Source organism: Manihot esculenta, chromosome 16 (assembly GCF_001659605.2).
Source record: "Manihot esculenta cultivar AM560-2 chromosome 16, M.esculenta_v8, whole genome shotgun sequence".
In the NCBI taxonomy this organism is placed as follows: Eukaryota; Viridiplantae; Streptophyta; class Magnoliopsida; order Malpighiales; family Euphorbiaceae; genus Manihot; species Manihot esculenta.
In genome coordinates, this window is record NC_035176.2 from 5,192,847 (window position 1) to 5,264,935 (window position 72,089).

At 36.8% G+C, this 72,089-nt stretch overlaps 4 protein-coding genes across 4 annotated transcripts; 2 read left to right on the forward strand and 2 right to left on the reverse strand.

The window, feature by feature from the left end:
- The first annotated feature begins 17,781 nt into the window (after nucleotides 1–17,781).
- Nucleotides 17,782–18,906, forward strand: LOC110602928 (ferredoxin-thioredoxin reductase, variable chain, chloroplastic). The gene has a single exon (XM_021740529.2). It carries the CDS (start codon nucleotides 17,900–17,902, stop codon nucleotides 18,575–18,577), a length of 678 nt encoding a protein of 225 aa, XP_021596221.1. The 5' UTR covers nucleotides 17,782–17,899; the 3' UTR covers nucleotides 18,578–18,906.
- A 6,419-nt stretch (nucleotides 18,907–25,325) lies between these two features.
- LOC110604095 lies at nucleotides 25,326–31,454 on the reverse strand. Its single transcript, XM_021742187.2, has 5 exons — nucleotides 31,172–31,454; nucleotides 29,713–31,062; nucleotides 29,016–29,087; nucleotides 27,853–27,954; nucleotides 25,326–27,770 (listed from the first exon to the last, which is right to left on the reverse strand). The coding sequence occupies exons 2-5, from the start codon at nucleotides 29,896–29,898 to the stop codon at nucleotides 27,633–27,635; spliced, it is 498 nt and encodes a 165-aa protein (XP_021597879.1). The 5' UTR covers nucleotides 29,899–31,062; nucleotides 31,172–31,454; the 3' UTR covers nucleotides 25,326–27,632.
- A 1,199-nt stretch (nucleotides 31,455–32,653) lies between these two features.
- Nucleotides 32,654–33,711, reverse strand: LOC110604094 (ferredoxin-thioredoxin reductase, variable chain, chloroplastic). Its single transcript, XM_021742186.2, has one exon. It carries the CDS (start codon nucleotides 33,656–33,658, stop codon nucleotides 32,990–32,992), a length of 669 nt encoding a protein of 222 aa, XP_021597878.1. The 5' UTR covers nucleotides 33,659–33,711; the 3' UTR covers nucleotides 32,654–32,989.
- Nucleotides 33,712–59,679: 25,968 nt separating this feature from the next.
- Nucleotides 59,680–62,804, forward strand: LOC110604282 (trihelix transcription factor ASIL1). The gene is made up of 2 exons (XM_021742449.2): nucleotides 59,680–60,936; nucleotides 62,389–62,804. The coding sequence occupies exons 1-2, from the start codon at nucleotides 60,078–60,080 to the stop codon at nucleotides 62,481–62,483; spliced, it is 954 nt and encodes a 317-aa protein (XP_021598141.1). The 5' UTR covers nucleotides 59,680–60,077; the 3' UTR covers nucleotides 62,484–62,804.
- The last annotated feature ends 9,285 nt before the right edge of the window (nucleotides 62,805–72,089 follow it).

The following is a 72,089-nucleotide window of genomic DNA, read 5'->3' on the forward strand; positions in this document are numbered from 1 at the left end:
ATCGGATTACTCCAGCTTTAACCCCTACCCTACCTACATGCCTTATCCACCTTTCTATCCACCTCACCCCCAGTACCCAGCTTATCCACCCTCACCCTTTTATCCTCACCCTGCAAACCCCACCTCGGGGAATGTTGCACCCCCACCTCCACCACCTACAGAACCAGCAGCCCCAGTTACTCGACCTTCTAGACCTAGCTCAGCCAGTGGAAGCAAGGTCAAGATGACCGACTACATGAAATTGGGTGCTCCTCAGTATGAAAAAGGGGATGACCCATTTGTGTATCTTGAAAGGGTTAAGGTGATCACAGATGAGATTGGGGCTGATGACAGTAGAGCCATTCAGATGGCTGGGTTCACGCTTAAGTGCAAAAAGGCACGAGAGTGGTTTAAGAATTATGTGAACCCGAGAGTGGACAGCATGTCTTGGGAGGAGTTTGTAAACGAGTTTGCAGAATGGGCTTTTCCTGATAGTTCAAGGGAGCTGAAGATGATAGAGTTTGAGCAGTTGAGGCAGACTGATGAGATGGGTGTAGAGGAGTTCACAGACAGATTCTTGGAGCTGTTGCCATTTGCAGGGCAAAATCTTGACTCGGACCAGAAAAGGTCAAGGAAGTATATCATGAAACTCCACTCCAGATATTCCTCCTTGATCCAGTCAGCAGATAGGGAGAGCTTCCATGCCATAGTGGATATGGCCCGGAAAATGGAGGCCAGTGCCATCGTTCAGGGGACAGTTAAGCAGTCAGTGGCACAACCTTCTGGTTCTAAGACCCCAGGCTCTTCTTCTCTGAGTGCAGCAGCTTTAGGTAGCAAAAAGTGGAGTAACACCACTAGGAAGCCGAAGAAGAACAAGTTCTGGAATAAAGTCAAGTCCAGTCTGGGACTAGGGAGTGGCTCGAGCTCTGGTGCAGATAATGCAGTTTGTGCAAAGTGTAGTAGGCCACACAGGGGAGTTTGCCGGGCTGGGACAGCAGCCTGCTTCAGATGCGGGCAAGAGGGACACATGGCTCGGGAGTGTCCTAGGGCAGCTTTTGGAGCACAGTCTCAGCAGACAGCTTCTGGCAGTGTGGCTCAGGGAGCAGCTCCAGCCGTGACCCAGGCCAGTGGCAGAGGTAGAGGGAGAGGAGCAACCTCTTCTTCAGCGGGTTTCAGAGGTGAAGGTCCATCAGCTCCAGCACGGATCTTCACCATGACTCAACAGGAGGCAGATGCATCTAACACCGTGGTGGCAGGTAACTTAGTCATTGGTTGTTCAGATGTGTATGCCTTGATGGACCCTAGTGCATCTCATTCTTTTATTGCTCCGAGAGCCGTTGAGAGGTTGGGTCTGATGATCTCTGGATTAAAGTGTCCTCTCTGGGTCAGTAGACCCAAGTGTGATCCATCAGTGGCATAGTCAGTCTGCCAGTGCAATCCAGTCTTTATTGAGGGAAGATGCCTTTCCGCCGACCTTGTGGTTCTAGACTTGACAGATTTTGACGTCATTCTAGGGATGGACTGGCTATCTACCCATGGTGCTACCTTGGACTGCAGGGACAAGGTAGTCAGGTTCAAAGGTCAGGATGGGTCAGAGGTTGTCTTCAGGGGAGACAGGAGGGGTACACCTAGAGCTCTAATATCAGCTCTTCAGGCTCGTAGGTTGCTTAGGAAGGGATGTCAGGAGTATTTGGCTCATGTGAGAGAGCTTAGCAGTCAGATTAGAGAGCCCGCCTCGGTGCCAGTGGTTAGAGAGTTTCTAGACGTCTTCCCAGACGAGCTGCCAGGTTTACCACCTGCTAGGGAGATAGAGTTCGAGATAGAACTGATGCCTGAAACCCGACCGATCTTTATTCCTCCCTACAGGATGGCTCCAGCCGAGTTGAAAGAATTGAAAGAACAGTTGCAAGAGCTGGTAGAAAAGGGCTTCATCCGACCGAGCACCTCACCTTGGGGTGCACCAGTCTTGTTTGTGAGAAAGAAGGATGGATCCCTTAGACTTTGTATTGACTACAGGTAGTTGAACAAAGTCACTACCAAGAATAAGTACACGTTGCCTAGGATCGACGATCTATTTGACCAGCTAGCCGGAGCAGGTTGTTTCTCCAAAATAGATCTGAGATCGGGGTACCATCAGCTAAGGATAAGGGAAGAGGATGTGCCGAAGACAGCTTTCAGGACCAGATATGGGCATTTTGAGTTCCTTGTAATGCCGTTCGGATTAACCAATGCCCCTGCAGCATTCATGGATCTCATGAACAGAGTATTTAGTCAATACCTGGATCACTTTGTTATTTTCTTCATAGATGATATCTTAGTGTATTCCAGGAATGCAGAGGAGCATGCCCATCATCTGAGGTTGGTTCTGCAGACCTTGAGGGAACATGGCTTGTATGCCAAGTTCTCTATGTGTGAGTTCTGGCTGAGGAGCATTTCATTCTTGGGGCATGTGGTGTCAGAAAATGGGATAGAAGTGGACCCCAAGAAGACAGAAACTGTGGCTAACTGGCCTAGACCCACTTCAGTGATAGAAATCAGGAGTTTTTTGGGTTTGGCAGGTTACTACAGGAGGTTCGTTCAGGACTTCTCGAAAATAGCAGCTCCTCTGACCAGACTAACTAGGAAGAATCAGAAGTTTGTGTGGACCGACCAGTGCGAAGAGAGTTTTGAAGAGCTTAAGAAGAGGTTGACTTCAACACCAGTGTTAGCTCTGCCATCTAGTGATGAGGACTTTACAGTCTTCTGTGATGCGTCCCGTGTGGGACTGGGTTGTGTACTAATGCAGAATGAGAGGGTGATTGCTTATGCTTCTAGGCAGCTGAAGAAGCATGAGTTGAATTACCCCACACATGACCTTGAGATGGCAGCAGTAATCTTTGCACTCAAGATGTGGAGGCACTACCTCTATGGGGTAAAATGTGAGATCTTTACAGATCATAAGAGCCTGCAGTACATCCTGAGTCAAAGAGATTTGAACTTGAGGCAGAGAAGGTGGGTAGAGCTGCTGAGTGATTATGATTGCAAGATTCAGTATCATCCGGGTAAGGCGAACGTCGTGGCAGACGCCCTAAGCCGGAAGTCACTAGGCAGTCTATCCCACATCACGGATGAGAGGAGACCAGTGGTGAAGGAGTTTTACAAGCTTATTGATGAAGGTCTACAGTTGGAGTTGTCTGGTACCGGTGCTTTAGTGGCCCAGATGAGAGTGACACCTGTGTTTTTGGAGCAGGTGGCTCAGAAACAGCATGAGGAGGAAGTTGGAGAGGAAGTTGGAGAGAAGGCCTTGGCAGAGAAGGAAGTGCAGGTCACCTGTTTGCTGGGAGGAAGTTGGAGAGAAGGCCTTGGCAGGGCCTGAGCTAGTAGAGATTACCAGCAGGGTGGTACCCATAATCAGAGAAAGGATCAAGACTACTGTAAGCAGACAGAAGAGTTATGCAGACATCCGTAGACGGCAAGTAGAGTTTCAGGAGGGGGATCTGGTATTGCTCAAGGTGTCCCCTATGAAAGGAGTGGTTCGGTTCAGAAAGAAAGGTAAACTGGCTCCACGGTACATCGGACCCTTTGAAGTCTTGCAAAAGATTGGGAATGTGTCGTACAAGCTAGATTTACCTGCTTCAATGGAAAGAATCCATCCGGTTTTCCATGTTTCCATGTTGAGAAAGTTCGTGTCAGATCCGGGCAAGGTTCTTCGTGAGCCTGATGTGGAGATCCAAGAAGATCTCACCTATGTTGAGCAGCCAGTACGGATCCTAGACACCCAGATCAGGAAGCTGAGAAACAAGGAAATCCCGATGGTGAAAGTCCTGTGGAACCACCACAATATAGAAGAATGCACCTGGGAGACACGGGAGTCCATGCTCCAGCAATACCCTTATCTTTTCTAAGGTTAGTCTCTTATGTGTATGTTATGTTGTATGCTTTGCTTATGCTAATTGAGGAACATTCGGGGACGAATGTTCTTAAGGGGGGAGAATGTAACACCCGACTAGACTCCGATACCGAAATTCCTACCGTCCGGCGAAATCTCGGATGTCGGAGACCTCTAGAAGGGTAAAACCATGTTTTCATAAAATGTTTTGATGTATTTTATGGTTTTTAATGAAAATAAATTCAAGTTTTGAGTGGAGAGGGCTTTGGAGACTTTCCCAGGTTCGGCCGCCGAAAGTCATGTTCGGCCGCCGAACGTAAGGAGGTTTTGGGAGTGCTTTAGGCCTCCGAAAGCCTTGTTTGAATCAGCCAAGGTTCGGCCGCCGAACCTCATGTTCGGCCACCGAACTTGCATGCGCTGTGGGGGCACGTTAGGCCGCCGAAAGGTGGTAAGGACAGCCCTATAAAAGGACCCCATGGCCGAAACGGGCAAGCTTTTCTTCCCGTTTTCAGCCAAGGTGAGTTCTCCACCGCCCCTCCTCTGTTTTGAGCTTCTCTCTTCGAGATTTCATGTTTTTCTTATGAGTTTTCATCTTGTTTTGAAGATTTTCGAGTTTAAAGCAAGTTTTGGAGCTTTGAGGTTCAAGGACTCAAATCTCTCCCATCTTCGAGCTAGGGTTGTTTTCCTCTCGATCTTCAAGAGGTAAGGGCTGATCTTGAGCTCACTATATGTTTTTAACAAGTTTTAAGTTGATTCTTGAAGTAGAAATGCATGTGTAGGGTTTTATGAGTTTTTGGGTTTTTGTTGGTTTATGGGCAATGTATGTTGGATTTGTGTTGTTTGATGTGTTGTAGATGGGGTTTTAGATGGTTTGAAGCCCCTAGGAGCTTGTATGCTTGAGTATGTGTGTTGTAGAATAGGTTTATGCATGATTGGAAGTTTTGGAGGCAAATGTGCATAGAGGAGCCAAGTTTCTGCCCTTTGGCAGAAACCAGGTTCGGCAGCCGAAGGACTTTCGGCCGCCGAACATGGCTGGGGAGGCAAGCCTTTCGGCTGCCGAAGCCTGCCCCCAAAAAGAGACTTTCGTCTCTGTCTGGGACTTTCGGCCGCCGAAGGTGCCGCCGAACCTGCCTGGGTTTCGGCTCTGGAGGGACTTTCGGCCGCCGAAGGTGCCGCCGAACCTGCCCTGTTCAGCCTTCCTTTGCATGTTTTTGCATAATTGTTTTGAGGTGTTTTAGGGGGTTTTTGGGGGATGTTTTTAGAGTTATGTTCTAGTTGTTTGGTCCCTCATTTGAGTCCACCTGTGTAGGTTCGGACCCGAGGAACCGAGGACCCCAGCAGTGAGTTCAGCTGCTTCTGAGTCAGTAGAGCTTCAGCCAGAGGTGAGTAGAATAAACCTTTACGATTTAAAGCAAATAAATTATAAAGTTTTTAGCATGTTCATGCATCATGAATGCCATGTAATGAATTAGGTTATTTGCATTAGAATTCACGAATATGTTGCATTGCATTTATGATGTTGATGTGGATTGGTTATTGGATTATCCTTTAGTCCTCATATGGTATGATGATGTTACGGCATGATATGGTATGGAAGTCCAGATTGTACCCATTCTACGTCCCTGGCACATTGGAATGTTATGATATGTTATGTTAAGAGAAAGACCGGTTGTACCCATTCTACGTCCCGGCACTTTGGAATGTAGAGGACTATTGGTGACAATACCATCTGAGATGTGATTTATTGTGATGTGTTGCATTACATGATGGCATGAGAATTTAAATGTTGTTTTTCATTATTCTGCTCACTGGGCTCTAGTAGCTCACCCCTTTTCCCTAATCCCCCAGGATTGCAGGTACGGGCTAGACAGAGAAGTCAAGAAGAGTAAAGTCATATGTTTGTAATAGATAGAAAGTGAACATGATAAATTGTAAGATGATGTAAAGTTGAATAGTCATGTTATGTATAATGATATTGAGGATTAGAAATTGTGCTCGACCCTATGGGTATTGTTATCCCCTTTATTACATGATCTCAGATGTTTTATGATGTAGATGTTAGCCAACTCAACACATGTATATCACCCATTGGGGCATTGATGAGATTCCAAAGAGGGGTCAATGTTTACAGTATGTTTATGTTCAGTGCATGCAGGTTGAGTTTGGTGTATGAGAGAATGTATGAAGGAAAAGTTTTAATTTTTATGTATGATTGTTGATCATGTATGGGATTAAACAGGTTTACAGGTTATATGTCAGGCTTGCTACGGGTCCCGGCGACCTTAAGCCGATCTGGATCCTAGCGCCGGTAGCGGTCCGATTTTCGGGTCGTTACAATAAATACAATGAGTTTTTGATATGAAGAGTTTACAACAACCATCTAAGCAAATATTTATTGAGATTATAACATTTTTCATTCTCTCTCTCTCAAAACCTTGAGCCAAAGCATTGATTTCTTGAAAGTTTGTTTTGAGTTGTAATTGGTTGGCTTTTCAGAGTGAGTAAAGGTTGTTGAGAGATTCTGTTGTTGTGAGTGTGACATTAAGAAAAGAATTGCTCTTGAGTGAAAAAGAGATTTGTAAAGAGCAAAGGCTTGCTCTAAGATTGTAAGGGTTTTAATCTTCACCCAAAGAAGATTTGATAGTGGAGTTGAACTCTCAAGGTGGACCTTGAGGAGAGGACGTAGGCTTGAGATAGCTGAACCTCTATAAATTCTTGTGTTGATTATCTTCTTCCTTATTGCCTTCTAATTTGTTCTTTTGCCTTAAATTTTTTATAAACCCAATTCACCCCCCCTCTTGGGTTGCTTCAAGGGACAACAGAATGTAATGTAAGAGAAAGACCAGTGAGGCCCAGTCTACGCCCCTGGCACTATTGGAATGAGTAGTGGGCTATTGGTGACAAGTTCATCCTTGATGTGAATTGTTTGTGATATGTTGTATTTCATGAAAGCATGAAATTTAAATTGAATGTTTAATTATTCTGCTCATTGGGCTTTATAGCTCACCCCTCTCCCTTAACCCCCAGGTTTGCAGGTACAGGGTAGACCAGGAGGTCAGCAGGAGTAGAGTCATGTATTATGTAATAGCTAGATGTGGATATGGATATGATGTAATGTAAAAGTATGATATAGAAATGTTATGTAATAATGTTTATGGAAGTTTAGAGTCGTACTTGACCATAGTGTTATGTTAATCCCTTTCTAGTGCATGATCTTAATGTCTAATGATAATTATTGTAAACCAAACTTAATTTATGTTATGTCACCCCATTGGAGCATTGATGAGGACTCCAAGGTGGGGTTAATGTTTATGTTTATGAATAGTGCATGCACAAGTTGAGTTTGGTGAATGAATAAAAGAAAAGTTTAAAATTTTTATGTATGTTGTTGATCATGTATGGGATTAAATAGGTTCACAGGATGAATGTTTGGCTTGCTACGGGTCCCGGCGGCCTTAAGCCGATCTGGATTCTAGCGCCGGTAGCGGTCCGATTTTCGGATCGTTACATACATACACACTTCCTCATGCATATAGGGCATAAACTAGCTTAAACTACCCAACAAAACATCATATAACCACACATTGAGCATAAAACCCACATAAACCTAAACATGCACATCTACCCTCACACAAGCATCAAAACTTCTTAAAACTTGCTTAAAAAAAAGAAAAGGGTGTGGATCTACACTTACCTCTTGAAGATCGAGGGTTGGTGCGATCCCTAACTTGGAGATGGGAGGAAACAACTCCTTGGGTCTCCAAGCTCCCAAAACTTGATCTTAAGCTCACAACTTCAAAACCCAAGCTAAAACTTGTTAAAACTTGAAAGATTTGAAGAAAGAACATGAAATTGACCAAAGGAGGACATGAACTCACCTTAGCTCGAGAATGGGGAGAAAACTCGCCCATTTTCGGTCTGAGGGGCCTTTTATAGGTGGCCGGTCAACCACCTTCGGCGGCCTAAGCTGCTTCCACAACTTCACCACCTTCGGCAGCCTAACATGCCCCCTAAACTATCCCATGTTTGGCGGCCGAACTTGAGGTTCGGCGGCCAAACCTGGTTTCTTCCCTCAAAGCCTTCGAAGGCCTAAAGCACTCTCGAAACAGCCTCATGTTCGGCGGCCGAACTTGAGGTTCGGCGGCCGAACCTGGGTCCTTCCTCCTTGGCCTATTCTTTTCAAAACTCATTTCTTTTTCATTTAAAACCATAAAATCATGTGAAAACATTTTAGAAACACATTTTACCCCTCTAGAAAACTCTGGCATCGTGAGAATTCCAGATTCCAACGGAGATTCCGCCGGAAGGTAGGGATTCCGATGCCGGGATCTAGCCAGGTATTACACGCAGGTATGTCACAAAGTTCGATATAGAAATCCATTGTTTAAGGGGGTTAATTTTGCATTTTAATTATTTTTTTAGATATTTTGGATATTTTTATAATTTTGCATATTAGGATTTTATTTTCTATTATAAATAGCCTCCATTGCCTATTAGAAACTCACTTTTCAATCTTTGAGGAATTTCAATAAGACTTTTAGTCTTTTAGTCTATTTTTTCTCTTATTTTGTTTTAGCCAAACAATATTGATTAAAACTCCTGATGGAATCTAAATAGTCTTTTATTAATGTCCCAACAATTCATTGTTCAAGGAAAATAATTTTCAAAATGGGAGAAGAAAAACAAGTTTTGTAGTCATTGTCGTAGCACTGGACACACAAGAGATATATGTTTTAAGCTTCATTGTTATCTTGATTGGTTTCATGATTACAAGAAAGGGAAGGAAAAGACAAACATTAAAGTGGATGAAACTCCACTAGAGCTTAACACAGAATCACAAATACCAACTACATGGAACATGGGAATTTCAAATATGATCTAACAAGTAATAAAGTTCATGAAGAATGAGAATCATAGCACAAATGAAGTAGCAAGATGTGTGGGTTTCTCTGTTTTTGAAAGTACAAACTCTAATTACTACTCTCTTAATTTAAAAAATAATCTAAGCATATGGATAGTAGATACTAGAGCCATATCTCATATATGCCATTATTTAAACTTATTTTCATAATTTACCGAGCCTAAACAAAACCTCTCAACAAGTTTACCAGATGGCAGTACACATCTGATAATATTCCCTAGTTTCAAGAGATCTTAGAATTATTAATTGGAGTAGGAATTAGCCATAATCTCCTCTAAATTGAACAAAAACTTGACTAAAATTGAAATAAAATCACACCATTATGATATGATCATAGCTTAGCTTGAAGGACAAATTGGAATTGTCTCATGCCCATGCTCAGGTTTACCTATGTTTTTTTTTTTGTTAATATTCCCTCCATTCTATACTCTTTGTCCATCTTTTTTTTTGTTGTTCTAAAACTATTTTCCGTTTTTTTTTTTTACATTATAGTAATATATAAATTAATCATTATAACTTTATCTAATTTTATCTTATTTTTAAATTAATTTTTTATTAATTATTATTTTTCTAAATGAATATTCAAAATATTTATTAATATTTAATAAAATTTAATGTCTTTAAAATGGTATAATTAGAAAGTTAATAAAAAAAAATTATCTTTCACAATATGTGTAAAAAAATAAAGTGTACAAAAATTATAAAATGAAAAAATAATAAAAAAAATACACGTGACTAATAAAGTTATGATAGAAGAGATAATAATAATAATAATAAGTAGCTAGGTCAACCAACTTGCGACTAAGATGGCTAGATCATTTAGAGATCAAATTGAGACGACACAAATGGGTGGAGTCCATCAACGTAGCTAGATTTATCTAATACCACAAGATTTAAAAGAGTGAAAAATTAATTTTTGACAAGAAGAAGTCTTTCATAAACCATCATTCTTTTTTATTCATTCATTGAAGGAGATTAAGCCAAATTGCAACTATCTTAATTATAGCAAAAAACTTTTATATGTGGGGGCTTACACCTAGCCGTTATATAAAAAATTAATCGTAGTAGACAAAAATCTTCTTCTTCCTTAGATTATTTAATCCTTTTACTAATTATTCTCAATTTGTCTCCTTTCTATTTGTTTATCTTTAAAAAATCTCTAGTTTAGACATGGACTCTATTCGGAAGTTATTTTTTTAAATTAGTATTCAGTGTTTTGAATCGGTCAAAACACTATTATTTAGTGGTAAATAGAGTGGTTTATGAAAAGTTACTATTTGTAACGTTTTATTAAACACTACTTGAATCGTTGTGCACTACTATAACAGCTACAGCTACTACAGCCGCTAAATTGGCCAAATAGTGAAGTGTTCTATCTAGATCACTCTTGAGATTTTTTTTTTTCTTCTTCTTATGGTTGGCCACATCTAACAAAATAGCTCAATACTATCAATTAGCATCGTTTAAGGGAACAATTAATGAATGTGTATTTAATTAAGGTTGGCCACATCTCTTAATGCTCATCCTTTGAATGACAAAAAAGACAACTTTCATAATAGAAGTACAAAGTAGAATCCATTTTAATCGTATTGGCTCCATAAGCTCCAATGAATTTGATTTCGATGATAATAAAATTTAATGAAATGAATAGAAATATTTGTAAAACTATCCTTGTAATTGTTCTTGGAAGGACTTTTGAAGAAATATACAAAAGTAGCAACAATTATGAAGATTATCATCTCAATGACCACAATTTGAATAAAAATGAAGGAAAAAATAGAATAGGATGTATCTCTATTAGCTTAATTTAAGAGATAGAGAGGATTTTTACCAAAATATGAAATATAAAAGCTTGCCTTCAAAATAAAATGTTTGAAAAATGCTTTTAACTCATTCCTAAGGTTTTGACCGCTTAAAACATGAGACTATTGAATATATTCTTTACTATTAAAATTTTATTTTTTTTCTAAATTTAAATATTCAAACCCATTACCCATAAAAACAACATTTCAATTTGAAATAGCATAATAATTTAAAATTTATTTTATCTAAATTTAGATAGTTTAATACATAATTTCAGCCATATAAAATGATTAGTAACTAAGTGAGATAACAGAAAAATATTTAAATTAAATAATAAGTAAATAATTAAAGAAAAATTTCACAATTAAAGTTAAAATCTTAAAGATGAGAAATAATATTTTTGGATTGAAAAAGAATAAAGAATAGTAGAACTAAATAGTCTAATATGTATAACTAAAATTATATAAACTAAATAGTATAAATATTAAAGACCATTAAGGATTTATTTGATATAAAAGAATAAAAAGTTTGATTTCATAGAATACAAAATACTTTAATTGAATGATTTTTAAATAAGAACTGATTTATAAATTTTCTAAACATACAAGAACTTAATGATAGATTTTCCCATTTTATGTAAAACTATCTAAATGTCCTATTTAATTTGAAAATTTTCAGGAGGCCAGCCTCTTTGACCAACCTCTGGCTCAGCCCCTTGACTAGGAGCTTTTATGGATGTGGGTTAGTGCTATTATGTAGGTGTAGCTTTCTGCATGTGGACATTGAACATCAATTTAAGAAAGTTTCATCTCTTTTGCAATTAATTTTCTATTTAATGTTGTAAACTTGTACATATTGCTAGTTCTTTCTTTTAATTATTGCTAGGGCCATGCAGAATTCTGTTCAAATTAAAAAATTGATTGAACTGAATTAATTTAAAATTTTAGTTCAATTTTTTACTCTTTTCGATTCGGTTCAGTTTTTAATTTCAAAAATTTCGATTATTTTGGTTCGATTCAGTTTTGATCAGAAAAATCGAAAAAAATCGAACCGAACCGATTAGTGATAATAGTATATTATTTTCAATAATATGAAAAAAATAGATCATATTAAAATTAAAATATTCTAATTAAATTTTAAAATATTAAAAATAAAGTGTAAAAAATAAAAATTTATTAAAAAATTAAACCGATCAAATCGAACTGAATCGAATCGAATCAGACCAATTTAATTCGATTTCTAATCAAAATCGGTGCAGTTCAGTTTTCATAAATATCAAAATTTCAATTTTTGATTTATTCAATTCGATTTAATTTTGAACCGAATTGACTGAATGCTCACCCTAATTAATTATTGCTACTTGAACATATAATTAGCTAAAGGAGTTTACTTCTGTTGAAAAGAAAATTGTTTGACTACATTTGTGCAAGAAGAATGCTAGAAGGAAGTGTTTTTTGTTTAACTATGCTACGTTTTTTGTTATGGAGATTTGCAAGTTTATTGTGATTCTCGAAGCATTAAACCCATTGTAATACCCGGCTAGATTCCGGCATCGGAATCCCTACCTTCCGGCGGAATCTCCGTTGGAATCTGAAATTTTGAAGATGACAGAGTCTTCTAGAGGGGTAAAATGTGTTTCTAAAATGTTTTCACATGATTTTATGATTTTAAATGGAAAAGAAATGAGTTTTGAAAAGAATAGGCCAAGGAGGAAGGACCCAGGTTCGGCCGCCGAACATGGGGCTGTTTCGGGGGTGCTTTAGGCCTCCGAAGGCTTTGAGGGAAGAAACCAGGTTCGGCCGCCGAACCTCAAGTTCGGCCGCCGAACATGGAGTTCGACCGCCGAACCTCAAGTTCGGCCGCCGAACCTCAAGTTCGGCCGCCGAACATGGGATAGTTTAAGAGGCACGTTAGGCTGCCGAAGGTGGTGGAGCTGTGGAGACAGCTTAGGCCGCCGAAGGTGGTTGACCGGCCACCTATAAAAAGGCCCTCAGATCGAAAGTGGGCGAGTTTTCTCCCCATTCTCGAGCTCAGGTGTGTTCATGTCCTCCTTTGGTTGATTTCATGTTCTTTCTTCAAATCCTTCAAGTTTTCATGAGTTTCCTTTTGGGTTTTGAAGTTTTAAAGCTTAAATCAGGTTTTGGGAGCTTGGAGACCCAAGGAGTCTGTTTCCTCCATCTCCAAGTTAAGGATCACACTAACCCTCAATCTTCAAGAGGTAAGTGTAGATCTTTGCTTTCCTTTATGTTTAATAAAGTTTTAAGTAAGTTTAAGGAAGTTTTAATGCTTGAGTATGGGTAGATATGCATGTTAGGGTTTATGTGGGTTTATGCCCAATGTATGTTTATGTGATGTTTGTGTTGGGGGTTTAAGTTAGTTTATGCCCCTATATGCATGTGGGAGTGTGTTTGCATGATTGGGAGAGAGCATGTGAGGTTTTGGGTGGTTTGGAGGTTGGTTTTGCTTGTGACGGATTCGGACCTGCTGTTCGGAGGGAACCAGGTTCGGCCGCCGAAGGTATGTTCGACCGCCGAACCTGCATGGAAGGCAGCTTTGGCCGCCTAAAATGCCCCCGAAGGCCAGGACTTTCGGATCTGTGAGAAGCTTCGGCAGCCGAACCTGCCGCCGAAAGTGCCAGACTTTCGGCTCTGGAAGGACTTTCTGCCGCCGAAAGTGCCCCCGAACCTGCATGGCTTTCGGCTCTGGAAGGGACATTCGGCCGCCGAAAGTGCCGCCGAAAGTGCCCTGTCCAGTCCTTTCTTGGTTGTTTCTTATGCATGTTTTGAGGATGTTTTAGGGGGTTTTTGGGGAGTTGTTTATGAGTTATTTAGAGTGTGTTTGGCACCTCATTCGAGTCCACCTGTGTAGGATCAGACCCGAGGAACCAAGGAGGCCAGCAGTGTTAACTGTTGCAGAGTTAGTCCAGCATCTGCCAGAGGTGAGTAGAACTAACTCAAATGTTTTTAGCATGTTTCACGCATCATGAATACCATGTATATGTATTAGGCTGTTGCATTAGATTTCACGAAGATGCTGCATTGCATAATTTGTTGTTGATGTGGATGGACCAAGGCGACCCCAATAGCCCTAATTATGTTATGTTAATGAAGTCCTGAGGAGCCCCACTGAGGGCCGGGCATAATGAAGTCCTGAGGAGCTCCTTTGAGGGCCGGGCACAGACAGAGGGAGTTTTGGTGGTCATGTCCATCCGTGATGTGAATTGTTTGTGCTGTGACGCATTCCATGACAGTATGATTTATTATTGTTTTTCTGTTCTGCTCACTGGGCTTTTTAGCTCACCCCTTTCCCCTAACCCCTAGGTTTGCAGGTCAGAGGTAGTCCAGGAAGACGTCAAGGGTAATGTTATGTTTATATAATAGATTAGTGTTAGCGTGGACATGTAATGTAAATTGATATAATGTATTATAAGAGAATGGAATGTAATGTTATGAAATGTAAAGTAGAGTAATGGTTTAGTATTTTGTTTGGCCCTAAGGCTTGGTTAGTCCCTTTTTAGTACATGATGTATGTTATCTTTTAGTGTTGAGTTGTGTGTGAACCAAACTTGTGGCATGTGATGTTTACCACGCTAGAGTATTTGATGAGGACTCTAGTGGAGGTCTTATGCTTATGGTTTTGATGCATGCACATGTTAGGTTTTGGTTCATCGGATGTGATCCTAGCTTGATATATGTTATGTTGACCCAGCTAGAGCTTTTATTGAGGGCTCTAGTAGGGGGTTCTTTATGTTTCCAGTTATGTAGCATACAGGTCAAGGCCGGTATATACATAAGATGTTTAAGTTTTTATGTTAATGTTTTGATCATGTATGGGATTTGACCAGGTGATAGAAGGTATGTTACGCTTGCTACGGGTCCCGGTGGCCTTAAGCCGATCTGGATCCTAGCGCCGGTAGCGGTCCGGTTTCCGGGTCGTTACACCCATAAAGAAAATAAATAAATACTCTCTTGCTCCTATAATTGTTTTCACTTTTTTTATTTAATTATTCTAAAATTATTATTCATTTTTTCTTTTTACACTATAATATATAACATATGAATTGACTACTGTAACTCTATTTAATTTTAGGGTAAACTATAATTTAATCCCTCTAGTTTAGTGAAATGCAACATTTTGTCCCTCTGTTTTAAAAAATCTTTAATTTAGTCACTGTAATTTTTAAAAACTATGACATTAGTCCCTCCCGTTAGATTTTCAGTTAAATCACCGTTAATTTTAGTTAAAAAGACTAAAATACCCATTCTCTCTCCTTCCTCTTCCTCTTCCTCTTCTTCTTCTTCTTCTTCTTCTTCTCTTTTCCGATCTCCTTCTTCTTCCTCTTCTTCTTCTTCTCCTTCCCGATCTCCTTCTTCTTCTTCTTCTTCTTTTTCTTCTTCTTCTTCTTCTTCTTCTTCTTCTTCTTCTTCTTCTTCTTCTTCTTCTTCTTCTTTTTTCCAATCTCCTTTCTTCTTAAGTTCATAGTAAAGCTCACCAAGTGTCGCACCAGACTGAACCCATGCTGATTCATCTGCAATATCAACCTCTACAGCTCGGAAATTCCTGAGATTAATGATAATGAACGGGGAAGTCTGACATAGATAAGCTAAGCATTCATAGTTATGGCCACCGCTTCTGACTCGAACTTGTAAACCCTTCTTTTTGCTGCAAAGAACAGCTGCTTGGATTTCTGACTCATGGAATGGTGTGAGAACGAGATCTGCTTATTTGAAGAAATGCGTCATGTATAAAGATACCAAAACACAAGAACGCCTATGATAAACATTTTCAACATACCAGTTTTGCCTGCTACTAATGCCAGAAGGGATCAAATTTTCCTAAGACAGACTTCCATTTTTGTAGCAAATGTTACTAGAATTCTATAACACCAGTTCATTTGATGCCTTCAAGCTAGTATATGGAATTCCAAGTCTATGAAAGAGAGGGGAAAAAACTAAGAATCCTCTGAGTTAAAAGCCCTATCTATACTTGGTAGAACATACAATTAGTTACAAATTTCAACTCTTTAAAAGAATTTGACATTAAGTTTCCAAATGTTCAATTAACCAAAATCTCTTAATAATGCTAGAGATGAAAAAATGAAAAAAAGAAAGGAAAATAAGGAGAGTACCTTGGATAGTAATCAGCTGCTAACTTTTCCAATTTCGGTTTCAAATATATACATTTTCTGCACCAACTTGCCATCCTACAATTACAAATTACTTTGCTAAGCTGAGAAAGAGATAGAAAGTTTTGAGGTGGTGGTGGTGGTGGTGGTGGTGGTGGATCTTATTATTAGCAGCGTTTGCCAAAATCATACAAAATCCACCAAGGATTAGAGACTGCAGTTTGGCAAATAGCCCATTGACACCAAAAAGGAATCAGAAAACATCCTATCAAGACTATAGGACTAAAATCTAATGACTGCATTCCATTTCCCACAAATTTTCATCAAACAGAGGAAAACACAGATGCAGAAGAAGGAGATCGGAAAAGAGAAGAAGAAGGAGAAGAATAAGAAGGAGAAGAAGCAAAAGAAGGAGAAGAAGAAGAAGGAGAAGAAGCAAAAGAAGGAGATCGGAAAGGAGGAGAAGAAGAAGAAGAAAAGGAAGAAGAAGGAGATCGGAAAAGAGAAGAAGAAGAAAAAGAAGAAGAGGAAGAGGAAGGAGAGAGAATGGGTATTTTAGTCTTTTTAACTAAAATTAACGGTGATTTAACTGAAAATCTAACGGGAGGGACTAATGTCATAGTTTTTAAAAATCACAGTGACTAAATTAAAGATTTTTTAAAACAGAGGGATAAAATGTTGCATTTCACTAAATCAGAGGGACTAAATTACAATTTACCCTTAATTTAATTTTATTTTTAAAAAATATTTCAAAATATCTTTTATTATTTAATAAAATATAATTTTAAAATAGGTATAATTTGAAAAATTAAAAACAAATTATTTTTCTTAATATATATGAAAAATAAGATGAACAAAATTTATAAGAAAAGAGTAATATATTAATTTGGTTTATTTTCTTAACATCCATAAATGCCATCTTCTACCGTTATCAAATAATATTTTACATCAACACAATTACATTTAAGTCTTGTTTAGTTGGAGATAATTTAATTAGAAAACTTAAAATTTTAAAAACCGTGTGAAAATTGTTTCTGTTTGATTAATATTTTTTCTTGACTTTTTGGGAAATCCAGAGTTTTTCTTTCTTTAGTGAAAAGAAAATAACATATTTATCCCAATCTAATTAAATTACTTTTAAAAAAATGACTTCTCAAGAAGCAACACATTTAAACCAAATAAAATCTAAAAAATATTACTAATAACTCTATCCACCTTCTATCTTTACTAAAGTAATTATAACCTTCCTCTCTCCTACTCCTGCCGTAGTCCATCCATCAAATTGTTGTAAAAGCTGCCATCTCCTCCTTTATTAATCTCAGGAAGCACTCTATCCCTCTTTAGAATAAAGTCAACAACATGTGTAATTGGTTTTTTTAATAAATTATTAATAATATAATTAATTTGTATTTGGTTGTTATGCCTTTTTATAAGTTTAAATGTTAAATAAATTATAATTTTAATTCAAATATATAATATGTTAATTTTAATTAGTATAGGAGTGTTGATAAGTTCACCATAGCAGTCTTTCTCTTATTGTCTTTATCAATTCAATACCTTTACTCTTTATTTAGATTAAGAGAAATGAGATAAAAGAAAATAAAAGAAAAGAGAATAAAGAAAACAAAACTAATTTTCCTAATTTCTATTGTTTGGACACCAAATAGAGGGAAAAAAAAGGAGAAATTATATTTAACTTTTGCATTTAATCCAAAATATTTCTCTGATTAAAAATAGAGAGAAATAAGTATTTATGTATATTAACAATACTTAAATATAATTAAAAGGGGAGGAAAGGAAAATTAATAGTATAAAATAAGAAGAGAAAAATAATAAAATAAGAAAATTCATTTTTATTTTTTTCCACTTATTTTCTCTTTAATTAAAAAAATAAAAAATAGAAATTTACATTGGAAATTGTGAAATTATTTTTTTATCAAAAAAATATTATTTTTTTTTAATTTTTTTCTTATTTAAATAAAAATAAAAAGAAAAAAAATAAAAATAAAAATATTTTCCTTGCTTATTTTCCTATCCTCCTCCAAAGTTATCCAAACAGAGGATTAGGATATTTGGGCTGATAAAGATCCCTGTGGATTTGCACCGAGTAATTATCTCTCATTTTTGGGTGGCCAAAAATTAAACTGATTAAAGTCGCTGCTAAATTTTTTTGGCAGGAGCTGTTCGGGAAACTTAAGACAGAATGAGCCCGACGACTCTGGCTTTACCGTCGGTGGGGGGAGCTGCTTCAGGTTGTTCTTCCCTCAATCGCCCCATTGCCTTTATATCTTCGGCGTTCCGTTCTGTAGATATGAGCGTCTCTACGGTGACGTTGTCGAAGAAATCTCTTGTATGCCTTTCATCGTCGTCTTCATCATCTTCTTCTTCCTCTTCTTCTTCTTCTTCTTCAGCAATAATGCCTACTCGTACCGACATTAATAATGGTTCGATGATGATAATTTGCTCCGTCAAAGGACGCTACTGCTACTCAACTATCCCCGCTGGTATAATGATAATAGGGAGAAGGAAGAAGAGGTTCATTCCGTGTGATGTCGCATTGAGATCCAACATTTCAGCTTCATTATCCTCATCGTCAACAACTGTCACCCAAGGAGAAGAGGAGGGGGAAGAAGCTGCTAAGAAGATTGGGGCGAGGGTTCGAGTGAAGGTTCCCTTGAAGGTTTACCACGTGCCTCGGGTGCCTGAAGTAGATCTGACTGGGAAAGAAGGACATCTCAAGCAGTATGTTGCCCTGTGGAAAGGCAAACGAATATCTGCCAATCTACCTTACAAGGTGGAGTTCGTGGTGGATATTGAAGGCCGTGGCCCTGTCAAATTCCTTGCCCATCTCAAGGAGGACGAGTTTGACTACCTTGAATGAATAGTATTTTACAATTTCATCTGCTTTGCTGCTTCCCCTGCCCGACCAGGCCAATACTCCTCTGTTTCCATTTCCTTTTCGTTATCTTTTCACTTAATCATACCCTAGTGTAATGCAGTGTAAATGTAGTTTACATGCTTAATTGTGTTCTTATTTTTCCCATCTTATATTCTTCTGTATCAATATGAGAATTTATGCTGACCTGCTTCTTGTACATTTGATTTTGGGATATCAGTGAAGCAATGGGATCGAGAAAACGCTTCTCTCAAAGACGTTTTCCATCTTTATTGTTCCATGTTATATAAATAAATCAATGCTTTTTGGCTGTTTCTCCAGGAATTTTTTTTTTTGAATGCATAGCTCTTGTTTGGCACTCCATTCTTGTGTTTGCGTTCATTGTTCCCTTTCCATTTTCAGTTTACAATACTTTACATGTATCTTTATTTTGTCATTTCTCCGAGGCTTTGCTTCTTTTTCTGAATTTAGAATCTTTTCTAATTTACAGATTGATGTTTAGACATGAATAATATAGATTATTGCATTCACATCAAGAAAACATTTGTTCAGTTGAGCTCATAATATGTTTTCATTTGTTGTTACGCATACCCTTTGTTTGGATTTAAGGGAAACTTAGAGAAGAGAAAAGAAAAGAAATCTTGATTTCTCAAAATTCTCTTTTTTGGAGAGGAGAATTTGCATTTCTCAAATTCCTACAAGTAACCCAAAGTGTTTCCCTCAAATTTGTGAGAAACGGGTGAAAATACCTAAAGTATTGTTGAGGGAGAAATTTGATTTTCCTTCTATATTAATAATTATCCAAAAAAATAAAGTAAATCAAATTTCTTTTCTCTTCATTTCCTTATACAATTAAGGATCCAAACAAATTGTTAATGACGAAAAGGTGGAATATGGTTGTGCATCACATCAGCAATTAATTTGCTGTAGTGGAACTTTCCTAAAACCAAGAATGGCTATCTCCTTCCATATAGCTTCAGTTTCTTTTAATGTAAACACTTGTTTCAGTCATCCTTTTTAGTTCCACTGTACCTTGCCAATATTGGATTACTGGTCAAGGTGAAGCTAGTGCTGGCTGTCTTCTATAAAACCAGACTTTGCGTGCTAGGTTTTCCAGCCAATCATGTGGATAGGCAACAGTGTTGAGAGTTGCAGAGATAGTCTTCTGGACTTGAGCATGTATCCTAGTATTGTACAGCAGAACTAACCACCATTAATCCACGGATTTTGCTTTCTGGTCCAGCAAGTAGTCCCTGATGTTTTTCTTTGGTCTCCTATGTATCAACCTCCATATGACCTTAAAGGCAAACTTGAAGTTCTTGCCGTAACTTCTCTTTGCAGGTTCTGAGATATATCAGGAGATGTTGGCGAAGGCCCTTGTGAACTACTTTGGTGCTAAATTACTCATATTTGATAGCCATTCTTTTCTGGGTGTAAGCTAAAAACATTCTGGATTCTCTTGCAACACTTTCTCATCTATATGATGTAAACATTAAAATTTGTTGAATCTCCAATTATGAATATGTAGGGTTTGTCTTCAAAGGAAGCTGAGTTTTTGACCGATGGATTTAATGCAGAAAAATCCTGCATCTGTACAAAAGTTGTGACGCAATGCAAATCAGCTACTATTTTTTTCCTTTCCTTTTCTTTCTTCTCAGGGCCTGTTTGCATTGCTGTTGGAGCTCCCGCTAAGAAAAACACTTTCTTAAATATAATTGTTATAGTATTAAAAATTGATTAAAAAATAAATTGATATGTTTTAACCTTAAAAATACTAAGTTAACAAAACAGTTTTTCAAATTTCTCTTTTCAATAGTTTTTAAAATGGTACTTTTCCTGAGAGCAGTCCTTTTTTCCCTAAAACTCAATGCCAAATGGGGTCTAAGCTATCCTAGAGTTCCTCTCAACCTTTCAACTGTGGTCTGCTATTTCCATTTAGAGGGCCTGTTAAATGTTAATTCCAATGTGCTTTAGGTTTTTCAGATGTGATGCAAAAGACAGACTATGTATGAACTTTTTCTCTCTCTGTCTCTTTCTCTCTTCATATAAGTGCATAGCATACTTATATATATGTATGAATGTGTCTGTTTGCGTGTGTCTGCATCTGCATGTGTGCATGGGTGTGATGTATACTGGTTGCTGATCAGGCATTAAAAGGTTATCATGTCACGTATGCGTATAATGAGTGATATCTTGCCATATGGTTTTATCAGGATAGCTTTTGAAGACTTCATGACAGAGGGAAAGAAGTGCCAAAGGCAACAAAAGTTCCGACTAAACTTTTCCCGAATAAAGCAGTTATTCACATGCCACAGGTCTGTATAATGGACACTGTACCATGTGGTATGGTATATTATTGAATTGTATAAATCATTGCAGGATGAGGTGCTTCTAGCACCTTCGAAGCATCAATTGGATCGAGATGTAGAAACCCTTAAAATGAAGGGGAATTTGAATCACCTTCGTGCTGTGAGAAATCTTTCATACACTAAGCTATGGCATTTGATTGTTATTTCTTAAAACATTTTATCATTAATACAATATGTAAATGGGCGGTTTTGAAATTTTGTATGTGTAATCCTTAAAGAGTCAATTACTTGTGCACGTCTGGTCAGTTTGCCTCTGCTACTGAAACATTATGTTGGCTCACATCACTGGTCCTTATAATAAAATAATCTTCAATGACTCATGAATGTTCAGTGTGCACAGTAAAGGCATTAGAAATTGCTCCTTCCAGTTATCATTAATAAGTATATTGTGGCTTACCAGATACCAACTATCAAATCTGTGAGTAGCTGCTTCAACTTGGATAACGTCTAGTTTTGATTGTCGGTTTAAGGGGTCTGTTTTATGTTCTTTTTCCTATGTTGTTTCTGGTTAACTGTTGAAACTTCCCTTTCTACTCTTACGCATCTTTGCTGGCTATAGCAAAAACAATAAGAATATGAGTTTCCAGAGCCATCTGGCTTCTTGTCCATATTAACTGATTTTTCTGTTTGACATAAAAATTCATGTTTATGCTTCTGTGTTCCCTAGAATTGGTCTCTTCTTCTCAAAGTTGGTCCCATATCAGTCATCTTGAGAATTCTTGGAATTTTTGGTTTATAGCTGGTTGAAGTCCTTTTGTTGGTTGAGCAATGAAGGTTCTAGATTTCTGTTGTGGAACTAGAATTTCAAGATTGGAGGGCCACGAGTACGGTTGATAATAGTAATAATAAAAGAACTTAGATTTCAAGGACTCAACAGATTTGAGGACCTTGTTGAAAAGTTCCAGATTTAGGGTTGGAATGTGTACTTTTGTATAAAATATATGGGTAGGAAATGAGAACTTGCTAAGAATGACAGTAACAATAGTCCTGTCTCCTGTGACAGAAAATAGGCCTTTGGAGGGATTAAAAAAAATGAAAAGTTAGGCTGTAGGCTGTACATGAAATTGTAGTGTTGTCTTGAGAAATTAAAGATTCATTGAAAAGACTTTGGAGTTTCCTGTTGGATGGGCAACAGTGTTGAGAGTTGTAGAGATGGTCTTCTGGACTTGAGCATGTATCCTACTATTGCAGTGTTGCCTTGAGAAACTAAAGATTCATCTAAGAATCTGGAGTTTCATATGTTGGACAATAGGCTAAATTTCTGCAGTAATCTAATGTTGAAGTGATAATCATAATCTAATTTTGGATAGTTCTATGGAGCTAGAATTCTTCATATGGCAGTTAAGTGCAATCAAATGTTGGAATTCAGCAATTGCTTTCAAGTGATTAGATTTCTCCATAGTCTGTTTTCCAAGGAAATTGTCCAAGTTTTCCAAGGAAATTGTCAGAAGTTTTCTTTCAGCTTGAATGAAGCCCTTGTCCTATTCTGTTGGTAAAGTGAATGCTCAATGTTCAGAGATTTTTTATTATTATTATTGTTATTTCTATTCACAGAAAAAAGCTTTTTATTGGAATGCACTCTGGACCTGCTATTATTTGCTTATTTTAAGCCATATTTTCTGATTTCGACTATTTCACATTGATCTTTGTTTTGTAGTCTTCCAAGTAGAATTTATATCCTTTAATTCTGTAGTTAGCAGACATGTGATTAGCACGTGATTGTTCTGTACATGTAAATACTCTTGACTTTACTCTTGTAATTAATTCGATTCTTCCAGAAATAAAAGCCCTCTCAGTTTCTCTCAAAACCTCAGTTTCAAATCATTCTCAGCTATTGGTGCTGCTGGGACTCTGAGCAATGAAAGTTGATGTCTTGATTTTTGTTGGAATTCATTTATGTATCTTCATGTTGTTATCAAATGCTGTTTTGAGTTGGCTAAGTGTTCGTTTGAGGAAGCCTTTATGATTCTACTCATACCTTAAACTTGCTTGCTGCATTATATAGCATCATCAAAGGCTCCCCCCAGGCCCCAACACATTTCTTGTTCAGGATTTTTTTTTCTTTCTAAACTTGCATTTCTTGGACGGGATTGATGGGTTTATGTGTATGATCCTTATTGATTTTGGTTTGTTTTTTATTAGTGTACTTCTTATCGGTTGGCTTTTGTTTTCTAAAAGGTAGTTCATACAAGTTTTGACTTGGCTGATAAGCGAATGTAATAAGAAGAAACTCGACTTGATAAACGTATGCATTTCTCATTGTATGAGAGAGAAAAAAATAACTACGATAAATTGAATTTTTTTATTTTTATTGAAAGTAATATTTTTCGTTTTTGCTTTTTTATATAAATTGTTTTTTACTGTTTAAGTTTTTGTATTTTTTATTTTTACTTTTTGACAGTTTCAATCCTGCTAATTTTTACATATAATTTGAGTTATATGGACGTCCTGTGATCGAGATGTTGATCTTACTGATAGTGTGAGCAGATACTTGACCACTCCTCTTCTTGGATCCTTGCGATGATGCTGAATTTTTATTGGATTATTGTTACCATACTATCTTGGATGATAGAAATTACTGGATTAGATATGCCTTATTACTTTACAATTTATACTCATTTATTGTTGGAAATTATGTAGGCTATCCAGTCTTGGTATGTTATGGGGCGTCTGAGTGCATTCAATTCTTCAAATTTGCAGGTTTGACTATAGTAATATAAATCCTTTACTGAACACGTTTGTACATAAATTTTGCATGTTGTTGTAGAATTTCATAGATTACCTCATTTTGGTGACTTGTTTTTAGATGAAAGTTTTGTTTTCTAATCCCAGTTTCCTTGTAATTTCAAACTTATAAAAATTTAGCATGATTACAACATATGAATTACAATAAATCAAAAGGATCATTACACTGATTTTAAAAATTTATATTTTTTACTTTTACTTTTTTTATTTTTAAGTTGTTGCTTAGCAAATGAATCTAAAAGATCTTATCTATTACTTTAATGGCAATTGTCTAATCACTCAATGGAGTACAATCTCCTCTACGATGCAGATAGAGGTTTCAAGGTTATGCCATCATCGTTCCATGATATCAATGATATTGAATTTCAGGATAATTGGAACCGTTTCTATCTAATTATGATTTTTTTTATTGTTATTTTTATATGAAATGTTTTAATATGCAGAATATCTAAAATATTCAAATTTATGTCTAACAAAATAGATTTTGGTACATCAGATTTTTTTTATTGTAGATGTACTTCTCAATTGCTTAACTGTATTGAGTTTCGAGTAAGTCTAAGGATTAAGGGTTGCAAAAGTAGAGACCTTTTATTCAAATGCACTTACCACTATAAAATTGTGCATTATCTTCGTCATTATTAAAACTCTTATGCAGTATTGTTATGGGTACATATGAAACTGTTAATTATGACACAAATTTTGTAGCTTACTAGTTTTTATTTTCTTGATAGTGGATATATATTTTCAATTGCTATGAAAATGTAATCTTTTATATAAGTAAAACATTTATTTTCTATTTAAATTGTTCATGAGGGCGCAAACTTAAGTTGATATAGCATTAATAAGTAAAACTTTTATGCATCATTTCATACTAGTGATTGCTAAGAAATAAAATTTCCTAAAAACTTAATTAAAATATTGTTCTCTGTCCGCGTCATTATTACCACTTACCAACAAGTATTCAAATAAATACTTAGTTGGCGGTATATTTGTTGGCTACAGGGAGCGCTCAATAACTAATTTGTATCAAATTTAAATTTAAATTATTTTCATCTATTATAGTGCATAATAATACATAATTTTTTAATTTTTTAACTAAATTCAATTCAATTCATATGTTACCCATTAAAATAAATTAACGTTATATTAATTATAAAATATAATGAAAAATCATTTAAATCTCAATTGCAAATTTGCTAATATAATAATAGCACAATTGAAAAATATAAATAAGAAAGTATCATAAAAATTAAATAAAATAATTAAATAAAAGTAAAATAATTAAATTTAAATATTACATTTCAAATAATAAAGAAAAAAACACTTAAATAATTTTACAAATTATATAGTTTTAAATTTTGTAAATTAAAAAAATTAATTTCAAAATAAAAATTTTAATTTTTTTAAAAATGTGATTAATTTTAATTTTATAAAAATTAAAAAATAAAATATATTTTACACATTATTTTAACTTTATTATTTTAACTTTTTTATAAATATAGCTATTTTTAAATTTTTGCATGAATTAAAAAATTAAAATAATTTCTATATATTAATTTAACTTTTTTTAAAAATATCACTAATTTTAATTTTATTGAAATTAAAAAATAATTAATTAATTTATGCATAGGATAATGGGCACGACAAACGCATACATATAAACCCATCAATCCTGACCAAGAAATGCAAGTTTAGAAAAAAAAAAACCTCCAACAAGAAATGTGTTGGGGCCTGAGGGGAGCCTTTGATGATGCTATATAGTGCAGCAAGCAAGTTTAAGGTGCGAGTAGAATCATAAAGGCTTCCTCAAACGAGCACTTGGCCAACTCAAAAAAGCATTGCTAACAACCAGAAGATACATAAATGAATTCCAACAAAGATCAAGCCATCAACTTTCATTGCTCAAAGTCCCTACAGCACCAATAATAGCTGAGAACAATGTGAAACTGAGGTTTTGGAGAAACAGAGAGAGAGTACTTCTGGAAGAATCGAATTAACTACAAGAATAAAGTCAAGAGTATTTATACGTACAGAACAATCCCGTCCTAATCACATGTCTGCTAACTACAGAATTAAAGGATATAAATTGTACTAGGAAGACTACAAAACAAAGATCAATGTGAAATAGTCGAAATCAGGAAATATGGCTTAAAATAAGCAAATAAAAGCAGGTCTAGAGCGCATTCCAACAAAAAGCTTTCTTCTGTGGAGAGAAATAACAATAATAATAATAAAAAATCTCCGAACATTGAGCGTTCACTTTACCAACAGAATAGGACAAGAGCTTCATTCAAGCTGAAGGAAAACTTCAACAATTTCCTTGGAAAACAGACTGGAGAAATCTAATCACTTGAAAGCAGTAGCTGAATTCCAACATTTGATTGGACTTTACTGCCATATGAAGAATTCTAGCTCCATACAACTATCCAAAATTAGATTATGATTATCACTTCAACATTAGATGACTGTAGAAATTTAGCCTATTGTCCAACATATGAAACTCCAGATTCTTAGATGAATCTTTAGTTTCTCAAGGCAACACTACAATAGTAAGATACATGCTCAAGTCCAGAAGACCATATCTGCAACTCTCAACACTGTTGCCCATCCAACAGGACACTCCAAAGTCTTCTCACATGAATCTTTAATTTCTCAAGACAACACTACAATTTCATGTACAGCTTACAGCCTAACTTTTCTTTTTTTTTTTAACCCCTCAAGAGGCCTATTTTCTATCACAGGAGACAGGACAATGTTACTGTCATTCTTAGCAAGTTCTCATTTCCTACCTATATATTTTATACAAAAGTACATATTCCAACCCTAAATCTGGAACTTTTCAACAAGGCCCTCAAATCTGTCGAGTCCTTGAAATCTAAGTTTTTTCTTATTACTATTATCAACCGTACTCGTGGCCCTCCAATCTTGAAATTCTAGTTCCACAACAGAAATCTAGAACCTTCATTGCTCAACCAACAAAAGGACTTCAACCAGCTATAAACCAAAAATTCCAAGAATTCTCAGGATGACTGATATGGGACCAACTTTGAGAAGAAGAGACCAATTCTAGGAAACACAGAAGCATAAACATGAATTTTTATGTCAAACAGAAAAATCAGTTAATATAGACGAGAAGCCAGATGGCTCTGGCAACTCATATTCTTCTTGTTTTTGCTATAGCTAGCAAAGATGCCTAAGAGTAGAAAGGGAAGTTTCAACAGTTAACCAGAAACAACATAGGAAAAAGAACATAAAACAGACCCCTTAAACCGACAATCAAAACTAGACGTTATCTAAGTTGAAGCTGCTCCTCACAGATTTGATAGTTGGTATCTGGTAAGCCACAATATACTTATTAATGATAACTGGAAGGAGCAATTTCTAATGCCTTTACTGTGCACACTGAACATTCATGCATCATTGAAGATTATTTTATTATAAGGACCAGTGATGTGAGCCAACATAACGTTTCGGTAGCAGAGACAAACTGACCAGACATGGACAAGTAGTTGACTCTTAAGGATTACACATTCCAAATTTCAAAAGTGCCCCTTTACATATTGTATTAATTATAAAATATTTAAGAAATAACAATCAAATGCCATAGCTTAGGTTCCGTTTGTTTCACGGAAAATATTTTTCATATTTTTTTACGTTTGGAGCAGTCAGAAAATTTAGTCAATTTTTTGGCTTTAGAAAATTTAGTCAACAGAAAATATTTTCCTGGTCAAAGGAAAAAATAAGTCATTTTAAGGAAAATGACTTCCTCTTTTTAGAGGAAGTCATTTTCCGCACCTTAACGTCTTTATTAAGACCTATATATAAATTTTTCAATGAATTTTATTTTTTAAATTAAAATTAAGCAATAGAAAATAAGTTATCTTGTTGAAAAATATTTTCCACGGAAAATATTTTTCAAATATAAGTTATTTTCTACAAACAAACAGAGGCTTAGTGTATGAAAGGTTTCTCACAGCACTAAGGTGATTAAAATTCCCCTTCATTTTGAGGGTTTCTGCATCTCGATCCAATTGATGCTTCCAAGATGGTAGAAGCAACTCATCCTGCAATGATTTATACAATTCAATAATATATCATACCCCAATATAATAGTTGTAATAATGGTACAGTGTCCATTATACAGACCTGTGGCATGTGAATAACTGCTTTATTCCGGAAAAGGTTAGTCAGAACTTTTGTTGCCTTTGGTACTTCTTTCCCTCTGTCATGAAGTCTTCCAAAGCTATCCTGATAAAACCATATGGCAAGAGATCACTCATTATACGCACATGTGACATGATAACCTTTTAATGCCTGATCATCAACCAGTATACATCACACCCATGCACACATGCAGATGCAGACACACGCAAACAGACACATTCATACATATATATAAGTATGCTATGCATTTATATGAAGAGAGAGAGACAGAGAGAAAGTTCATGCATAGTCTGTCTTTTGCATCACATCTGAAAAACCTAAAACACATTGGAATTAACATTTAACAGGCCCTCTAAATGGAAATAGCAGACCACAGTTGAAAGGTTGAGAGCAACTCTAGGATAGGTTAGACCCCATTTGGCATTGGGTTTTAGGGAAAAAAGGACTGCTCTCAGAAAAAGTACTATTTTAAAAACTATTGAAAAGGAAATTTGAAAAAAACTGTTTTGTTAACTTAGTATTTTTAAGGTTAAAACATATCAATTTATTTTTCAATCAAATTTTAATACTCTAACAATCATATTTAAGAAAGTGTTTTTCTTAGCAGATGCTCCAACAGCAATGCAAACAGGCCCTGAGAAGAAGGAAAAGAAAAGGAAAAAAATAGTAGCTGATTTGCATTGCGTCACAACTTTTGCCTACACCAAAAATTTATTATGTTCTAGTATAATACACTCTTCACATTTATGGAACTGTATTGCAAAATAAATTCCTAGAAGATTTAAAACCATTGTTGATTGAGTAATCCTTTTACATTTTCTTACTTGAAACATCAACTACTTTAGCTTAACAATAGCCATAAAGAGCAGAGTATATTGATATGTAAAATACATATGATAACAAACATTTGGGCCAAAAGATAAAAATGAAATTACTACATCGGTTTGTGCAATGAAGCACCTGTAGACCTCCACTTCTATTTACTACATGCCATCAGAACCAATGAGAAGAGGAATAAAAAGAAAAAATTAACTTTTAAGGCAAATCTTGTGCAAACAGGAGATGTTCAAAGACTCCTGCAGTGGAGAAAAGAAACGGTCTACAACTGGAAACAAAAAGGAGAGAGGAGAGGAAAGAATCACTACCGGAAAAGCCAGGTCAAGAAGTGCAGTTTGATTGCAACCAAATTTCGTGAAAAGAAAACCTCCAGGATGCGACTGCAAGAAGAAAACAAATTCAAGGGTTTGAAAATGGACCATAATTTTTTATAATCAAACTAAAAGCAAATTTAAATTACAGAATAGGCTCAATTTGTAGGCTTCTGACTTTCACTGCACAAAAATAAGGGTAAATAAGTTTTAGTATATATTAGAAGGGAGTTTAAACACCAACGCCACAGGTTAAATGTAATTGTTTTAGAAGTCTAGAACACTTCAATTTTCTTGACCAAGGTCACCCATCTCCATAATTCCCTTTTGAATACTTAAAGCTACATCAATGAATAATAAAGCACATTGAATCTACAGTTGAACGTGCTTGAATAACTTTTCTTTTAAGTTATTTTCAGTTAGCAACTCCCAATATTTAACAGAAACCTGCCTGTTATATGCATAGAGGAACTTAGACATGCACGTTCATAAATAACATTTTTCAAATTTTTCAATATCTCTTGCGATTTTTCTCAGTTGAATTCTGAGGAAGAATAATACCAAGATGCCTCAACTTTGAAATTTTTCTTTGAAATTTTTGGTAATTCAGCATAGAAGAAAATCGGTAAATAAAATTCAAAATACATTTGGAACACCCTCACTCCCCAGGTTTAATATGAGACCAAAATATTACCTTTTCTTTGCGATTGTCAGTTTGTGTGTGTGAAGCAATTGCTACCACATTATCAGGAAGCTTTTCAAGTTTGCTTTTAAATGTAGAGCATGTGTCTGGATTTCCTGCAATTGATTTCTCTGCATATTTCATGAACAAAATAAAAGGAGAGTTTCTGCTCTCATTGTGTACAGCTGGATAAAACATTTTGTAGAAGTATATAAGAAGCCAGGAAATGGAAAACAACACAAAGCCAAATCAAATTGAATCATATCATCATCACTTGAGTATCACTACCTCAAATAATGTATTGATAGTAATTTGTCCAAATCTTCCACATTATCCAAACGAAGATCAGTAACCAGAGATAGAAAGTGAGAAATATTTCCAGTCAGTTGGAATCAGAAAATTTTCGGGGAAAAAAAGAAAAGGGTTTCTGATGAAGTCAAAGCACATGAAAATTCTCATAGAACAGTACAAAATTACCATTGCAAAAGTACCCATGACCTCCCTCGCAAAGGCCTCCAAGATAAACCCCATCAGTTACAGGTTTATCAAACCTTACCCCTATTTTTGACAAAGGAAAGGATTGTCCTCAAAAACTAGTAGGACCTTTCCACGAATTCCATTAGGTGGACCCCTACATATTAAATTAACAAACAATTAACAGAGTAAGCAACCATATGCTGTGCCAAAAGGGCCAAATGACAAACATAAGGCAAGAATCAAAAAAATTTTCAAGTCCACCCCTTATGAGGCAACAGCTTGAGAATAGCATGAGGCTCTAAATATCTCCAGAATATGTTTCCTACATTTGTTCCAATGTCTTACGCTAGTATATGCAAATATGAACCAGCACAATTAGACAGGTATTGAATTCCAACTCTATAGCTAGTCTCAACAACTAGAAAGTAGAAAAACAAAAATCACATGAATATCATCATTTATCTTCTCAGTTTTGGCATTGGACTACATTTGGCAGCTACTTCAACAATAGAACCCTGCTTGATGCTTCTCATATCCAAAACAATATTTGCCCAGTTCGTCAGCTATTATTTCAAGCATTCCACTTCAGATCATGATGAGGAGGAATTCTGCAACTGACATGTTTATGTCAAAATACAGCCCCAGTTCAGTTAGTGGAAACCCATCAATCAATTCCCCTTTTAGTTCATGACTTCAGAGAAACAGAGTTTCAATGATCATTACAAGGTAATTAAGAAAAAGGATAAGGACTAAACATCCCTGCACTCAAGTTCACAGAACCATATAAATGATCACTAGAAAGTTTAACAGATTCTGGCCACTACTAATACCTTGATGAAGATGCTGATGGACATAAGCCACCAGAAATGTACCTTACTCTATCACCTGGAAGAACATAGTTTGTAGTTATCTTGCTAAATTAGAATCCAAGGGAACTGATTAGAACTAAAAGGTCAAACAAAAAGGAAGACCAAATACGGATGGCCAGTCCTACCTATTTTAAACAACAGATTTCTAGATGTCCCAGAAGAAGAGGGTACAGCATCAATATCCATCTTTGGTTGAGATCCCTGACCAAAGGAAGAAGGTGCATTTAAAGAACTAGGTGTATCTGCTTCAAGACCTGATGGATTCACACTTTTTAATGAGTCGGCGATCATAGGGCTTTGTTTGGTACAGATGCAGGATTTTTCTGCATTAAATCCATCCGTCAAAAACTCAGCTTCCTTTGAAGACAAACCCTACATATTCATAATTGGAGATTCAACAAATTTTAATGTTTACATCATATAGATGAGAAAGTGTTGCAAGAGAATCCAGAATGTTTTTAGCTTACACCCAGAAAAGAATGGCTATCAAATACGAGTAATTTCGCACCAAAGTAGTTCACAAGGGCCTTCGCCAACATCTCCTGATATATCTCAGAACCTGCAAAGAGAAGTTATGGCAAGAACTTCAAGGTTGCATTTAAGCTCATATGGAGGTTGATACATAGGACCAGAGAAAAACATCAGGGACTACCTGCTGGACCAGAAAGCAAAATCCGTGGATTAATGGTGGTTAGTTCTGCTGGACAATACTAGGATACATGCTCAAGTCCAGAAGACTATCTCTGCAACTCTCAACACTGTTGCCTATCCAACACAAGATTGGCTGGAAAACCTAGCACGCAAAGTCTGGTTTTATAGAAGACAACCAGCACTAGCTTCACCTTGACCAGTAATCCAATATTGGCAAGGTACAGTGGAATTAAAAGGATGACTGAAACAAGTGTTTACACTAAAAGAAATTGAAGCTATATGGAAGGAGATAGCCATTCTTGGTTTCAAGAAAGTTCCACTACAGCAAAATTAATTGCTGATGTGATGCACAACCATATTCCACTCCTTTTCATCATTAACAATTTGTTTGGATCCTTAATTGTATAAGGAAACGAAGAGAAAAGAAATTTGATTTACTTTATGTTTTTTGGATAATCATTAATATAGAAGGAAAATCAAATTTCTCCCTCTAAAGAAAAAATGGGAAAGAACAATACTTTAGGTATTTTCACCCGTTTCTCACAAATTTGAGGCAAACACTTTGGATTACTCATAGGAATTTGAGAAATGCAAATCCTCCTCGCCAAACAAGAGAAATTTGAGAAATCAAGATTTCTTTTCTTTTCTCTTCTCTCCATTTCCCTTAAATCCAAACAAAGGGTAAGCGTAACAACAAATGAAAACATATTAAGAGCTCAACTGAACAAATATTTTCTTAATGTGAATGCAATAATCTATATTATTGATGGATGTCTAAACATCAATCTGTAAATTAGAAAAGATTTTAAATTCAGAAAAAGAAGCAAAGCCTCAGAGAAATGACAAAATAAAGATACATGTAAAGTATTGTAAACTAAAAATGGAAAGGGAACAATGAACACAAACAAAAGAATGGAGTACCAAACAAGAGCTATGCATCGAAAAAAAAAAAATCCTGGAGAAACAGCCAAGAGCATTGATTCATTTACATAACATAGGACAATAAAGATGGAAAACGTCTTTGAGAGAAGCGTTTTCTCGATCCCACATTGCTTCACTGATATCCCAAAATCAAATGTACAAGAAGCAGGTCAGCATAAATTCTTACATTGATACAGAAGAATATAAGATGGGAAAAATAAGAACACAATCAAGCATGTAAACTACATTTACACTGCATTACACTAGGGTATGATTAAGTGAAAAGATAACGAAAAGGAAATGGAAACAGAGGAGTATTGGCCTGGTCGGGCAGGGGAAGCAGCAAAGCAGATGAAATTGTAAAATACTATTCATTCAAGGTAGTCAAACTCGTCCTCCTTGAGATGGGCAAGGAATTTGACAGGGCCACGGCCTTCAATATCCACCACGAACTCCACCTTGTAAGGTAGATTGGCAGATATTCGTTTGCCTTTCCAGAGGGCAACATACTGCTTGAGATGTCCTTCTTTCCCAGTCAGATCTACTTCAGGCACCCGAGGCACGTGGTAAACCTTCAAGGGAACCTTCACTCGAACCCTCGCCCCAATCTTCTTAGCAGCTTCTTCCCCCTCCTCTTCTCCTTGGGTGACAGTTGTTGACGATGAGGATAAAGATGATGAAGCCGAAATGTTGGATCTCAATGCGACATCACACGGAATGAACCTCTTCTTCCTTCTCCCTATTATCATTATACCAGCGGGGATAGTTGAGTAGCAGTAGCGTCCTTCGACGGAGCAAATTATCATCATCGAACCATTATTAATGTTGGTACGAGTAGCAGGCATTATTGCTGAAGAAGAAGAAGATGATGATGATGATGATGAAAGGCATACAAGAGATTTCTTCGACAACGTCACCGTAGAGACGCTCATATCTGCAGAACGGAACGCCGAAGATATAGAGGCAATGGGGCGATTGAGGGAAGAACAAGCTGATGCAGCTCCCCCCACCGACGGTAAAGCCTGAGTCGTTGGGCTCATTCTGTCTTAGTTTTCCCAACAGCCCCTGCCGAAAAGTTTAGCAGCGACTTTAATCAGTTTAGTTTTATATATATATATATACGTACACCTAATTGAATATAATAACCTACAATCCAACCCCATATGATTACAAATCACACTACCACTACCATCATGATCAAAATTTTCTTTACTCACCCTATCATAATTAAGCTTAATCCCCTCATCATTAGAGGTTGACAAGACACAAAATTAACAGTATATTCCTGTTTAATAAAATATAAGAATCAGTGCGACCAAACATCCATATTGTAATATAAAGAGTGTAATAAAGACTGTAATTTTACATCAAGTTATAGAGCATTAGGAACTTGTTGGAAAACCACAACATTTCTCTATTTCCAAATTCACCACATTGCAATAAATAAAATCTCAAGCGGTTGACAAATAACTATTAAAGAATATGTAAAACCAACATCATATTGTAGCTAATTAGCCACATACTAATCAAAAAAGGATTCACACGTATTAGGGTCCCAAATTTGATTCCAGAGATAGTGAGTAGCAGGGCAATCCCATGTTTCCTTTCTATGGCCACAAATAGCACAAGTCGGGTTATTAGTAAATCGACGTTTAAATCTTTCAGCATTGGTTATAATTTTTCCATAAGCAATTAATTAGTAAAACATGCGACACCATTGGGGCACTTTGATCTTCTAAAGCAATTTCCATATACAATCCCTAGCCCAACTATCAAACATGTCCATCAAGTCATGTACAGACTTAACTAAAAATACTCCTAAAGATGTGAACTGCCAGGAGACCTCATCATAAGCTCTAACATCTTCAACAATGGAAATGGGTTCTAATAGAAGACATGCATCCCCATGAAAGAGCTCAAACAATCGCCTGGAAAGCATTCAGACAAGAGTACTAATGGCTGATGATAATGCAAGATGCGAAGTAACTTGTCTAGAACACTTGAAGATGCAAAGTACATGTAAACATCCCAATGACCCCGAGAGAAATGCAAGCAGCAATTGGAAGTCTTTGGCCTTTGTTTCAGTGGGGGATAAACATCCTTGGCCCATTCTCTAAGGAATCCGGGTCAAGGAAGTTCGTAATCGTGGCAGTAGATCATTTAAGTAAGTGGGCCAAGGCTGAGGCAGTGCAGTCTATCACCACCCAACAAGCGATTTTCTTCATTAGTAAAAATATATTCACTCAATTCGGAATACCAAAGATAGTGATCACCTATAATGGAACTCATTTTGCAAGCTCCAGGTTTAAAGACTTCTGCAAGAAATGAAAGATTGACTTAAGGTTCAGCTCAGCATATCACCCTCAAACCAATGATATGATTGAGGTTACAAATAGAACCATCCTACAGGGGTTAAAGAAAAGGCTCGACCAAGCCAAATGCAACTGACTTGAGGAATTACCTCACTTACTGTGGGCATACAGGACCACCCCTAGGATAGCTATAGGAGAAACACCATTTTCGCTTGTATATAGGGTCGAGGCAGTCATCCCTGTGGAAATTCAAGTAAGGAGCTTCAGGACACAACACCCTGAGATTTCAGGGAATCCCGAAGAAATACAATTCAATTTGGACCAAGCCGAATTCCTACGAGAAAATATTACAATCAGAATAGCAGTTTATAGAATTAAAATGTCCAGAATATTCAACAACAAGGTTAGACCACGTGTTTCTAATGTGGGGGGACCTAGTCCTTAAAAGAATAGATATAACAAGTGGCAGTGCCGGACATAGTAAGTTGGGCGAGAACTGAAAAGGGCAGTTTAGGGTATCGAAGGTCATTCGCTCAGGGTCCTATGAGCTGGCTAGGCTAGATATTCAAGTCATTCTCCATTCGTGGAACATCTGTAATCTAAGAAAATTTTATCAATAACAAGTTAACAAGATATTCTTTTACATTTTGTGTTTTTCAGTGACAAGGAACGATGAGATTGCCTTCCTCAAAAAGTTTAAGGAGACAAGAAGAGGCCACAAGGCGAGTTTCACCAAACCAGGTCACAAGGCGGATATTGCCGGACCACAATCTAGGCATTTGTCCCACTAAACAAGGCCACAAGGCAGGTTTCGCTAGGCCAGGTCACAAGGTGAATACTGCCAGACTAGAATCTAGGAGTTGGTCCCACTAAACAAGGCCACAAGGCAGGTTCCGCTAGGCTAGATCATAAGACGGGTACTTTCAGACCATAATCTGAGCGTTGGTCCCACTAAACAAGGCCACAAGGCGGATTCTGCCAGGCCAGGTCACAAGGCAGGTACCGCCAAACCATAATATGGGCGTTGGTCCTACTAAATAACTAGGCTAGGTCACAAGGCGGTTTTCATCAGACCACAATCCATTTGTTGGTCCCACTAATCAAGTCATCTATGCCAAGCCATAAGGTGAGTATACTAATCCCAAAAGACAAAGGTGTCAACCAAAGATTAATATCGATAAGACAGGTCTTATGATTGAGTGTCAAGACGAATGGCCGAGTGAAAGTCCCTTATGAAAAAATTTTCAAAGGCGTTTTATGATTGGAATGCGGGAATCCGCCAGGACACATGCCCAGATATCAACCCTGTTTTGCAAAAATTCTCCAAATTATTTTATGACCGTTAACCAGGCGTTACGACCTACAAAGTGAATGTGCATTAGCCCCTTTCTTTGGGTAAAAAACGGTAGTCACCAGATTAATAGTTTGGTTGGAAGATAGCCTCTTGACCAATTATTTAAATCGTTGGTAGCAACGGAACAAACAAACACCTAAGAATAGAGAATAGATATGCAAAATATATAGTTGTATCACAAAAGATCACAAGGGGAGAAGGAGGGCTTCGGTATCCTTTCTGAGTATCTATTACATCAAAATTTTCTTAATATCTATTACGTCATTAGCAAAGTCTCAGTTAACTTCTCTTCAGCCTTTCGCTTGACCTCATCCTCTAGGAAGATGTCGTTTGTCCAGGAAACATCGCATAAATGGGACCACTTTCCTGACTTGTCCCTCAGAATCAATTTTGCACAATCCAACCCCTTAGGGGTCGTGGCGCTGAAAAGCCATTATAATCGAGCTGGTTGCAGTCCTCAGCCAGTGCACAGAGTTGAGTAATATGCTTGCACCTTCATGAAGACCCACCTTTAGCCACTCTTCATAGACCATGATGTTATTCTCCACACAGATCTAGTTATCCTTAGGAACATAAAAGGAAGTATCTCCATTCATCTCTTCCATAGAGGACAGTCATAGATGAAAGAAGAGAAAGGAGAGTTCTTATACAGCAGTATAGCTGGCAAAGCTTTAAATATGACTTAAGAAATAAGGCAACTGTTGTAGCCAAAGGCAGTCAAAATGATGCTAACAGCAAAGACCAACCAAAATCGCGCCACGGTCTCAAATCGAAAAGGCAAACCATCACCTTCGAGCCTAAAGGATCAAAGACCAGCGGGGGAACTCTAATACTACATAATAATCGCCCAAAGTAAGTCATGAGCTGTCATCACAAGACAGGTCTACGTGGCAAGAATCTAAAAGTAAGTAACGCGATCCCACCCGAGGAAAGGAAAATCAGGACATTTCACGCATCCGGTTCATCATCAAAACTCGTCTTCCCCTGAATAGGACGAGTTTCAGTACAAAGTTATCATTAAACAGGGATAGTCCAGCGTATCCCCATTACGCCTGTAAATGGGGGATCACCAATCTGTTAGCTGGTGATATCCTTTATCAAGCAGCCGACTACATCATCGTCGTATTATCGAAAAATACTATATTTATCTTCACCTGTTTATAATATGAAAGGAGAAGAATCACAGAAGCAAATGTACATTATTCTCTTACACTACTCAAGTTCTAAGTAATTTATTGTATTCTCTCTATTTTTGGTATACTTGAGTATCGGGACAACTGTCGTGGACATCCACTACCACCTCATATTCTCTTTTTGAAAGTTTAGCCAATTATAACATAACTATGTTTTCCTATCATATCAATTACAAAAATAGAATTACATGAATCGAATATTCTATTATCCAAATTGCTAAAAATAGAATATCTTGATAGAATTGCAAAGTGCAATAATTCATATAATTATTTGTAATACATTTAAAATAATATTTTTCTGAAAGTAAAGTTAATCTTAAGACTTGTTTGTTTTGAGGAAGTTAGTTAAGGAAATTAAAATAGGTGTTAAAATTCATCTTATTTGTTTGGCTATATTTATTAACTTCTGGGAAAGTGTATATCTCCATTTCCCCTATTGTAGAGAAAATAAATTGATTAGATTTATTGAAGGGAGTGAAGTTCCTTACTAAAAATTCATATTACTTTCCACTTTGCCTTTTTTTTTTTTTTACTTTTCACTTTGCTTTTTTTCCCCTCTTTCTTCGTGTATATACTTTATATATCCTCGTTCAAGCAGGTGAAGTTCTTTACCAAAAATTCTGCTACTTTTCATTTTGCTCTCTTTATTTTTTATTTTTTTTCCTTCTTTTACCATGTATATGTACACATATACTCTTGTTTTATTGATTATTGTATCATTAAAAATTATATAATAATAATTATGTGATTTAAGATTTTTTAAAGTATTGAATATTATAAAAATAATAAATATTTTTTATTAAAGTAAAAGTATTTATATTATTTTTATTATTATTTTCTATTAATCTAATTTTACTTTCAAGAATTTAATATACCGACCAAATAAATTAATTAATATTTTCTGAAAATTAAATTTTTCAAAAAATATATTTCTTAAAAATTAAACTTTCTAAGAAATAGATTAGTTAGAATCGAACAAGACTTTAATATTATATTAAAATAACAATAATTATTATTATTATATAAAAAAATAAAATGATTAATTCACAGATTTGCTTTCATTCATCGTTGATCGGAGAGAGTTTCTTTAAAAAATAATAATAATAAAAAAATAGATAGGAGAGCCTCCGAGCAGCTGTTGCTCCTACTCATCTATAATCCAAAGAGAAAGCAGCCACGCATTTTCCGGCTCTAAAAAGTCTTGGTTCTCCGTTCCGTTGACAAAGTCGGTCTCTTACCCAATCAAGTTGATTGCTTGAAAGCGAAGATGCGAACTGCGATCGCACAAAGCAGCAGTCATTAGTCAGTTGAGCCGACACCGCCTGTGGCTCACGCGTCTCTCTGGCAGCCGGCCTACGTTCCTGCTCAGTACGTCAGCCCTGCTTCGACGCCATCGCCCTTCTCTTTCCCTTTTTGCCCTTTGCGTGTGTCTTCTTCCTTCTTCCAACACCATTCCCATTTTCAACTTGTGTGTGAGAAAAGAAAAATTCATCATATCCCATATCCTTGTGCATTAAGGTGTGTTTTATAATTATAATTATTTTTTGTATTTTATTGCTCTCTTTTTAAAAAAACACATATATCTATTTTCATTAAAATTAAAAAATAATAATAAATTTATATCATATTTTCTCAAAAAAATTATTATTTAATGATATATATTAATCAATTTTAAAATGTATGTTTTCTCAGTTACATAATTTTTATTTATTTTATTTTTATATATATTTTTAAAATATATTATTAATTTTTCAATTATATTCATTTCAAATATATTAAATTCTATTAAATATTAAAAAAATTTAAAAATTTTTAAAAATAAAATAAAATTAAATAGAATTATAATTATTCATTTATATATTATTATAGTTTAAAAAAAGAAGATTCATTTATTCAAAATCCACCAACAAACCAAGTTGGTCTAAAAACATTTATTTATTTATTGTTGTTTTTTGTAATTATATTGTTACAAGAGGAATGAAGATGCAATCATCCAACATAATATATATTTATAATTAAATTTTTTTAAATATTAAAACTTATTCAAATTCAATAACTTACTATAATAAGTGATTTAATTATCCTAAATTTAAAATTAATTATGAAATAAATTTCACTTATAATATTACAATATTTTTTACTCTAAAAAAATAATTACTATAAATAATTAATATTATTTTCATATTTTATATTTTCTTTGTAAAATTTTATTTTATTATAATAAATTATTATAAATTATTTTCATATAACCATCTCATAATACTAATAAAAATAATAAAATATTAATAAATTAAATTAATTATAACTTTACCAATAAATTATTATATAAAATCTAATAGTTAATATAATAATAAAAAATTAATTCTAAATATTAATAAAAAAATAAAATTCTAATAATATTATAATATCAATCACTAAACTATTAATATTATCTATGAGCACAATTATATTTAAAAAAAATGCAAAAATTCATTAAAAAAATTCTCAAATAACTTCAATGATACAATTCTATTTATTTTGGAAATCTTTCAAATACTTTATAAAGATGTAAAATCTTGAATTTCTCTTTATAAAATCATTGTAGACAAAAAAATAAATAAAAAATAAATAAAGAAAAGAAGCAAATTAATTTTTATTATTAAAAGATAATATAAATAAGAAATAAAGAGATACTGTAGTTACTAAATAAAAAGAAAATATGAAATGAAATGAAATGAAGAATTTTTGTAGTTATTTATGAGAAAGAAAATATGAGTTGTATTACATTTAAACTATAATTTTATTTGTTAATAATAAATTTTTATCATGTTAAATTTCAATATATGTCTAAAATATTTTCAAATTTAAATTATAAATTTTATTTTTATAAGATAATTTTTATTGTAATATATATATCATTAGACCACAATTATTATTTATCACTTACACTAATAAATATTTAAAAACCATTATTTTTATATATAACTCTTTTCAAAATTTCATTACTAATCAATTTATCAAAATTTTAAAATAAATAATTTACTAATTTATCTATGAAATTTATCAAAAAAAAATCTCTAAAACTTCTTTTACCATTAATTATTTATAATTTTAATATATATATATATATATATATATATATAATAGATATGATATTATATAACAATTGTTCAAAATAAATCATGAACTGTAACTATAAGATAGACACACGTGGCAAAGATTTAATGAGTAAGAAACGCAGATCAGGTTAAGGAAGTAAGACTCGGACACCATAACACCCGAATCTCATCAAGACTTGCCCTTTCCTCGAAGAGTTGAGTCTCAGCACGAAGTTACCGTTAGCAGGGACAACCGAGTGTATTCTCACTACGCCTGTAATAACGGGATCACCAATATGTTAGTCGACGATATCCCTTATCAAGCAATCAGCTACATCATTACTGAATTATCAAAAAATTGTATATTCATCTCCACCTTCTTATAGTATAAAAGGAGAGAAATCAAAGAGGTAAATGTATGCTATTCTCTTACACAAGAACTTTAAATAATTCATTACATTCACTCTTTTCTTTAATATACTGACTTGAGCAGCGGAGTGGCTGCCATAGGCACCCACCACCACCTCATATTCTCTTCTTTGTAGGTTCTATCTAATCACAATGTAGCTCCACTGCCATGTCATCAATCTAATTTTAGCAACATCATTTGATTTTGTTATCAGAAAATCCTTTGAATCCTCACCATTCATTTGGATTGTAATTGATCTCCTACTCATTTCCTCAGAAAGAAACTTCTCTCTCCATTCTGGTCTCCTTTCATTTGAAGAAATCTCTCTCTCCTTTCACTTCCAAGATGGCCAGTAGTTCATGAGCTACTGCTAATATTGTTACCAACGAGAGAGTCATCGTTTCTTCTACTCCTGACAATAGAGAGAACACAACCCCAATGGTCAATGAAACAAATCTCAATAATTTAAACAATAAACATATACTTTAGTACATCCAAAGACTATAGGTTACCTTTGGCCATTATAAGACTTGGAAAGAGGCATAAAAAATGGATGCTGGAAGAAGGGAGGAAGTCTTTGTGGATACTCCAAGGGCTTGAACAGAAGCGGTCAAAATACAACACAAGGGAAGAGCCGAGTCCGAAAATGAATTAGGTGAGGCTCTAAAAGGTGTTGATTGGAAGCTAGTACGAGCCGTGCAAAGGTACCAAAATGAATAAGAAAAGGATTTCAGCCTAAAGGGTGTTTCACCTCTTTCGAAAGAGATTTTAGTAGAAACCCTTTCCCACCAAGTTCAAGTTTCTTAGTTTGGGCAAATATGATGGAACGACAGACCACATGAGCCACCTGGCAATCTTCAGGATGATCATGCAGCTTCAGGATGTAAGCAATTTTGTCTCATATTGAGTGTTTCCATCGACGCTCATAGGTTTGGCTTAGAAATGGTACCAACATCTGATTTCAGGTTCAATTTAAAACTTTATACAGTTTGCCACGTTATTTAAATCCAGATTTATTACTTGCATACCTCCTAAAAAACTTTTCTCTAACTTGCAGAAAATTCACTAGGGAGAGGGCAAGTCTTTAAGGAGTTTTATCTCATGTTTTAATGCTAAAACCATACAGGTAGAAGATTTAAATAATGAGATAGCATGCAAAGCATTGAAGAAAGGAACGTGCAATGTAAAATTCATGGATTCCTTAATTAAAAATCCAGTCACGACGTATCAACAGTTAATAGACAAAGCTCATAAATATATCAGGTTGGATGATGAAGTCCAGGAGTTAAAAGAAGACAAGAGGGTGAATCAAAAGCAAATTCAGAAATCCAAGAGACAAGAACATGAATGAGATCACAAAAGTTATCTCGTCTCACGAAAGAGAAATGATCAAAGTAAGTATAAGAATTACACTCCGTTAAGTGACTCACAAACCCGTATTTTGATATGGATATGGAAAAATGATAAAGAAATCAGGTGGCCACCAGAGCTCAACCCCCAGAAAGTGAAGAAACGAGATAGACAAAGTATTATTGCTTCCATAAAGATTATGGTCATACAATAGAAGAATATCGGTAACTAAAGGATGAGATTGAAAGGCTGATAAGGGACAGTTCCTTTCAGAAACTCACAAGGAAGGGAAGGAAAGAGAAGAGATCTGAGCCCGAAAAAAAACCCCTGATCGAGAACCTGTAGGGGTCATGCATATAATAACAGAAGGACCTAGTGAGGGTCAGAGAAAGTAAACATATTGCAAATATAATTTTCAGACTGGTAAGAAACCTTTTAAAGTCTCGAAGGTCACCCACCTAAAAGTTTCATAAGCTAGCCAATTTAGGGAGCTGAGTGGTCCCCTGCTCTTGATATATTTGTACTACAAGGATATTTTTTTAATAACAAAGTTAACGAGATATTTTCATATGTTATATTCTTCAATGATAAGAGACGATGGGATTGCTTTCCGCCAAAGAAGGGGAAAAGAGAGACAAAAACAAGGCCATAAGACAGGTTTCGCCAGGCCAGATCACAAGACAGGTTCTGCCAAACTATCCGGACATTGGTCCCACTATACAAGGCCACAAGGCGGGTTTCGCCAAGCCAGGTCACAAGGCAGGTTTCACCAGACCATCTAGGCGTTGGTCCCACTAAACAAGGCCACAAGGCAGTTCCTGCTAGACCATTCGGGCATTAGTCCCACTAAACAAGGGCACACGGCAAGTTCCGCCAGGCCAGGTCATAAGACGGATTTCGCCACACCACCCGGGAATGACCCCATTAATTCAAAGTGCTCACAAAGGGCCATGGGGTGAATCTCGCCATATGTTAAGGATAAGTACTGGCCTCAAGATCAAGAGAAATCCCATAGGATATTTCAGACCCAATGTAAGTATATGTCAGGCCACATGTCTGAGTGTTATCCCTATTACTCAAGGATTTTAAGATAATTATTACCACCACGATGAACGAGTGTTAACCCTTGGCGATTTTTTAAAAAGGAAGAAATTGTTTTAAATCTTGAAAAAAGGCTGTAAATGAACACAGGGTGTACAGACACTCAAAAATAAAATAATAAACTTTCATTATAAAAGATTACATAGGAGGAATGATATTTTCAGATTCCTTCTGAGTCTCTACTGCATCAGTGTTTCTCACATCTATTACATTATTTTTAGAGACCTGGTCGATGAGAGTATCTTTAGCATGCTCCTCCTTTTATTCAATCTCATCCTCCTCCTCGGGAAGGATGTCATCTATCCAGGAAAAATCCTCAGAAAAAAACCACTTTGCTAGCTCCTTCTTCACCCAATCCTGGCCTTGAACAAACATCTCCCTACCTTGGGCCACTATCTCCTTAAGCTCCGCCTCGAGCTCAGCAACCCTAGTAGAGGTAGCCCGGACTCCTTCAGTTTGCACCTGTAGCTCTAAGACTTGGCGTAACTTAATCCTCGGTAGCTAAATCCTCGAGGCCTAGCTTGGATGCAATACCCTCATCAAGGTCAACCTGCAACTTGTCCACAGACTTCAGGGTCTCCTTCATGGTACCCTTGACTTTAGTGACCCAAGCCTTCAACCTTGAAAATTCCTAAGCTAAGAGCCTCCTATCCGTATCATTTGCACTAGGCTCCCGTCTCAAGGATTTATATCGCTCCTTGGCTACGTAAATGCAAAGGGCACTCTCTAGTGCAGAGTGTATGGAGTTGTCAAAAAACTCATTTGTCTCGAGTTCATTCAGGTGGCGACAGTCTGCAGGCCTCAGGGCACCTCTGATAAGTAGGAGTCCTAGAATGGGATTGTCAAGAAGCGAGGGCGCTCGATTTAGCACCAAAGCTAGATGTTGGATACTCAGAGGCCATGAAGGTTCGACCCCTGCGCTCGCAGGAGCAGGTATAGAGGAGGTAGAGACATCAACAGGAAGCTCAGGGGCTGGGGCAGAGTCAGAAGCAACCAAAGGGAGAAGACTTAGGTTGTAGATGGGCCGACCATTCCATTATAGGAGGGGGTGAAAGAGGAGGAAGCATGATAACCTATTTCAAAGGGCGAGCACGCTTAGAGGGGGTATTAATAACCCTGGTAACAATCTTGCCTTTACGAGCGGCACGTGCTGCCTCAGCAAATTTGCTTGACCCAGCCATATCTGTAAAAAAAAGAAAAAGTAAGTAAGAAAGACAGTTTGAAAAATTAAAAAGAGAAAAAGATAAATACCCTAATCCCGAGCCTGAAAAGTTCCTTCGCCAAGGTTAGAAAGGTTGGACGAGTGAGGACCCCGAGTCTGATTTGCTTGCAAATGGCTTTGCCTAGATAAAATGACATTTCTCACCACCTAAATGATGTCTATTTTCTTTAGAACTTTAGCCATTGTTAAGAGAAAGGCTAAAGCTTCATCCTCCTCTCTCCTTGGATGGACCCCATCCTTTTTCAATTTCACCCAGTAATACCAACTCATTTGAAGATGCTCAAAACCCCCCGACATCTAGTGAAAAAGGGCAAAATTTATTTTTTCACCATTTCAAAGAGGAAGGCATTCGGTCAAATATAGTTAAGTACTTTCGGCTATTGAAGTACCAAAACTCTTCATTTTTACGGGTACCCAACTGGTACAACTGGGAGAAAAGTGCTATACTTAGTTCAATGTGAATATTGAGGCAGATGAACTAAAAAGCCACAAGGACTTTACAGCTACTAGGATGAAGCTGGATAATCAAAAGCTTGTGAAATCAAAGGACCTCCACAAAAAAATGATCTAGGGGGAACTGGAGACCTGCCTTCATCTGCTCCTAAAAAACAATTATAGTGTCCTCAGCAGGGATCAAGTTGTTAACATGGACACGGGGAGAAGGACCCAAGGCCCGAAAATCCTCTCGAGGAATGTGAGAAATATCATACAAACGATCTACGTCGCGCTCTGAGAGGATAGATGGGGTCTCACTAATTAAACTACCCTCATTTTCTAAAGCCTCCCTCAATAGAGCGATAGAGACTGGTGTTCGGATGGGGCCATCAGAGGAGGAGTTAGAAAAAAAACTCTGCCAGAGAAAAAGGAAGAAGAAGTGTTACTATTTATATCAAAGAAAAAGGAAAATAGAATTACTGTAAGAAGGATAAGTTTAAGGAGCAAAAATGGAAAGAAGTTACGAAGCAAGTTTCTCTGAAAACAAAGGGTTACAGAAGAGAGCAAAAATGGTACTTGAGAAGATGAAGGGCTTTTATAGGATGGTTTTGACAGCGGGTTTTAAATGCGGCATGATAAATATTGCAGTCAACATTAGAGGCTAGATAGGCAAAATGATGTGAGCAGTAAGAAATCAATCTCAGGAGGCCACATGTCCCAAACTTTGATTGTAATACCCGGCTAGACCCCGGCATCAGAATTCTTACCTTCCGGCGGAATCTCCGTTGGAATCCAGAATTCTCGAATGTCGGAGCCTTCTAGAAGGGTAAAATAAAGGTTTTCTAAAATGTTTTTATATGTTTTTATGGTTTTAATGAAGAAAGAAATTGAGTTTTGAAAGAAAAGACCAAGGAGGGAAAAGCCAGGTTCGGCCGCCGAACATTAGGCTCTTGCGGAAGCACCTTTGTCCCCCGAAGGTGGTCTGGCCAGCCACCTATAAAGGGTCCCTTGTCCGAAAATGGGCAAGTTTTCTCTCTCTATTTTCGGGCATAGGTGAGATTTCGCCCCCCCCTTTGGTTGATTTTGTGTTTTCCTTCTTTTCCATCAAGTTTTGATGAGTTTTTACCTTTGTTTTGAAGATTTTAAGCTAAGATCAAGGTTTTAGAAGTTTGGAGATCTCCGGAGACCTATCCTCCTAATCTCTAAGTTTGGATCACATCTCCTCTCGATCTTCAAGAGGTAAGTGTAGATCCACGCCTTCTATGATGTTTTAAGTAAGTTTTAAGAAGGGGTTAAGAGTTTTGATACATGCTTAGAGTAGATGTAAAATGTTAGGGTTTATGTTAGTTTAATGATAAATGTGATGCCATGTTGATGTTTGTTGGGGTTTAGGCTAGTTTTAAGCCCCTATATGCTTGAAAATGTGTTTATGCATGCTTTTGGGTGTTGAGTATGAGTTTGGAGGGTGTTGGGATGGCTGTATGTGGGATGGCAGAATCGGGTTCTGCCACCCAGGAGGATCCAGGTTCGGCCGCCGAAGTAAGGTTCGGCCGCCGAACCTGCCAGAGGAGGCAGTTTTGGCCGCCTAAGCTCGGCCCCAAAAGTTTGGACTTTCGAATCTGGAGGGGAGTTTCGGCCGCTGAACCTGCCCTCGAAGGTTTGGACTTCCGAATCTGAAGAAAGTTTCGACAGCCGAACCTGCCCCCGAAAGTCCCCTGTCCAGCCTTCCTTTGCCTATTTTCAATGCATGTTTTGATGATGTTTTAGGGGGCTTTTAGGGAGTTGTTTAGAGTCATGTTAGAGTTTGTTTGGTCCTTCATTTGAGTCCACCTGTGTAGGATCGGACCTGAGGAACCGAGGAGTCTAGTAGTGAGATAGCTGCTTCAGAGTTAGTTCAGAGTCAGCCAGAGGTGAGTAGAACATAACTTCTTTTATTTCAAAGCAATCAAACTTTTAAGCATGTTCATGCATCATGATATGTAATAGGTTGTTTGCACTAGAATTCACGAATATGGCGCATTGCATAAGTTGTTGTTGATGTGGATGGACAACATGACGACCCATTAGCCCTCTAGATGTTATGTTATGTAATGAAAGACCAGGGTTGTCATTCTACGCCCCTGGCATAGAGTACAGGAAAGACCAGGTGTGGCCTGCACTATGCCCCTGGCACACAGCTTATGTTATGTAATAGAAGTCCTGAGGAGGTCCACCGAGGGCCGGACACAGAGTAGAGGGATTTTTGGGTCAGTCCATCCGTGATGTGATGCATTTCATGAAAGCATATGTTTAAATAACTGTTTTATTGTTCTTCTCACTGGGCTTTAGTAGCTCACCCATTTCCCCTAACCCCCAGGCTACAGGGTCAGAGATAGCACAGGAAGTCAGCAAGGGTAATGGCTGTAATACCCGGTTAGAGTCCGGCATCGGAATTCTACTTTTCGGTGGAATTCAGGATGTCGGAACCCTCTAGAAGGGTATAGATATGTTTTTCTAAAGGGTTTTGGTATGAATTCATGTTTTAAGTATCAAGGAAATGAGTGTTTTTGAAAGAAAAGAGCCAAGGAAGAAATGCAAGGTTCGGCCGCCGAAGGTGAGTTTTCGGCCGCCGAACATGCATGGCATTCGGTTTCACGTTTGGCCGCCGAAGGTGGTCTGGCCAGCCACCTATAAAAGGCCCTAGGTCGGTGAATGGATAAGCTTTCTTCCATTTTCACAAGCAGAGGTGAGACCATGCTCTTCCTTGGGTGTGTTTTATGATTTCTTCAAATCTTTCCAAGTTTTGAGAGATGTTTTATGTTGTTTTAAAGGTTTTGAGCAAAAGATCAACGTTTTGAAGTTTGGAGACTTTGAGAGCTTGATTCTCCATATCTCCACGTTAGGATCACCTCTCCTCAAGATCTTTCAGGGGTAAGTGTGGATCCTTCGCTTCTCTTGTGTTTTCTGAAGGTTTTATGGAGTTGTTTGGGTAGATATGCATGTTTAGGTTAAGTTGAGGTTTTGGTTGAGTTTTGGTCAAAGCATGCTTATGTGTTGGTTGTATTATTTTTTTGGGGTTTTAAGTTAGTTTTGGACCCCTTTGTGCCTATACTTGAGTATATGCAGGTTGTGGTTTGTGGTTGCATGTTTTGAGTGAAGTTTGGACACGTTTGCATGAAGTAGAATAAGTTTTTGCCTAACTGGGAAATCCAGTTTCGGCCGCCGAAAGAGGGTTCGGCCGCCGAACATGCAAAGGAGGTGATTTCGGCTGCCTAAGCTTGCCCAAGCTTGCCCTCGAAAGTTTGGAATTTCGGCTTTGGAACGGGGTTTCGGCCGCCGAAGGTGCCGCCGAAGGATAGGGACTTTCGTCTCTGGAGTGCCTTTCAGCCCCCCGAACCTTGCCCCCAAAAGGGTTCGGCTGCCGAAAGGTAAGTTCGGCCGCCGAAGATGCTTGAGTTTCGTCTCTGGACGGGACTTTCGGCCGCCGAACCTGCCGCCGAAAGTGCCCAGTCCAGCCTTCTTTTGCATGCTTTATGTGATGGTTTGAGGATCGTTTAAGGGGGTTTTGGGGAGTTTTATAGAGTTGTTCTTGAGCTAGGTTGGTCCCTCATGTGAGTCCATCTGTGCAGGCACAGACCAGAGGAACCAAAGAGACCAGCAGTGAGCACTGCTTCAGAGTCAGTCTAGAGTTAGCCAGAGGTGAGTAGAACTTAACTTACTCTTTTCTTGTAAGAAATAAAATGCTTTGAGCACGTTTCATGCATCATGATGATTATAGTAGGTTGATTGCACTAGTTTCACGAATATGGCGCATTGCATAATATGATGAACATAATAATGTGGATGGACCAAGGCGACCCCAATAGCCCTAGAGATGTTGTAAGACCTGGCCGGGCCAGGCAGACACATGTTGTAAGACCTGGCCGGGCCAGGCATACAGATGTTATAAGACCTGGCTGGGCCAGGCATATTGAGGTTGTAAGACTTGGTCGAGCCAGGCATACTGACACTGGAGGGAGTTTTGGTGGTCATGTCCATCCGTGATAATGTGATGCATTTCATGAGCGCATGTAACTAAGGAACTGTTTTCCATGTATCTACTCACTGGGCTTTATAGCTCACCCCTCTCCCCTAACCTAGTTTTGCAGGTTCAGTGTGCAGGGGAGTCTAGCAGGGTACAGGAAGAGAAAGAGTAAGAGAAGTGTAATAGCATAGTGTGGACATGTAATGCTGTACAGAGATGTAATGGTTTTGTATAGTAATGTGCTTGACCCAGATGTAATCTAAATCCCTTTTTGTATACATGTATGTCCAATTGAGGAGTATGTATAACCAGGTTTAACATATACTGTGTGGACTCAGTTAGAGCTTTGTTGAATGCTCTGGCGAGGGGAGTCTGTGTGCAGAATTAGTGCATGCACAGGTTGAACCATGGTATGAGATGGCTGAGGTTTACAGGTTATGTTTGATCATGTATGGGATTTTACAGGTACACAGAGAGTATAGCAGGCTTGCTACGGGTCCCGGCGGCCTTAAGCTGATCTGGATCCTAGCGCCGGTGGCGGTCCGATTTTCAGATCATTACAGAATGGTATCAAAGCCCTAGGTTCATATGGTCGGACCTATAGAGAGAGTGTCGGGCTCATAGAGCTTCGAGTTGGTCAAGCACAATAGGAAAGCATGTCCACTAGGATAGGATGTTGAGTCCTGTCTACTTGATGATGTGAAATGCCATGAGTATGCATGTGTGCTGTTTATATGCTGATGTGCTATGCTATGTGTTGTGTTCTCAGAGTTTAAGATGCGAGGAACTCGTCGATCTGCACGATTGACTGGAGTCCCACCAGAAAATGAGGGTGCAGCTGCTCGTCCTCCTGCGTTGCCAAGGGCAAGGTCTCAGCGATCAAGCAGGGAGGGTACGTCAAGGGACCCTAGAAGGTCTTTTGACGAGAGCAGAAGAGGAGCAGATAGAGGAGGGAGTTCAGAGGAAGTGAGGGAGGCTATGGATGTGGATTAGCAGCCAAGAGAGGAAAGCATGAGTATAGGCAGGTCGGAAGAGGGTATGGGTGAATCTCAGGGAGGCGCTCAGGCCTCGGGGTTTGGTTATCCACCTTAGTATCCACCCTTTCCACAGGGCCCAGGGTATCCGATGGGGGGTACGTCGGAGTATTCTGCTTTTACCCCATATCCTACCTACATGCCTTACATGCCTTATCCTCCTTTTTACCCACCATATCCCATGTATCCACCCACCCCTTTCCATCCCAGTACAGCCTACCCAGATCCAAGTTCAGCACCTTCGCCACCACCAGAACCAGAACCAATAGCCCCAGTTGTCCAAGCACCGCAACCTAGCTCAGCTGAGGGAAGTAAAGTGAAAATGACAGAGTATCTGAAGTTGGATGCTCCCAAGTTCAATACGGGAGATGATCCATTTGAGTACCTCAGAACGGTTAAGATGATAACCGATGAGTTAGGAGCTGATGATAGCAGAGCCATTGAGATGGCAGGGTTCACATTGACATGTAAGAAGGCTCGAGAGTGGTTCAAGAATTATATGGACCCTAGGTTGGACAGTATGTCATGGGGAGAGTTCGCCAATGAGTTTGCAGGGTGGGCTTTTCCTGACAGTTCCAGAGAGCTGAAAGTGATAGAATTTGAGCAGTTAAGGCAGACCGAGGATATGAGTGTAGATGAATACACAGACAAGTTCCTGGATCTGCTTCAGTATGTGGGTCAGGCTTATGACACTGACCAGAAGAAGGCAAGGAGATATACCATGAGACTGCATTCCAGGTATTCCTCCTTAATTCTTCCAGCAGAGAAAGAGAGTTTCCACTCTATAGTGGATGCCGCCAGAAAAATGGAGGCGAGTGCCATTATTCAGGGCACAGTGAAACAACAAGTGGCACAGTCTTTGGGTTCTAAGACCCCCAGTGCAGCAACTTCTGGCAGCAAGAAGGGAGAAAAGTTTAAAGCGAGGAAGGGCAAGTTCTGGAACAAGATCAAGTCTAGTTTGGGAATGGGTAGTGGCTCAAGCTCTGGCACAAGCTGTACAGTGTGCATGAGATATGGAAGGCCGCACAAAGGAGTTTGTCGTATGGGATCTTCAGCCTGCTTTAAGTGTGGGCAGGAGGGACATTTTGCTCGGGAATGTCCTCAGGCGACCTTTATGGCACCATCCCAGCAGATGAGCTCAGGTAGTGTGGCACAGCCAGCAGCGCCAGCCATGCCTCAGAGTAGTGGCAGAGGTAGAGAGAGAGGGACAGCCTCTTCTTCAGCGGCAGGTTCCCGAGGTGCAGGTCTGGTAGCCCCAGCATGGATCTTCACTGTGACTCAAGAGGAGGCTAACACATCGAACACTGTGGTGTCAGGTAACCTCATTATTGGGCGTTCTGATGTGTATGCTTTGATGGACCCCGGTGCTTCTCATTCCTTTATTGCTTCTGGAGCCGTAGAGAGGTTGGGTCTGATCGCATCTGAGTTAGAGTGTCCTCTCTGGGTCAGTGGACCCAAATGTGACCCATCAGTGGCAGTGTCAGTCTGTCGCTTCAGTCCAGTGTTCATAGAGGGTAGATGCCTTCCAGTTGACCTGGTGGTTCTAGATTTGACGGATTTTGATGTCATTCTAGGGATGGATTGGCTATCTACATATGGAGCTACCTTGGACTGCAGAGACAAGGTAGTTAGACTCAGAGACCAGGATGGGTTAGAATGTGTCTTCAGAGGAGACAGGAGGGGTACTCCTAGAGGTTTGATCTCAGCCCTTCAGGCTCGTCGTTTGCTTAGGAGGGGTTGTCAGGGGTTTCTAGCTCATGTGAGAGAGCTAGATAGACAGGTTAGGGAACCAGCCTCAGTTCCTGTAGTCCGAGAGTTTCTCGATGTCTTCCCAGACGAGCTTCCAGGACTACCACCTGATAGGGAGATAGAGTTTGCAATAGAATTACTGCCTGGTACCAGACCTATCTCTATTCCTCCCTACAGGATGGCGCCAACAGAGTTAAAGGAGCTGAAAGAGCAGCTGAAAGAGTTGGTAGACAAGGGTTTCATCCGCCCTAGTACCTTACCTTGGGGTGCTCCAGTGCTATTTGTCAGGAAGAAGGATGGATCCCTCAGACTTTGTATCGACTATAGACAGTTGAACAAGGTCACTACCAAGAATAAGTATCCTTTACCTAGGATCGATGATCTATTTGACCAGCTAGCTGGAGCAGGTTGTTTCTCGAAAATAGATCTGAGGTCCGGGTATCATCAGTTGAGAGTCAGAGAGGCAGATGTGCCAAAGACAGCTTTCAGAACCAGATATGGGCATTATGAGTTCTTGGTAATGCCGTTCGGGTTGACTAACGCCCCTGCAGAATTCATGGATCTCATGAATAGAGTTTTCAGCGAGTATCTGGATCACTTTGTTATTGTCTTCATCGATGATATCTTAGTGTATTCCAGAGATGCAGAGGAGCATGCCCAGCATCTGAGGACAGTTCTGCAGACTCTGAGAGAGCATGGTTTATATGCCAAGTTCTCGAAGAGTGAGTTTTGGTTGAGGAGCATTTCATTCTTGGGGCATGTAGTATCAGCAGAAGACATAGAAGTAGACCCCAAGAAGATAGAGGCTGTAGCTAACTGGCCCAGACCCACATCAGTGACCGAGATTAGAAGCTTTTTGGGTTTGGCAGGTTACTACAGGAGGTTCGTTCAGGACTTCTCAAAGATAGCTGCTCCTATGACCAAACTGACTCAGAAGAATCAGAGGTTCGTGTGGTCGGACCAGTGTGAAGAGAGCTTCGAAGAGCTTAAGCGAAGATTAACATCAGCACTGGTGTTATCTCTGCCTGTCAGTAATGAGGACTTCACAGTGTTCTGTGATGCGTCCAGAGTAGGATTGGGTTGTGTTCTGATGCAGAATGACAGGGTGATTGCCTATGCTTCTAGACAGCTAAAGAAGCATGAGGTGAATTACCCCACCCATGACCTGGAGATGGCAGCAGTTATCTTTGCACTCAAGATGTGGAGGCATTACTTTTATGGGGTTAAATGCGAGATCTTCATCGATCACAAGAGTTTACGGTACATCTTGAGTAAGAGAGAACTGAATTTGAGGTAGAGAAGGTGGGTAGAACTGCTTAGTGATTATGATTGTAAGATCCAGTACCATCCGGGTAAGGCGAATGTTGTGGCAGACGCCCTAAGCCGGAAATCACTTGGCAGTTTGTCCCATATAGCAGCAGAACGGAGACCAGTGGTGATGGAGTTTTATAAGCTCATCGACGAAGGGCTACAGCTCGAGTTGTCTGGTATAGGTGTGTTGATAGCACAGATGAGAGTGACACCAGTGTTTCTGGAGCAGGTGGCTCAGAAACAGCATGAGGACCCTGAGTTAGTGAAAATTGCCAGGACGGTTCAGTCAGGCAACAGTGCAGAGTTCAGATTTGACAACCAAGGGATCCTCCGCTATGGGAGTTGACTATGTATACCAGATGACAAAAATTTGAAGGAGGAAATTATGAGGGAAGCTCATAATGCAAGGTACAGTGTTCACCCAGGAGCCACCAAGATGTATCAAGATCTAAAGAGAGTGTATTGGTGGCCAGCTATGAAGAAAGAAGTGGCACAGTTTGTGTCCGCCTGTGAAGTTTGCCAGCGGGTGAAACTGGAACATTAGAAGCCGGCTGGAATGCTTAACCCACTGCCGATTCCAGAGTGGAAATGGGAGAACATAGCTATGGATTTTGTAGTGGGCTTACCGGCAGTATCCAACAGACTAGACTCCATATGGGTGATTGTGGACAGACTGATGAAATCTGCTCATTTCATTCCTGTTAGGAGTAATTACTCTGTGGATCAGTTGGCACAGGTTTATTTGGAGGAGATAGTAAGGTTGCATGGAGTCCCAGTGTCTATCGTGTCAGATAGAGGACCTCAGTTCACCTCCAGATTTTGGCGGAGTCTGTAGAGTGCAATGGGCACAAGGTTGGAGTTCAGCACTGCTTTCCATCCTCAGACTGATGGACAGTCAGAGAGGACCATCCAGACCATAGAAGATATGCTCAGAATGTGTGTGTTAGACTTTGGCGGTTCTTGGAGGCAACATCTACCTTTGGTGGAGTTTGCTTACAATAACAGTCATCATGCTAGCATCGGGATGGCCCCTTATGAAGCTTTGTATGGGCGGAAGTGCAGATCACCTGTTTGCTGGGAAGAAGTAGGAGAGGCGGCTCTTGCAGGGCCGGAGTTAGTTGAGATCACCAGCAGAGTGGTGCCCATGATCAGAGAGAGAATTAAGACTGCTCAGAGCAGACAGAAATGCTATGCAGATATCCGCAGGAAGCAGATAGAGTTTCAGGAAGGTGATTTGGTATTGCTGAAGGTGTCTCCAATGAAGGGAGTGGTTCGCTTTGGAAAAAGGGAAAGCTAGCTCCACGATACATTGGACCCTTTGAGATCTTATAGAAGATCGGAAATGTGTCGTATAAGCTGGATTTACCTGCTTCTATGGAACGAATTCACCCGATTTTCCATGTTTCTATGCTCCAGAAGTTCGTGTCAGATCCGAGTAAAGTTCTTAGTGAGCCTGAAGTAGAGATCCTTGGCGATCTCACCTATGTAGAGCAGCCAGTACGGATCCTTGACACGCAGATCAGAAAGCTGAGGAACAAGGAGATTCCGATGGTGAAAGTCCTATGGAACCACCACAATATGGAAGAGTGCACCTGGGAGACACGGGAGTCTATGCTCCAGCAGTACCCCTATCTGTTTTAAGGTTAGATTTTCCTCTTCTTTACGTGTTTCTTTGTTTGAGGAACATTCGGGGACGAATGTTCTTAAGGGGGGGGGGAGAATGTAATACCCGGTTAGAGTCCGGCATCGGAATTCTACTTTCCGGTGGAATCCAGGATGTCGGAACCCTCTAGAAGGGTATAGATATGTTTTTCTAAAGGGTTTTGGTATGAATTCATGTTTTAAGTATCAAGGAAATGAGTGTTTTTGAAAGAAAAGAGCCAAGGAAGAAATGCAAGGTTCGGCCGCCGAAGGTGAGTTTTCGGCCGCCGAACATGCATGGCATTCGGTTTCACGTTTGGCCGCCGAAGGTGGTCTGGCCAGCCACCTATAAAAGGCCCTAGGTCGGTGAATGGATAAGCTTTCTTCCATTTTCACAGGCAGAGGTGAGACCATGCTCTTCCTTGGGTGTGTTTTATGATTTCTTCAAATCTTTCCAAGTTTTGAGAGATGTTTTATGTTGTTTTAAAGGTTTTGAGCAAAAGATCAACGTTTTGAAGTTTGGAGACTTTGAGAGCTTGATTCTCCATATCTCCACGTTAGGATCACCTCTCCTCAAGATCTTTCAGGGGTAAGTGTGGATCCTTCGCTTCTCTTGTGTTTTCTGAAGGTTTTATGGAGTTGTTTGGGTAGATATGCATGTTTAGGTTAAGTTGAGATTTTAGTTGAGTTTTGGTCAAAGCATGCTTATGTGTTGGTTGTATTGTTTGTTTGGGATTTTAAGTTAGTTTTGGACCCCCTTTGTGCCTATACTTGAGTATATGCAGGTTGTAGTTTGTGGTTGCATGTTTTGAGTAAAGTTTGGGCACGTTTGCATGAAGCAGAACAAGTTTCTGCCTAACTGGGAAATCCAATTTCGGCCGCCGAAAGAGGGTTCGGCCGCCGAACATGCTAAGGAGGTGGTTTCGGTTGCCTAAGTTTGGACTTTCGGCTCTGGAGTGGGGTTTCGGCCGCCGAAGGTGCCGTCGAAGGATAGGGACTTTCGTCTCTAGAGTGCCTTTCAGCCCCCGAACCTTGCCCCCGAAAGGGTTCGGCTGCCGAAAGGTAAGTTCGGCCGCCGAAGATGCTTGAGTTTCGTCTCTGGACGGAACTTTCAGCCACCGAACCTGCCGCCGAAAGTGCCCAGTCCAGCCTTCTTTTGCATGCTTTATGTGATGGTTTGAGGATCGTTTAAGGGGGTTTTGGGGAGTTTTATAGAGTTGTTCTTGAGCTAGGTTGGTCCCTCATGTGAGTCCATCTGTGCAGGCACAGACTAGAGGAACCAAAGAGACCAGCAGTGAGTACTGCTTCAGAGTCAGTCCAGAGTTAGCCAGAGGTGAGTAGAACTTAACTTACTCTTTTCTTGTAAGAAATAAAATGCTTTGAGCACGTTTCATGCATCATGATGATTATAGTAGGTTGATTGCACTAGTTTCATGAATATGGCGCATTGCATAATATGATGAACATAATGATGTGGATGGACCAAGGCGACCCCAATAGCCCTAGAGATGTTGTAAGACCTGGCCGGGCCAGGCAGACACATGTTGTAAGACCTGGCCGGGCCAGGCAGACACATGTTGTAAGACCTGGCCGGGCCAGGCATACAGATGTTGTAAGACCTGGCTAGGCCAGACATATTGAGGTTGTGAGACCTGGCCGGGCCAGGCATACTGACACTGGAGGGAGTTTTGGTGGTCATGTCCATCCGTGATAATGTGATGCATTTCATGAGCGCATGTAAGTAAGGAACTGTTTTCCGTGTATCTACTCACTGGGCTTTATAGCTCACCCCTCTCCCCTAACCTAGTTTTGCAGGTTCAGTGTGCAGGGGAGTCTAGCAGGGTACAGGAAGAGAAAGAGTAAGAGAAGTGTAATAGCATAGTGTGGACATGTAATGCTGTACAGAGATGTAATGGTTTTGTATAGTAATGTGCTTGACCCAGATGTAATCTAAATCCCTTTTTGTATACATGTATGTCCAATTGAGGAGTATGTATAACCAGGTTTAACATATACTGTGTGGACTCAGTTAGACCTTTGCTGAATGCTCTGGCGAGGGGAGTCTGTGTACAGAATTAGTGCATGCACAGGTTGAACCATGGTATGAGATGGCTGAGGTTTACAGGTTATGTTTGATCATGTATGGGATTTTACAGGTATACAGAGAGTATAGCAGGCTTGCTACGGGTCCCGGCGGCCTTAAGCTGATCTGGATCCTAGCGCCGGTGGCGGTCCGGTTTTCAGGTCGTTACAATGGCTATGTCATGTAATAGAGTAGTAGTGGACATGTGATGTAATGTAATATATTGAGGATTAGTATTGTGCTTGGCCCTAATGTATGGTTAATCCCTGTTGTACATGATCTTTATGTAAACGTTTTAATGATTAGATATGTTCAACCAGGCTTGACATATGAGATGTTGACCCAACTGGAGTATTTGATGAGGGCTCCAGTAAGGGGTTCTATGTATTCAGTTATAATGCATGCACAGGTCAAGCTTGGTACATGAAAAGTTTAAAGTTTTTATGGAAATGTATGATCATATATGAGATTTTATCAGATGTACTGGATGTATAGTAGGCTCGCTATGGGTCCCGGCGACCTTAAATCAATCTGGATCCTAGCGCCGATAGCGGTCCGGTTTCCTGATCGTTACATTGATAATAGATACCTCCTCTGAATTTGAAAAATCAAAAATTAGCGGAAAAACCTCTAGTACTACACAACAATTGCCCAAAGCAAACTATGAGCTGTCACTATGAAATAAACACACGTAGCAAGGATCTAATGAGTAAGAAACGCGGGCCAGGCTAAGGAAGAAAGGCTCGAAAACCGTAACACCTGGATTTTCATCAAGACTTGCCCTTCCTTCGAAGAGTTGATTCTCAGCACGAAATTATCATAAGCAGGGACAACCTAGCGTATCCCCATTACACCTATAATAACAGGATCACCAACCTGTTAGCCGGCGACATCCCTTATCAAGCAATCGGCCACATCATCGGCAGATTATTGAGAAATTATATATTTCTCAACACTTTCTTACAGTATAAAAGGAGAAAAATCACAAATATAAAGGTACAATATTCTCTTAAGCGTCAGAGTGGCTATCGTAAGCACCCACCATCACCTCACATTTTCTTTTTTATAGGTTCTATCCAATCGCAATGTAGATCCGCTACGGCCACGTTATCAGTCTAATTCAACAACATATATATATATAATTGGAATAATATAATATATTTTGAGTTTAAATAAAGAACCATTTATTTAATTTAAAATATTTAAATATTAATAATATTTAATAGTTTAATATTTCTCTAACTAACTATAAAAATTAATATAATAAAAATATTATCCATTTTAAATTTAAATAAAATTTTAAATATAATAATATAATGCATTATTTTAATTTTTTTTATTTCATTAATATTTTAATAGCAATTAATTAAATTTGAATATATTATTTTTATTTTGTGCTTAAAATTATTATTTTAATAATTCTTATTTTGAAATTTAATCTTGTGTTTTGGATGTTGTTTTAGATTTTCTTAGTAAATTTTAAAATTAATTTAAATAATAAAATTATCATCTAATTGATATCCTTATTTAAAAAATTTAATTTTATTATATTTTATATAACCTCTATAATTTTTTTAACTAATTATAAAATTAATTTAAATTATAAAATGATCATTTATTTTAAAATCAAATTTTAAATAATAAAATTATAACTATTTTAAAAACTAAATACTAGTGTAAATAAGTAATTTTTATATTTTCTTTTTTTACTTTTATATATATAATATAAATACGTAAAAAAATATAATCATTTTAAAGATATTTTAAACAAATTATTATAAATTTTTCTAAAATTTAATGCTATTAATTAGTCTTGTTAGTTTGGATGAATAATAATAATAATAATAATAATAATAACCCTATCATTTTTTTGTATAATTTAATTTTGATAGTAGGTACAATTTAATCTTTTTTTACTACATAACATTTTGACATTTTGCTTTTAGTCAAAGTAAATTGCACCTCATAAAATATTATTTTTATAATTTCAAACATTAAAAATCATTTAATATTTTTATACTCGAAATTTTATTGTAAGTAAAAAAAAAATTTTAATTATTTAAATATTAAAATAATAAATAATAATTTTTTTTATTACAACAAAAAACATAAATCTATTAATTAATATTGTTGTCAATATGATAATAATAAATTTTTCCGATAAAATTTAATTATTATATTTTTAGTAGTGTTTACGTGATGAAAAATTTATTAGAAAGAGATATTTGAAATGCAAAAATAAATATAGAAAATAACTATAATTAAAGTCCTAATTTTTAATGATATGGTAAATGACAAACTGTAAAAAATATTATATATTGTAGTATAATCAATTTTATATATAATAAATTAAAAATTCGTAATATATATCATTTTATTTTAACCGCTATCTGTACAATACGTGTCTCATAATAAAGCAACAACATATTTATATAGTAGTATCATCCACAACTTTATATATATTATCTTTAATTACTATAATAATAATAGCAGTGTGAGAAAATTAATCCAGTCATGTTATATTATTATTAAATTTATACATCCTAAAGGGAGAGGATACCAAACAAGATTTATGTAGTTAAAAAGGAGAATTAACAAAAGTATCAGAGATATGCCATATTGTAAAATTAAATAACACCACTTTGCTAAAAGAAAATGTGTTACAAAATTAAATATTTTGTAATATTATACAGATTAAATAATAATTTTAAATTTTAATTTAATAATAATAATATAAAAAAAATAAAGATATGAACGTGTGAATAATAAAAATAAAAATATTAAAGGCAAGTGGAGGTTGGAAGAAAACTAAAGAGAAACGGTACAGAGAGAGAGAGAGCCCTAACTTATGGTTACCAAACGGAGGCGCAATTTGGCAGGCTAAGACAGTGAGAGGCAGCCGAGCCAAATCCCGATGACGCAACGCAAGCCACCCCACTTATTCTCCGTTTACTTCACGCGCTTATCCACGTCCCGGCGACCCCTCTCTATTATTTCCCCTACTCTTGCGCCCCATGCGTCCGGCGCGTCACCTTCGCCGCACCGACCCCGTTTTCTTGTTTTTTTTCTTGGTCAGAGATCCCCTTTACTCTTTAACCTTATCTCTCCCGTCAATATCACACAAACCGAGAATAACCTAACACGCCACAACCACCCTCCACCACCACCACCACCATTTCAGGGAGATGGGTGACCTCATCGATTCCGTCACGCCGTCCACCACACCTCACTCCCGACCCTTGCCTATCCGTGAGGATTGCTGGAGCGAGGAGGCTACCTCCACTCTTGTTGAAGTTTGGGGCAAACGGTATTTGGAGCTCAACCGAGGTAATCTTCGTCAGAAGGATTGGCAGGAAGTCGCCGACGCTGTCAACGCCAAACATGGCCATACCAAGAAGACTCACCGTACGGATGTACAGTGTAAGAACCGTATTGACACGATTAAAAAGAAGTACAAGATCGAGAAGGCTAGGGTTACCTCCTCTAACGGAATGTTAACGTCGTCGTGGCCTTTCTATGAGAGCTTAGATGCCTTGATCGGATCTAATTTCTCTTCTAAGAAACAAGCTTCTCCGTCTTTGTCTCCGTCTCCTCCCGTGGCTTTGCCTATGACTTCCTACAGGAGGACTCCGTCTTCGACTCCGCCTACGGCTGTGGTGGCCTTGCCCCAGAAAAGGCCGTTGGATGATGGTTATTTCAGGAGGAATTACTCGGCCATGGCTGCGGCTGCAGCAGCCGCAGCTGAATCGGAGAGTGAAGAAGAGGAGGAGGAGGAGGAGGAGGAGGGGGAAAGGGAGAGGGAGAGGGAGAGGGAAAGTGAGGAAGATGAGGAGGGAGAGGGAATTAGGAGATTGGCTCGAGCTATAGAGAGATTTGGAGAGGTTTATGAGAGAGTGGAGAGCGAGAAGTTGAGGCAGATGCTGGATTTGGAGAAGCAGAGGATGAAATTTGCCAAAGATTTGGAAATGGAGAGAATGCGGATTTTCACTGAGACGCAGATTCAGCTTGAGAAGATTAAGAAAGGCAAGCGATCTGGTTCCAATGGTGAGAGAGATTATTGAAATTGACTCTAATGTTCTTTGATCCTTTACTTTTGTGTAAATCTTTGTTCGAAGTTAGGGCATGGAGATTTCATGAATTAATATTATTATGGATTTTGTGCACGATTGCTAATATCAGAATTTTGGACCTGGTATGGATAGAACAACGCAGTTAACCATTGCCATTCCCTCAAAAATTAGATATGACAGGTTAAAAGTGACTACATTTGTCAATCTATCTGCTAAAGTTCAATACTTTCATTTACTTTTCAATTTGATTTGATCTTATCTGGAATTTAATTTCTATTTGTTGGAATAGAGTCTAGAGTCACTACCCTGGAGCATTTTTTTAGGGATATAACAAGTTTTTTAAAAATATTTAGCTTTGTTTTAAGTTGTTGAAAGGTCAAAAGTAGTTAATTTTTTAATAGGTAATTTATAATTAATGTTTCCATCTAGAACGTGTGTGGATTGATTTGTAAATGTAACATGTTAGTGTTACTGGTTTAACATTTGATGTTATATATTTTTATAGTTATGCAAGTACCTAATCCAAAACCCCAGTAGCTATTACACCTCCACTCTCCGCCCATTATCTTGACATTTAATCAAATGAGATTGGACAGAGCCACAGATTTTTCTCCCAATTACTCTTTAGTATTGCTAGAGAATTCCAGTCCAATTGTAGGGGGGTAAAATTTCTGGGTGGATATGGGTGATTTGAGCTTTTAGAGCAATAATAACAATATGAAAATGGTCAAAGAAAATGGCTATTTGGTGGTAATATTCATTGAACATGGATGCACGGCATTTCAATTTTGATATAATGTATGTGCCATTTGCCTTGTAGCATGTAGTGTCCTTCTTATTGATGCCTAGTATCCATATTTTTCCGCTGCTGTGTTGAGGGAGTATGAATGTGTATTGCGTCATTCTACATATAAGGCTTGTATTTACTATATCAGCTGAAATTCATAATTTGTATTTCAGAGGTTGTAGGAAGCATATTATTTTAGTTTAGCAATCCTGATCACTCATGGATAAGAAACTCCACCATAACTCCAATTGTTTGGATTATTATCATTTCTCTAACAAGTAACAATTTGTACATAGCCAAGCCTCTTCTCTTTTTTTTTTTTGTGTGTTTTTGTGAGAGACATAAGCAAACCGTTTTATTATTTAATTGCTGTTCTCTCTCTCTCTCTCCCCCTTTTGGATTATAGTAGACACTGTGAATTGCTGGGTTGCACTTTCTGGCGATCTCATACCTAGTATTTTAAGTTGCCAGTCATTTATATGTTGGGCGACATGAATTGGTGGTATTATGCGTGCAATAGGCAGATCAGTCTACTTCCTATTCTAATTATCTTGTCATGCTGAGTTGGTATTTTGATGTTCTTTTTACATCTTTCTTGTTGGATGCTACTGCTGTATCCAAATCTTTTTTCCTTTTCAGATTTCTTGAACATGGTCTTTCCGCACTTCAACAAGATGCAATTTATCCAGCCAGTTGATAAACATCTTTCTTATCATTTATTACCCAGGCCCTAACTTAGGAAGAAAACCTTTATGCTTTTGGATTGAAACGGAGATCCTTGTTAGGTCTTTGTTATGTAGAATTGAAAGATTGATAGTGTCATTCTGTTGAAACAAGAATCTGAACATAGGATTAGCAGCTACCTTGTACATATATATATATATATATATATATATAGTTCAAATGTAGATGTTGCATGAAACAGTTCTCAACTATGGATGATCGCATATGTGATATTTATGTTTGGTTTGACAACCCCTCCTTAAATACTTCGATCTCCAGAGGTCCAGAGGCTCTGTCAGCACAATTCTAATAAGGATTTTAGAGGTTATGTTTCTCCTTCTTGTCTCTCCCCCCCCCCCCCCCTCTCTTGTCTCCTTTGTTTATCAGAAGATCTTCCTATGTCTGAGTTTGGGAAAAGCAAATCACAAAGGTAGCACCTGAATAATTACCAGACCTGGAACAGTCTTCACACCATCAAGAATCGCTATCACACCATGTGAATCACTGTGGCAAGAGACAAGAATCACCTTGCCATTGCACCATCACAAATTGCCTTTGCATGTGGGTTTATGGGTTGTTTTATTGGGTCTTATCACATTTGTGAGAAAAAAATGGAAGAAGAATGAGATGTAAAGAGAGAAAGGGGTCCACAGGATTGTGACCATAGAAAAGAAGGGGAAAGAAGAAGGAGATAAAAAGAGAGAAGTGGTCCATACGACTATAGTTGTAAGGAAGAAGGAGGAGAAGAAATGATGAAATAAGGAATGATCATTAAAGGAAAGTAGAGTATTGGGCTAATAGAAATAGAAGATTGAATGATGGTGGGTGAGAGTGAGAATGTGAGTTATATTTATAAAAATATAAATTTACGAGCTAATGGAGAATACGACATAGTATAGATTTTGATTCAGTTTGGTTTTTCTTTGATTTTATAAAAATAAACTAAATTGAACAGATTAACTGAAATTTATGAAAACTAATAATCAATTTGATTCGGTTTTTGATTTAGACCGAAAACTGAATAGGCTTAGAGGCAACAATGAAATATATAGAAGAATAATAAATGAGCAATTAAGGGAGTAGTGCTATAATATGCCAAAACAAAATTTAATTCAGTTTCTTCTACTATCTTTGTGGAAAAAAAATATTCACCAATCTATATGTTTAACCATTTCATTTAGCCGTGGCAACAGTTCTATAATTTTATCCATCAGTTTTCGTTCTTCCATTAATAGTAGCGAGCTTATAAATTGCTTTCACTCCATCATACTTTCTATGGAACAACTTTATTTGTTTGAAGGTAACTAAATTAGCTAATGTATAATCACATCTAAGAATCAATTTTTGCATTATATCATAGGTCACTTAATGTTGCTAAGATGATTGATGAGAAAATAAGAATTTGATTTGAATGATGAATTATGATTGATGAGAAAATAAGAATTTGATTTGAATGAGTGCTAATCAATTCATCAGTTTGCAAATATAAAAATTCCAAATATTTATTTTCAATTAATAATATCAATCACTTCTTATTAAAATTCAATAAGAACAAAAGGAGCACATATCTTAAGGCAATTGAACTTGCCTTTAAATAATTCTCCAAAAAGTATAATTTTTTCCTAAAATAATGAATCAAATATGTAACTTTTAATCTTTGCTTATTGATTCTCAGCTTAAATTATTTCAAAATTAAAAGAAAAGAATCATAGAGCTACATTTTTTAACACAATTACTCACTAATTCATCAACTTCTTTAAAATAAACAAACAAATAAAATATATTAGGAGCAATTTCAGTAGAAACAAATGCATGACAACTAAAAGGGAGCGATGCCTTGTAGAATATTAAACCACCTGATTTATTGATAATGTATAAACTATATATTGTTGCTATTTTCGATCACTTCCTTAAAATTTGAACTTAAAGAAGAAGAAATAGAATTCAAAAAACCTAATGATGATAAAAATATCTGCAGTAGGATACTAGGAATGATAACCACACCTAACGATGATAAAAATATTTGCAGTAGGATGCCAGGAATGATAACTACTCACCTCCTAGGTAAAAATCTTACGAATATGATTTTTCTCTCCACTCTCACGTATTATGATCGGTGCCTTCAAGTATAAGTTGATTTGTATAATCACTTCAGAGTTTTCCACGTCCTACAGGTGGTAAATGATAATGTAGAAGTTGATTTTAAGATTCCAACTATATCGTAACATTCTTATAATTTTTTTGAGATTTCAAATACTTAGCCATCTTAGTTCAGTGGTAGAGCACATGGCTTTTAACCATGTGGTTGTGAATTTGATCCCTATAGATGGCGTTAAGCCCTGTTTGCTCTAACTTGTCTTTTAGTTTTTAATGGTTGAATTTTAAATTAAATAAATATCATTAGATTATGTATTTCAAAATTTCTTTTTAATAACTGATATAATTAAATTCTATTTTTATTTTTAAACTTTACCATAGATCCTAATTTTTTTCAAAAATTAACTTTTGACAATCAATTTATCTATTTTTTATTATTTATATGGCATAAAAATGCAAACTTATAAAGTAAATTGAATACACAATTATTACAAAAATCTTACTACTAGACTTTACCTATACAAGAACATAACCTCATTTTAAAATGATTGACAAAGTTAAATATTTTTTTATAATTTATTGTGCCATATTTATAATTTGTAATTTTATATAACTTTTAAGTGAAAAATTATAATTGTCAAACCTATCATACACCATAATATACATTGCCAAAAATTTTTTTTATCACTAAAAATTTATTCCTTTGTCACAATATATATTATCATATAATAAAAAAAATTCATAGAAACATCCACCATTAGATATAGATAGAAATATTTTTTTTTTCAATTTTCAATAACATTTATTATAACTCGTCATTTAAAAGTTTTTTATGATAATATTATATATGCTACAATAAGTTTTCCTTTTATTATGATTTATTTCTTAATAAAATATTTTTTTTGTCAAAAAATATTTGGGCCAAAACTTTAGAGAAAAATCCAATTTCAATATATTCTGTGACAAATATTTGTAATTTATCATTAAATATATAAATGACAAACTAAATATATTATAAGGACATAATTATATAATGTCACTAAAAGTTATTTCTCATGATAACTAATCATTTTCGTCATAATATATTATTTTTGTCATAATATATGACTTTTTAATGATAAATCTTATATTTTCAAAAGGTAACTTGTCACCAAATATTAAATTTGTGACGTATTTATAATTTATAATTTTATATAATTTTTAAGTGAAAAATATTGTAATTGTTAGACTCCATTTTATACACAATAATATATATTATCACAATGTTTTTCATCACTAAACTTTTATATCTTCAAAATTGGTGAGAAATAATTGCATATAAAATAGGTAATGATAAATTTTATAATTTAATATAAGAAAATTTATGTCGGTGATGAATCTAATATTTTGTCACTATTAATATTCAGGTTGACATACTATATTGTCACATAATAAAAATAATTTGTCACTAAAATATTTCTATCATCAAAGCTAGATAATTTTTGTTCGTCAAATTTTTTGATAATATTTATTATAACTCATCATTTAAAATTTTTAGTGACAATATCTCATATACATTACAATAAGTATTTTTTTATTATGATTTATTTTATAATAAAATGAATGCTTTTGTCATAAAATTTTTTTGTGAGAAATCTAACTTTAAAAATATTTTGTGATAAATATTTATAATTTAAATATATATATATTAGATGACGAATTAGATATATTATAATGACACTATTATATAATATCACTAAAATTTATATCTCATGACAACTAATCATTTTCGTCATAATATTTAATTTTTTAATAATGAAGTTTATATTATCAAAAAGTAATTTATCACAAAATATCAAATTTCTTTTGGCAGTTTTAGGTATTTTTTGCTATTAATCTTGCACTAAGATTAGCTTAAATAGTCATTTCATTCATAATTTAGTCTTTAAACTCAAATTTCCTATGGAAAAGATACTTTACTCACACCTTATTATCTGAGGACCTATGCACTTATAATGAATATTAATCAAGTTTTTGGTGTACTTATCAAAAAAATTGTTTGGTTTAATATTGTGTGATTTGGGTGTTTGATTAATTTAGGCATTTTTGTCTTTGAAATTTCTTTTATTACTACTTTTACTAGTATGTTTTTATTTCTAAAGTTTCAAGGATTTTATTTTGAGAAATTAATTATTTAGTCCCTGTAATATGGCAAAACTCATTAATTAGTCCTTTTATTTTGAAATATGCATTAAATGTCCCTGATATTTTAAAAAGTCTACTAATTAGTCTCTCCATTACTTTAGCCGTTAAGTATTGCAAAAATGTCTAAAATGCCCTGATAATTAGTAGACTTTTTAAAACGTCATGGACGCTTTAGTACATTTTTCAAAATAGAGGGACCAATTAATGAGTTTTATCATATTATAGGGACTAAATAATAATTTTTATTTTTATTTTTATGAGATGATCTAGAAGTAACCAAGATTTCCTCATTTATGAACTAGAAGTTAAGGGAACTTCTAAAACATTGAGAAAGGCAGCCAAAAGAAAAAGGCAAGAAGAAAGAAATTAGTTTGTAGAATCTCTAGTGTGAGGCGAGAATAAAATCAAATTCAAGTTGGAGAAAAAATGAATTAAGAAGTTAAACAAATGGCTCATTAGAATAATAAAACTATGTGGGATCATGTCTAACTAAACTTTACAGATTTTAGATGAAGGCATTATTAAGCCAATGGTTGATGCAGACAACTTTGAATTAAAGTCATCCTTGGTGCATATGGTGCAACATCCACAATCTAGACGATATTCTATAGAGAATTCTAATGTGCATATGGAGCATTTCTTAGAAATTAGTGACATGATTAGACTCAGATTGTTCCCTTTTTCATTGACAGATCAAGCAACGAAATGGCTTCAAGCATTATCTCCCTCACCAATTACTACTTAAGATGAGCTACCAAGAGTTTTTATTGGGCCATATTTTCTACCTAAAAAGACAACAAATTTAAGGAATGATCTTTATTCTTTGATGCCGTGAGAAGATGAATCTCTTTATACAGTGTGGGAAAGATACTAACAGACTAGTGATATCCACAAGTATATGGAATCGTCTCAAGTAATAAAGAGGAAGTAGAGTATCGTATATAGAGGTGAGCAGTATTCGGTTCAAACTGAAAAAATCGATCGAACCGAACCGATTTGAAATTTTGGTTCAGTTTTTTATATATTTCGGTTCGGTTCAATTTTAAATTTCAAAAACTTCGGTTATTTCGGTTCGGTTTGATTTTGATCAGAAAAAAATCGAAAAAACTGAACCAAATCGATTAGTGATAATAATATGTTTTTTCAATAATATAGAGAAATTAAATCATATTAAGATTAAAATATTTTAATTAAATTTTAAAATATTAAAAATAAAGTGTAAAAAATAAAAAAATTATTAAAAATCGAAACCGATCAAACCGAACCGAATCAAAACGAATCAGACCGGTTCGGTTCGGTTTTCATAAACACTAAAATTTCGATTTTCGATTTATTCAGTTCGGTTCGGTTTTGAACCAAACCGACCGAATGCTCACCCCTAATTGTATCCACAGGACTGAAAATTAAATACCAAAATATTTGTAAATCTAATTATTATTTAGACTATCAATTGTGAAGAATGATTTTAAACTTGAAATAAAATAAAAAAATAAAATTAATATTAAGTACTAGGGTATCTTGATTTCACTTGGACGTGATTCAATTAATTCATTTGGTTAACAATTCAATATTAATTATCAAATATACAACAAATAAATCCTAAGGTAATTCACCCTCTCTTTGGAGTAAGATCAAATTAATTAACTAAAAATGATCACCTATCTCCCAATAATCTAATAATTCTCTAATTAATTTTACAAACACTGTCATTATTTTGTCTAAGGCTCAACAGGTCAATTCTTTATTCCCAATCCAATTAATATTTATATGATATTCAATTTCCAATTCAGTCTTAAAACGTTCCCTTCCAGTATTAACCTGAGGATAAGTATCCTGTAGGTGCTCAAAAACATTAATATCAAGAATTGAATAATACATTGGTAAAAAAAAAAACTCAAATAAATTAAAGTGAATCAATAATCCAAGCTATATCAAGTCCCATAGCAAAGGAATTTAGTTGCTCATGTTCAATAATTCAACAATAAACTCTATTAAAACATTATCCAAAACTATTCTAAAATAATTGTGAATAATAAATCAAAAGAATAAGAGAAGAAATAAAAACTCTAGATATATGAATTTCTCTTTCTAGATCTTTCAAATCTTCCTCCTTGAGTTCTTCGTGATTTTCATCGTGTATATGTGTTCAAAAGTAAACAAAAATTTCTTGAGTATCTCAATTATGATGTATTTATACTCTCGAGACTCCTAATCCGTGGCCTAATAAAATACATAGAGAAGTAGGACTTTCTGGTTAAAAACATGGGGCATTACGTGTGGAAGAGAGCGAAACATGAGATAGACCATAAAAAATGGGTCTACCCCATATTTTATATTATATGATTCAGCTCCAAATTTTTGTCTAGAGAGAAACATGGAGCATGAGACCAAGATATGGGTGTCAGAGACAAATATTTTTGTCTATTTCTTTAAAATCTCTTCAAATTATCTTGGATTTCTCTTCAAAGTGTCTCATTTATTCATTAACTTATTTTGATCTATAAAAACACTATAAATTAAGTGAAAACATCAAGTAATATGTTAAAACTAAAAGTCTTAAAATTAAACATAAAAATCTAATAAGACTTTTAGCATCATTACAATCCAACATAATAACATTTCTCAAATCAACAATAAAAGAGTTCTACTATTGGTTTTATTTTATCTAATGTGTTCTCATAAGTTCTTGGACATGAGATATAGCTTATTGTATTGTAGTTTGACAGTCTTTTTGCTTAAATTTTAACAACATAGCTGGTATGGCTCCATTAGCGAATCAGGCAATTCCTTCTTCCTCTTTGAATTTGGAATAACAGTTTGAACAAAACCTACAAATCACTATAGTATAAAATGTCAAACCACCATTAAAGATGAAAAATGTCATTTTTTTTCATAAGAGTCCAAGCATTTATCAATACAAAAAAGAGAGTAAATGATTGGCCTAATACCTATGCTGCAAATGTTGTACCTTTAAGACTTTTCTAATTTAAGAGAAAAATGATTGTTTTATGGAATAAGAAAAGCTCTCCTCTCCTCTTTTCTATTTTTATTAGTTTCTATTTTTGGTACAAAACCACATTCCAATACCAAATTTCGCAAAAACTTACTTATTGTAACGACCCGAAAATCGGACCGCTACCGGCGCTAGGATCCAGATCGGCTTAAGGCCGCCGGGACCCGTAGCAAGCCTGACATGTAACCTGTAAACCTGTTTAATCCCATACATGATCAACAACATCCATAGAAATTAAAACTTTTCTTTCATACATTCTATCATACACCAAACTCAACCTGTGCATGCACTAAACATAGTCATAATCATAAACTTGACCCCTCGTTGGGATCTCATCAATGCCCCCAATGGGTGGCATAACATGTGTTGAGTTGGTTTACATCTATATCATAAAACATCTAAGATCATGTAATAAAAGGGATAACAATACTTATAGGGTCAAGCACAATTTCTAATCCTCAAAATCATTATACATAACATGACTATTCATAACATTACATCATTATACAATTTATCATGTCCACTTTCTATCTATTACAAACACATGACTTTACTCTTCTTGACTTCTCTGTCTAGCCCGTACCTGCAATCCTGGGGGATTAGGGAAAAGGGGTGAGCTACTAGAGCCCAGTGAGCAGAATAATAGAAAATAACATTTAAAATCTCATGCCATCATGTAATGCAACACATCACAACAAATCACATCTCGGATGGTATTGTCACCAATAGTCCTCTACATTTCAAAGTGCCGGGACGTAGAATGGGTCAACCGGTCTTTCTCTTAACATAACATAACATAGCATTCCAATGTGCCAGGGACGTAGAATGGGTACAACCTGGACTTTCTCTTACATCGTGCCAGGGACGTAGAATGGGTACAACCTGGACTTCCATACCGTATCATGCCGTAACATCATCATATCATATGAGGACTAAAGGATCATCCAATAACCAATCCACATCAACATCATAAATGCAATGCAACATATTCGTGAATTCTAATGCAAACAACCTAATTCATCATATGGCATTCATGATGCATGAACATGCTAAAAACTTTATAATTTATTTGCTTTAAATCGTAAAGGTTTATTCTACTCACCTCTGGCTAGCTCTGACACTGACTGAAGCAGCTGACTCACTGATGAGGTCCTCGGTTCCTCGGGTCCGAACCTACACAGGTGGACTCAAATGAGGGACCAAACAACTAGAACATAGCTCTAAAAACATCCCCCAAAAACCCTCTAAAACACCTCAAAACATTCATGCAAGAACATGCAAAGGAAGGCGGGACAGGGCACTTTCGGCGGCAGGTTCGGCGGCCGAAAGTCCCTCCAGAGCCGAAAGTCAGGCAGGTTCGGCAGCACCTTCGGCGGCCGAAACTCCCAGACAGAGGCGAAACTCATGCATGTTCGGCGGCCGAAACTCTCAGACAGAGACGAAAGTCTCCTTTCGGGGGCAAGCTTCGGCAGCCGAAGGCTGCTTCCACAAGCATGTTCGGCGGCCGAAAGTTCCTTCGGCTGCCGAACCTGGTTTCTCCCTTAGTGGCAGAAACTCATCTCTTCTATGCATAAACGCCTCCCATTCCATCCAAACATGCATAAACCTATTCTACAACACACATACACAAGCATACAAGCTCCTAGGGGCTTCAAACTATCTAAAACCCCATCTACAACACATCAATCATGCATTTGCAAGCCACATTGTTCAAAAACACATCATGAACTCATAAACCTAACCATAAGCTAAACATGCATTCTACCCCATAGATCTTTATAAAACTTACTTAAAACATGCAATGAGCTTAAGATCGGCTCTTACCTCTTGAAGATCGAGAGGAAAACGACCCTAGCTCGAAGATGGGAGAGATTTGAGTTCTTGAACCTCAAAGCTCCAAAACTCGCTTTAAACTCGAAAATCTTCAAAACAAGATGAAAACTTGTGAGAATCGTGAAAGATTTGAAGGAAAAACTCAAAGATTGGTGAGAGACGGCGGAGAGCTCACCTTGGCCGACAATGGGGAGAAAAGCTCGCCCATTTCAGCTAAGGGACCCTTTTATAGTGGCTGGCCAGGCCACGTTCGGGGGCCGAACGTGCCTCCGCATGCATGCCATGTTCGGCGGCCGAACTTGGGTTTTCCTCCAAGGATATTTTCATGCAAAAACTCATTTCCTTTTCACTTAAAACCATGAAAAACATTAAAAAATTTTATGAAAATATGTTTCTACCCTACTAGAGGCTTCTGACATCCGAGATTCCACCGGACGGTAGGAATTCCGATACCGGAGTCTAGCAGGGTATTACATTCTCCCCCCTTAAG

Coding starts and splice junctions, on each gene's coding strand:
- LOC110604282 (XM_021742449.2), top strand. CDS start 60,078: ATGGGTGACCTCATCGATTCCGTCACGCCGTCCACCACACCTCACTCC. Junction 60,937..62,388: donor CAAGCGATCTGGTTCCAATG/GTGAGAGAGATT, acceptor TTTCCTTTTCAG/ATTTCTTGAACATGGTCTTT.
- LOC110602928 (XM_021740529.2), top strand. CDS start 17,900: ATGAGCCCGACGACTCTGGCTTTACCGTCGGTGGGGGGAGCTGCTTCA.
- LOC110604095 (XM_021742187.2), bottom strand. CDS start 29,898: ATGTTTTATCCAGCTGTACACAATGAGAGCAGAAACTCTCCTTTTATT. Junction 29,088..29,712: donor CTGACAATCGCAAAGAAAAG/GTAATATTTTGG, acceptor TTCTTCTTGCAG/TCGCATCCTGGAGGTTTTCT. Junction 27,955..29,015: donor TTCTTGACCTGGCTTTTCCG/GTAGTGATTCTT, acceptor TGGTTTTATCAG/GATAGCTTTGGAAGACTTCA.
- LOC110604094 (XM_021742186.2), bottom strand. CDS start 33,658: ATGAGCCCAACGACTCAGGCTTTACCGTCGGTGGGGGGAGCTGCATCA.